The sequence below is a fragment of the Phalangium opilio genome, unplaced genomic scaffold (genome assembly GCF_054372755.1).
Source record: "Phalangium opilio isolate 3A_F unplaced genomic scaffold, DU_Popi_V2 ptg000100l_1, whole genome shotgun sequence".
Taxonomy (NCBI): Eukaryota; Metazoa; Arthropoda; class Arachnida; order Opiliones; family Phalangiidae; genus Phalangium; species Phalangium opilio.
The window spans coordinates 1,098,694-1,170,782 of NW_028324203.1; the positions used below are offsets into that span (position 1 = coordinate 1,098,694).

Here is a 72,089-nt window from a genome sequence, read left to right on the forward strand (position 1 = left end):
TAGATTACCGACGACCGGTAATTAAGCTAGATTACCGACGACCGGTAATTAAGCTAGATTACCGACGACCGGTAATTAAGCTAGATTACCGACGGCCGGTAATTAAGCTAGATTACCGACGGCCGGTAATTAAGCTAGATTACCGACGACTGGTAATTAAGCTAGATTACCGACGACTGGTAATTAAGCTAGATTACCGACGACCAGTAATTAAGCTAGATTACCGACGACCGGTAATTAAGCTAGATTACCGACGACTGGTAATTAAGCTAGATTACCGAGGACCGGTAATTAAGCTAGATTACCGACGACCGGTAATTAAGCTAGATTACCGACGACCGGTAATAAAGCTAGATTACCGACGACCGGTAATTAAGCTAGATTACCGACGACCGGTAATTAAGCTAGATTACCGACGACCGGTAATTAAGCTAGATTACCGACGACCGGTAATTAAGCTAGATTACCGACGGCCGGTAATTAAGCTAGATTACCGACGGCCGGTAATTAAGCTAGATTACCGACGACTGGTAATTAAGCTAGATTACCGACGACTGGTAATTAAGCTAGATTACCGACGACCGGTAATTAAGCTAGATTACTGACGACCGGTAATTAAGCTAGATTACCGACGACTGGTAATTAAGCTAGATTACCGAGGACCGGTAATTAAGCTAGATTACCGAGGACCGGTAATTAAGCTAGATTACCGAGGACCGCTAATTAAGCTAGAATACCGAGGACCGGTAATTAAGCTAGATTACGGAGGACCGGTAATTAAGCTAGATTACCGACGACTGGTAATTAAGCTAGATTACCGACGACTGGTAATTAAGCTAGATTGCCGACGACTGGTAATTAAGCTAGATTACCGACGGCTGGTAATTAAGCTAGATTACCGACGGCTGGTAATTAAGCTAGATTACCGACGGCTGGTAATTAAGCTAGATTACCGACGACTGGTAATTAAGCTAGATTACCGACGACTGGTAATTAAGCTAGATTACCGACGACTTTTAATTAAGCTAGATTACCGACGGCTGGTAATTAAGCTAGATTACCGACGGCTGGTAATTAAGCTAGATTACCGACGGCCGGTAATTAAGCTAGATTACCGACGACCGGTAATTAAGCTAGATTACCGACGACCGGTAATTAAGCTAGATTACCGACGGCCGGTAATTAAGCTAGATTACCGACGACCGGTAATTAAGCTAGATTACCGACGACCGGTAATTAAGCTAGATTACCGACGACCGGTAATTAAGCTAGATTACCGACGACCGGTAATTAAGCTAGATTACCGACGACCGGTAATTAAGCTAGATTACCGACGACCGGTAATTAAGCTAGATTACCGACGACCGGTAATTAAGCTAGATTACCGACGACCGGTAATTAAGCTAGATTACCGACGACCGGTAATTAAGCTAGATTACCGACGACCGGTAATTAAGCTAGATTACCGACGACCGGTAATTAAGCTAGATTACCGACGGTCGGTAATTAAGCTAGATTACCGACGGCCGGTAATTAAGCTAGATTACCGACGACTGGTAATTAAGCTAGATTACCGACGACTGGTAATTAAGCTAGATTACCGACGACCAGTAATTAAGCTAGATTACCGACGACCGGTAATTAAGCTAGATTACCGACGACCGGTAATTAAGCTAGATTACCGACGACCGGTAATTAAGCTAGATTACCGACGGCCGGTAATTAAGCTAGATTACCGACGGCCGGTAATTAAGCTAGATTACCGACGACTGGTAATTAAGCTAGATTACCGACGACTGGTAATTAAGCTAGATTACCGACGACCAGTAATTAAGCTAGATTACCGACGACCGGTAATTAAGCTAGATTACCGACGACCGGTAATTAAGCTAGATTACCGACGACCGGTAATTAAGCTAGATTACCGACGACCAGTAATTAAGCTAGATTACCGACGGCCGATAATTAAGCTAGATTACCGACGGCCGGTAATTAAGCTAGATTACCGACGACTGGTAATTAAGCTAGATTACCGACGACTGGTAATTAAGCTAGATTACCGACGACCAGTAATTAAGCTAGATTACCGACGACCGGTAATTAAGCTAGATTACCGACGACCGGTAATTAAGCTAGATTACCGACGACCGGTAATTAAGCTAGATTACCGACGGCCGGTAATTAAGCTAGATTACCGACGGCCGGTAATTAAGCTAGATTACCGACGACTGGTAATTAAGCTAGATTACCGACGACTGGTAATTAAGCTAGATTACCGACGACCAGTAATTAAGCTAGATTACCGACGACCGGTAATTAAGCTAGATTACCGACGACTGGTAATTAAGCTAGATTACCGAGGACCGGTAATTAAGCTAGATTACCGACGATCGGTAATTAAGCTAGATTACCGACGACCGGTAATAAAGCTAGATTACCGACGACCGGTAATTAAGCTAGATTACCGACGACCGGTAATTAAGCTAGATTACCGACGACCGGTAATTAAGCTAGATTACCGACGACCGGTAATTAAGCTAGATTACCGACGGCCGGTAATTAAGCTAGATTACCGACGGCCGGTAATTAAGCTAGATTACCGACGACTGGTAATTAAGCTAGATTACCGACGACTGGTAATTAAGCTAGATTACCGACGACCGGTAATTAAGCTAGATTACTGACGACCGGTAATTAAGCTAGATTACCGAGGACCGGTAATTAAGCTAGATTACCGAGGACCGGTAATTAAGCTAGATTACCGAGGACCGCTAATTAAGCTAGAATACCGAGGACCGGTAATTAAGCTAGATTACGGAGGACCGGTAATTAAGCTAGATTACCGACGACTGGTAATTAAGCTAGATTACCGACGACTGGTAATTAAGCTAGATTGCCGACGACTGGTAATTAAGCTAGATTACCGACGGCTGGTAATTAAGCTAGATTACCGACGGCTGGTAATTAAGCTAGATTACCGACGGCTGGTAATTAAGCTAGATTACCGACGACTGGTAATTAAGCTAGATTACCGACGACTGGTAATTAAGCTAGATTACCGACGACTTTTAATTAAGCTGGATTACCGACGGCTGGTAATTAAGCTAGATTACCGACGGCTGGTAATTAAGCTAGATTACCGACGGCCGGTAATTAAGCTAGATTACCGACGACCGGTAATTAAGCTAGATTACCGACGACCGGTAATTAAGCTAGATTACCGACGGCCGGTAATTAAGCTAGATTACCGACGACCGGTAATTAAGCTAGATTACCGACGACCGGTAATTAAGCTAGATTACCGACGACCGGTAATTAAGCTAGATTACCGACGACCGGTAATTAAGCTAGATTACCGACGACCGGTAATTAAGCTAGATTACCGACGACCGGTAATTAAGCTAGATTACCGACGACCGGTAATTAAGCTAGATTACCGACGACCGGTAATTAAGCTAGATTACCGACGACCGGTAATTAAGCTAGATTACCGACGACCGGTAATTAAGCTAGATTACCGACGACCGGTAATTAAGCTAGATTACCGACGGTCGGTAATTAAGCTAGATTACCGACGGCCGGTAATTAAGCTAGATTACCGACGACTGGTAATTAAGCTAGATTACCGACGACTGGTAATTAAGCTAGATTACCGACGACCAGTAATTAAGCTAGATTACCGACGACCGGTAATTAAGCTAGATTACCGACGACCGGTAATTAAGCTAGATTACCGACGACCGGTAATTAAGCTAGATTACCGACGGCCGGTAATTAAGCTAGATTACCGACGGCCGGTAATTAAGCTAGATTACCGACGACTGGTAATTAAGCTAGATTACCGACGACTGGTAATTAAGCTAGATTACCGACGACCAGTAATTAAGCTAGATTACCGACGACCGGTAATTAAGCTAGATTACCGACGACCGGTAATTAAGCTAGATTACCGACGACAGGTAATTAAGCTAGATTACCGACGGCCGGTAATTAAGCTAGATTACCGACGGCCGGTAATTAAGCTAGATTACCGACGACTGGTAATTAAGCTAGATTACCGACGACTGGTAATTAAGCTAGATTACCGACGACCAGTAATTAAGCTAGATTACCGACGACCGGTAATTAAGCTAGATTACCGACGACTGGTAATTAAGCTAGATTACCGAGGACCGGTAATTAAGCTAGATTACCGACGACCGGTAATTAAGCTAGATTACCGACGACCGGTAATAAAGCTAGATTACCGACGACCGGTAATTAAGCTAGATTACCGACGACCGGTAATTAAACTAGATTACCGACGACCGGTAATTAAGCTAGATTACCGACGACCGGTAATTAAGCTAGATTACCGACGGCCGGTAATTAAGCTAGATTACCGACGGCCGGTAATTAAGCTAGATTACCGACGACTGGTAATTAAGCTAGATTACCGACGACTGGTAATTAAGCTAGATTACCGACGACCGGTAATTAAGCTAGATTACTGACGACCGGTAATTAAGCTAGATTACCGACGACTGGTAATTAAGCTAGATTACCGAGGACCGGTAATTAAGCTAGATTACCGAGGACCGGTAATTAAGCTAGATTACCGAGGACCGCTAATTAAGCTAGAATACCGAGGACCGGTAATTAAGCTAGATTACGGAGGACCGGTAATTAAGCTAGATTACCGACGACTGGTAATTAAGCTAGATTACTTACGACTGGTAATTAAGCTGGATTACCGACGACTGGTAATTTAGTCGCAATATTGACGACTAGTAATTTAGTCGTATTACCGACGGCTGGTATTTAAGCTAGATTACCGATGGACGCGCAACGCCCTAGGACTTTTTCTCCCATATTTTCTAAAGAATTTTAATTAATATGAAGACTGAAGTGACAGATATTAATAAAAACTGTCATTGTAGACAAAGACTGGAAAGTGTAAAAGATAAGGTTTGAAAATGAACTGCCTGAAGTAACAGGTATTAAAATTTTCACTTTTCAAGACATCATTATAAAACATCAATTATTTTAAAAAATTCTTATCTTACTTTTTTTCACCAAAATTTCATTTTTCAGCAATATTTACCAAGTATTTTGTCCTCAATAGTAGTTGTCACCTAGAAGGGTTTAAGGGATACTAGCTTGGTACTGGTTTTACTTTCAACTAACATTTGATTCTAGGAGATTCAAAGGGTTTAAGGGATACTAGCTTGGTACTGGTTTTACTTCCGACTAAGATTTGATTCTAGGAGATTCAAATGCTTGGATATCTAAAAATATTTCTCTTGAAGAGTTTAAATTTTTATATTTTAAAATTGAAAATATTGCGAAGCGGAAAATAATATAGGCCTTTTCTTTGTGATTTAGTTATTAGTGTCGAAAAGATCTGTAGATTGATCGTGATCTTTGAGAGCAACACAGCACGTTAATATTTAATACTTTGAAAGCTTTACAATTTATGAATACGTTTTGTAAAGTTTCAATACGGTTTATATTTTGTAAGCTCTCAACGATTTTCTCACGTTATAGGGTCAATTTTCTACCTAATTTTAAATTTTTGATAAAAAATAAAATGTAAAGCCGTAGTATTTTTAAAATAACGCGCATGTTCCTTTTTAAAATACTTTCCCGAAGTAATTTTGGTGAAAAAAAGTAAGATAAGAATTTTTTAAAATAATTGATGTTTTATAATGATGTCTTCAAAAGTGAAAATTTTAATATCTGTTACTTCAGGCAGTTCACTTTCAAACCTTATCTTTTACACTTTCCAGTCTTTGTCTACAATGACAGTTTTTATTAATTAAGCAATGATCTCCTACACTGTTAGAAAAAAAGGTGTTTCATGGGTGTTCGGAAATACTTTGAGATGTTTATACACTCTTTTTCGAGTGTTTTTTTACTGAGATGGTGTTTTCTCCGTAAAAAGGTGCTAGTTGACTCTTTTTAGGTATTTTTTAAGGAAATTGTGATTCACTGGTACGTAGACACACCTTTAGGTGTTAATTGACCCTTATTAAATTGTTTTTTAAACGGAAATAGTGTTTTTAATATAAATCTGTTCGAATGGTGCGAATAAACACCTTTGGGCTTTACTTTACACATTTTAGCTGATATGGTGTTTTTTTTAAGTGAAAGGTTATTGATATGAGCTTAGAGGGAAATAATCTACTAATTCTACCTGCATAGTGAAGCATCCTAAAAATAACCCAAAGGTTTTAAAAATCTAAATTATTTAACATTTCTTAGCACTAGCTTATTCTAATATTTGAAGGAAGTTATACTTAGTTTGATTTTTCAATCATTGGAAAATAATTCTCGAAGAATTTAATATGCTGGAATGTCTAGGAATTAGAGTAATTCATAAAATTATCACTTAAATTTCCCCTTGACACAGGTTTTTATCTCTCCGAGTGACGATGACGTCACGGAGAGGTATTACACTGGACGTATCTGTGTATCTGAGATGAAACAAAGCTTTATAGCTACACAACTACTAAAAGAATCGTAATACCGAAAAATATTTAAAATATTTCCATTTAATATTCTGCAAAAAGAAATGTTCTCGTTTTGTAAGAGATCTTATCATCCTACTCGCTTTATATTAACTTTGATATGCGTGTTGTGTCTCGATTCAGATGCAATCTTCATTACTCGTTCTATATAAACTCTGTTTTTTGTCATTCCAAAGAAAGAAGTTTATCTGAAATAATTAAATAAATATAATTGATATTAATTATTTTAATCGTCATTATTTTACGTTAATTATAATTAGGTCGGTTTAAGAAATTTAATTCCTAAAATAATTTTAAACATATAGCTATCTATAAAGTTATACTTCTAGGAAACACCTATATCAGAACTTTTGTAAATTTTGGGTGTATAAGGTGATTGATTCACACTAAGAGATAAGAAATGCGCAATTGCGTGAACCTTGGTGGAAGCTCTGCCATTAGGAGGCTAGACGTTTCTCATGTCTCACGTGTGGCGTATGTGGTGTACGAAAGACTAGTGCATGGTGATGTTGTTCGAAACCATTAAACACCGGTTAGCATTGGATGAAACAATTGGTTGTTAGACAGCAGATGAAGGTGTAACGGATAGTTAGTGATTGATGTTAAATAAGATGGATATAGCAACGAAGTAACATTTTCCGAATTTTTGTATACTGCGAACGCGTTCCGGAAATTGCGAAGACGTTTGCTTCGATTTGCCAACTGCGAACGCGTGACAGACAGACACACAGACACGTCCAGTCACTCGGAGAGAGGTAAAAATTCTACTTCATTACGCTATCGCCACACTTGCTTTTCTAATGGTATATACCACATACAAGCTAATCTGTACTTATTGTCTTCTGACAACACCATCATATAGTCTTCTGTGTATACCACATACACGCCAAACTGAAACATTGGCTTCTACTCCATTAACATCGTTGGGATTAAGATGTACGCGCGATCGGCTTAAGTTAAGAGAAACGACCAGCCTCCCAATGGCAGGGCTTCGACCAAAGGTTGACGCAATAGCGCTTATTCCTACCATTTGTGAATCAATCGCCTTATATACCCTAAATTTCCAAAAATTGTGTAAACGGTTTACGCTAGAAGTCAAACTTCAACAATAGCTATGTTTAAAATCATTTTAAGAATAACGTTCTTAAAACCACTTAACTAGAATTAAGGTAAAATACTGACGATTAAAAAAACTAATATCATTTATATTTATATAAATATTTAAGATAAGTTTCTTTCTTCGGAACGACACAAGTGAAAGTTGATATAGAACGAGTAATGAAGATTGCCTCTGAGTCGAAACACTACACGCATATCAAAGTTAATATAAAGCGAGTAGGATAAAATTATCTCTTACAAAACCATAACATTTTCTTATTGTAGAATATTAAATGAAAATATGTTAAGTATGTTTCGGCATTACGATTCATTAAGTAGTTTTGTAGCTATAAAGTTCTGTTTCATTTCAATATTCCAAGAAGAACTTTTATATTAATATATCAAATTTGGTGTTTACTTTTTAATTCAGCTTTACTACATTTATATACAGGTTAAACTTGAAATTTAACTTTCCTAGTTTCACTAAATGTTACATCGAAATGTTTTGGTAAGCGTTGTTCGGATTGGTTCCTTGAATTCGTGTGTCTTTGAGGAGGTCTTGACGGTTCACAGTGAGCCGAAAATTAAATACACATTTAAATGATGTAAATCAGGTCCTTAAATAGAACTATTGAGAATATACAGTAAAGGATAAAGTAACCATTTCACACGCATATCAATTCTTACACGGTTGAATAAGGCTTACAGCAGAAAAACGTTTACCCTTAATCCACTGGATTTGAGCAGCTATTTTGATAGACTAATCTATGGTAACTCATGTGTTTTGAAAAAAATAATTTCAAAAAACACCTTTTACAGAGTCTATAGACACCTTTCTGGTATAATTATAATCCTCTATTAAGGGTGATGGTTTAAACGTAACACGAATTAAAAAGCACCAACGTCGATGGAATTTAAAAACACCAAATTAGTCTCAAAAAGACCTTTTTTTAAAGGGTTTATTAACACTTTTTCTGGTATTAATATACACCTCTATTCGAAGTGATTAAAACACCTCACAGGATATAAAAAGCACCTTCAGATAAGGTATTATTTCGCACCGTTTTGAAAGGTGCGTATTGACATCCTCTCGAATGGTGCTTTTAAACACCAATAGGGGTGCTGCTGGGGATGCATTAGGAAACACCTCTAAAGGTGTCAAACAGTTCCATTTTTTTTAACAGTGTGGGTAGACAATCCGACAATGTTTTTAGATTGTACTGAAACGCACCTCCAAATAGTGTCGCAGCTGCGCGTAGTACATATATAATTTAGTTGTCCAAGGGCAGGTACATCTTTTTGCGGACCGTCACAGTGAGGGCAATGGAGCTGCTTCAGGCTCGACGGAAAACTCACGATACAGGCCCTAAGTTATTTACCGCAAAATTTTGCAACAAAATACATACGAATATTATTATATATCAAAAGAAATAATACTTACATTTTGAATAAAGTATTTCACTACAACTGTATACGTCAGATTATCAAGAAACTATTATTTGTACTATTTAAAGTCGAGATCAAAGCGATGCTTTCTTGAGGCCAAACCCAAGCCTTATATATACTAGAGCAACTATCGCGCTAGCAAGGATGATGAGGGGAGGAGGATGCGAAATCTGAGATAAATAGGCTCGCAAACTGCGGAAAGGCTCAGGTTTGGTGGGACGTCAAAAACATGAATAATTGGTTCGGTTGGCTCTTTTTGGTTTTTGTTTTGTGGTCTTTAGGCCTGCGAAACGAATTGATCTGACCATCGTTGTTTGTCCACTTAATTTTGTGTTTATCTACTCGATATGTAAATTCCCCTCCAAATAGATACTGAAGAGGTCAATCGAAGACAATTTTTAATTTCGAATTTTTTCTTAATATTTAAGTGCATCAGTAAATACGAAATGAAACTTAATTAATCAAATAGTTAAGATAATAAACGTTTGACATTAGGAAGGTATAAAATGCCATAAAATTTCTTCAAATATACCTTATTCTTAATATACGGCGTTTATATAGATATTTCTCTTCGGATCATAAAATGGACATTATTAAGCTTAAGTTCCATTGCGCCAAATCCCAATCAACTGTACCCAATCCCATTCGACCGAAAAATCCGCACTTTGGCGGATTTATGATTCTGTTCAATGGGACAACCCCATTGCACCGAAAAACCCGCACTTCGGGTTTTTCCCGATAGAATTTAAATAAATAAAATCCCGGGAACGCAAAGATTTTATCTTTGCTGGCAAAAATTAAATTAACTGAAAACAATTTAAGGCTTACGTAAAATGAACACTAGATCCAAACATTTTCTAAATAATTAATTTAAAACTAAGGATTGTAAGAACCTAATAGTAATAAATCTGCATAATATGGCTTAATAAAACCAATTGCTAATATATATTTTTTTTGCTACTATATATTCATTTTTTGCTAATGTATATTTATTTATTAATGTTATATTCATCATGAAAATACTTTAAGCCGTTTTAATATAATTGAAGTGTATAACCGGTCCAAAGAGGAAGATACGTCTTCCTAACCAAACCTAACCTAACAGTAATTTTTTTTGGAAAACGCATATTTTTTGAGAAGTCAATGAAGATAAACATCAATATTTGGAAAAGGCGTAACATTGTCAAGTGATTTATAAAATATTACTAACCTAGCTTAACCAAATAGTGGCGTTTCCAAGTCAGTAAAATTTTATTTAAAACGCTTTCATTAAAAAACGACATCATTAGAAATTAAACTACATAGCATTTTTGGGGTCGCATAGAGTCGTTTGAATTGTAAATACCAAACCCGCCGTTGGGCTAAATTCATTAAAAACATTGGCGGGATTCGGTCTAATGGAATTCTGCGCAATGGGAAGATACATATTAGCTTTAATCAGTTTTTTACAAATCCTTTATTTTTATAATCGTTTAATCGATTATATCGTAAAGATTTTTTTAAAAATTCAATCGTATTTACGCCAAATTACTCCGCGATTCGCTAGAAAATGCGGCGTTAAAATTTATGCTAATTTTTATTGCCTAAAATGACCACATTCTGGTATTGTCCCGAACATTATATTATGAAGGGACAAGAATACCACAAATACCATTTTGTCAATCAGGACAATTTCAATAAACCCGCCTTCGCGTTCACAGAACTCTGTCAACGTTTACGTTTCGCGGAAAAGTAGTTTGTTAACCGATCGCAGACATGAACAATGAAATGAACATTAAGTTATCTTTGCGAGAACTAAAAAATCGAAAATGGAATGATCGTTTAAAAAATATATTTTTTCACGACAACAGAGAATTAGGGCTACTGGCGATATCTCTAAAGCAGAAAGGAGTCTACCCATTCAACCGAATACCAATGGAACGAATCCCATTCGTCCGAAAATTTCTAGCCAGAATTTTAAAATCTAGCCCAATGGCGGTTTTTAATTAAAAGGCAATATTTTCTCATTCAATCGAATCCCATTGGAACGAATTCCTTTCAACCGAAAGTTCCAAGCTAGTATATTAGTTTATTTGATTTCGAAGTGGTCTGCGTCCCACCGTGGTCTAGTGGTAAAGCGTCGGATCGTCACGCAGTAAATCTTCGTTCGAATCTCCATCAGGAAGGTGAGTTTACTAAAATCGAAATATTCTACCCCCAAAAGAAACCCGATTGTAACATGTTGCGCCCCAGAAAACCCATTACTCACCCCCAATTGACGTGAAACCTCATGATGGCGTGTAATCTCATGTCAAACACTTGAGATAAGGTTATCTACTCCCGTTGGCGTGGCCTATCTTATTTTTCGAAGGAAATATTAAATGCATGGTCTCACTGATATCGATTATGACATTTGAAATCAATGTCACGTGTGCGGGGAGTTAGGCTTAAAACTAGATGTCACAGTGTATTATAACCGGAGTAGGCGGGAAGTATGAAAGTGGGTGGTAAAAAGAGAGTGCAGTTTTCGGATACGACAGTGCACCTGATTTCTCATGAGGACAGGAGAAACCATGAATTTCGCAACCTACAATGTTTTAGAATGCAAATAAAATGTAAATACGAGGACATATTAACTCCGATATTGAAGTTGAAAATTGAACGCATCGCTAAGCCTTGTCATGGCTTGGGGTTTTTAACGCCATGTTGACCCTACATGGTAGAACATCACGATAAGTCATCTTAAAGAACGTCATGTTGGCGTGATTAGAATCCGATCGTCTCGCGTTAAGATCCTATAAAAGACGCGGTAGTTTAAAAGATAAGTCATTTTGCGACACTTCTAGCTTTTCACCCCAGCTAACGATATCCACGTGTCATCACTTAGAAATGGACTCAGTCAAATTATAAGTATACTCTTAACAATATAGTTAACCCTTGCATGTGCATTTGTACCCAGACTTATAATCAGAGTATCCGGTTAATTTTTAAACCAACAGGAACGAATCAATAGCGTTCTCTGAAACTGACAATACGCCGAACACACCTTCCTGCCCTATCTGCTGTAGTGAGGATGGTAGAATGAATTCATCCATTACTTTAGAAGCCTTCGTTAGACGAAACAACTTAAGACGAATTGAAAAATTTGCTGCTATCGGATGGGATAAAGATCACGGAAAATCCGAAAGGACTACAGATCCCGAAACGGGCGAATTACTAATAAACCCCACACCGAATGAAGTCTATAATGTAGCCGATGGTGAAGGCTATATATTACAATACGTTAATGGCCCTAATATAAATTTTGGTTCGAAACACTTAGCGATGTACAGATTACTAACTTCTACAATGCAACTACCCGCAGGGTCATTAGTAGGGTCTTCGTGCCGGTCCCAAAACATACAGTGGAAGGCAGGGAGGATTGAGGATTGAGGATTACAAGATGGCGGGTGAGAAAACGTAAACCTTTTGATTGACTCACCCCTCTCTCAGACCTGCAAGTGGGCGTTTTTGATTGACTCACCCCTCTCATCCCCGCACCTGCAAGGGGTGTTTTTGATTGACAGGTCAATGAAGCGTGTTCGATTCTCGGATGTAGAAGTACATACCTTGGAGTATGAAGATAGGGTGAATTATGATTTAAGAAATAAACAGTATTTTAATATGTTAATTAGATTAAAATTTGAACCATTAATTTCTCCCGTATTAATCAAATGGTTAAGGGGGTATGAAACTCCAGATGACGTTGGGGGAAAATAAAGAACCCCCGTAAAACCCAGCTCTACCGATTATTCTAGATCACTCTAGAAAAAGTAAAATGCGCCCCGTAAAACCCAGGTTAACGTTGTTTAAGGTCATGACGTAAAATGTACAGTCAAAGTTGTAGATTGTTCGAGAATAATCTTCCCGAAAAAACCCACGGCGCAAACACCAATAATGTACAGTCAAAGCTAGGATGATGATCTTATTAAATAGTATAAATAGCCAGGACCCTGAGTTAAACCACCATTACAATCTCACTCAAGCTCGACGAGGAAGGAAGGAACAGCCACCAAGTACAATGTAAGTATAGTTTTTGTGGACTTGTTATTTTTAAAGCTATAGTTTGGATGTAAAACTTAGATTTCTCCATTCGACAGAATGTGTGCCATAGTGCTATTTCCCCTATCAGATGAGAAAGTAATTGAGGTTACCCCGAAGTTAGACGTACGACTAGGGTTCAAAGAAAGTTCAACGGGACTAATTTTACAAGAGTCTGAATTCCATGAGCTATACAACAGGAAGGATGAAATATTCAAGTTCTTCGAAACCGACGACGCCCCAGAGACATCATGGTTTTTTACCGGTTCCGAAACGAAGCGTGTGGAGTTGCGAACATATCGAGACCGTAAGATTATAGACATCAGGAAACTATACCCTGGAACAGGCTCTATGTACGGCAAGTTCTTCCCAACAAAGAAGGGATTCGCCGTTGGACATTACCTTACCAAGACGTTAATGGATACGTATAAAGACGTAGTCACATTGCTTAACGAGGCGAATCGGGTGCGCACATTATTAAGAAAATGTATTGTAGAACAATTGAAATCAAACATCCGTAAATGTTGCTATGGATGTAGTATTGACCACCCCTCCCAAACCCAACACGATTGTTTAAATGGATGGGAAATGCGTGTTTCTATGAACTTTGACACCGCGATAAGTAACTTGGATTATGTTCAAATTAAGAAGATATTTACCTTAAGCACTTTTCTAAGTGACGAATTTTGTAAGTCAATGATTGGTCAAATCGTATGTAATGCCAAAGAATATTTGTAAATAAAATCAACTTGATTCTTAAAAAGTGATTCATTCCTTAAAATGGACTTCTGCTTACAACACCCATTTAATGGTCTCATAGCCGGGGTGACACAATCGGGAAAATCATACTTTGTAGCTAACCTTATAAGGCATAAAGATATATGTATATCACCCTCTCCAGATAGGATAATATGGTGTTACACTGAATATCAACCGAAATTATTTAATTCGGTATTAGATCACACGCCTACCGTGGAATTTCACGAAGGTATATTAAATGTGAATATATTAGACCCCAATATCAAGAATTTTGTTATACTTGATGATTTACTTTGTGAAATATCTAATAACAAGGATGTAACTAATTTGTTCATACGGGGCTCGCACCATAAAAACACCTATGTTGTTATTTTGATGCAAAATTTATATTACCCCGGGAAGGAAATTAGAACATTAAATTTAAATGCCCACTACTTGATAATATTCAAATCTCCTCGAGGTAAATCGGCTATATTTCATTTAGCCAAACAGATTTGTCCCACCAATAGTAAATACGTTATCGACGCGTTCCATCAGGCAATTGCTAGAGATTTTGGGTATTTATGGGTGGATTTAAAGCCAACGACGTCAGATGATCATAGACTACGGACGGGACTCATACCGGGCGAAGAAGCCGCAGTCTATATTCCAGAATGAAAAGAGTGCATACGCATCAACATTTCTTAAAGTATCTGACTACTTGTAATGCGTGTCAGAGAAAATACGCTATCAAACACGCTAGTAATGACTCTATCAAGGCTATAGTGGAATGTTGTATAAATGTCCTACGCGGTAACGTGAAGTTATCAGATGACCAGAAGAAACGATTGAAGAAGCACTGTCTAATGTTACGGAAGTTATCTAAACAAAGTACTGTAGCAAAACGAAAAAAGATCCTTATTCAAAAAGGTGGATTTTTACCTCATTTTTTAGCACCTCTCTTATCATTTGTTAGCAGTGCTGCCGGTGCAGCTATAAGCAGAGCAATTAAAAATGGCTAGAAAGATGATTTTGGTACCTGAAGAGGTTTACCGCCGATTAAACTCGCAACCTAAAGTTGAACATAGTGAAAATTTGGATACGAAGACTGTTTTGGTAGACAACAAATTGAACCAGACGCAAAAAGTTAACATGTACAATCATTTACTAACGAGTGCTATTAACAAAAGAAAAAAGAAGAAACCTGTTAAACAACTGAAAAAGAAAGATTGGTATTCTGAAATAGCCATAACAATACCAGATTCACACCTCAAACCAGCCGTTGCCTTGTACAAGTGGATTGATATCAACTCCAAGATTAATTGGTCTCCTAACGGGGAACTTATATATAGGGGACAACCAATCGTCGGGTCGAATATTATGGATATTTTACACGAATCCGTTAAAGGTTATAAAAGTAAACCGAAACACAATGTCGTTGGAATAAATCAGTTTTACGAAATGTTAATAAAAGAAAATGTACCAAAAACTATCGTGAGAAACAAATTCGCATTTGGAAACTCTACGAGTGTTGTACCAAATACCTATCTCGATGTATCTAAAAGCGAATTACCGAAAATTGATTATTATCCCCCAACCCCGGATTCCCACTTCGGTGATGGTCTCCACACCTGTATAAACTTGAAATAAAAAGAATATATATCAATATCACGTTTCATTTCTTTCACAAATTACTTACACGTTATCATGGAAGGATGTAACGACCCTTCTCCCACAGGGCTTCTAGCCTCCCTGTCCGTTTCATTTTTAAATAATCCCAAAGTTATTACGGCGCTTTTGATATTATTTCTTATTATAATTATCGAGTTATCTGATTTCGCTTATTGGTATACTCAAAAAAACCTTAAACTGCACGACTAATGGATAAACTAGAAGAAATATACTTCAATGAAAAAGATCCGGGGAGCTTCGGAGGTGTACAAGGACTATATAGGGCTGCGAGGGAAAAGGGGATTAACGTTTCCTTAAATGATGTTATTGAGTTCCTACAACGTCAAGATACGTATACGCTGCACAAACCCGCGAGGCACAACTTCAGAAGGAACAAGACTATTGCGTACGGTATAGATGAACAATGGCAACTTGATCTGGCAGACATGCAAAACATTAAGCGTCTTAATGACGGATATAGATTTCTACTGTGCTGTATTGACGTATTCAGTAAATTTGCTTTCGCCGTCGCTATTAAAGACAAGAAAGGGCCTACAATGGTTGCGGCGTTTAGATCGGTTTTAGAGTCTGGTAGAAAACCCAAGATTGTTCAGTCGGATCATGGGAATGAATTTCTAAATAAAGAACTGCAAAGTGAATTGAAACGTTTGGACATCAAGTTTTTCGCCACGCACTCGGAAGTGAAATGTAGTATCGTTGAACGATTTAATCGAACCTTGATGGAGCGAATGTACCGCTATTTTACGCAAAACGACACCTACAAATACATTGACGTATTACCCGACTTATTGGAATCGTATAATAACAACTACCACAAATCAATTAAATGCAAACCCACTGAAGTGGCAGAGGAAAATTCGAAAGAAATCTGGTTAAATTTGTACGGAAAAGTAAACTTTTCGCCGCCAGTTTCATACCCCTTTGAAATTGATGATTTAGTCAGAATAAGCAAAAATAAAAGAACGTTTGAAAAAGAGTATTTGGCCAATTATTCCGAAGAACTATTCAAAGTAACAGAACGAATCCCGAGAGATCCACCCGTATATAAACTGAAGGATTTGAACTCCGAGCTCATTTCCGGTGTGTTCTACAAAGAGGAAATACAGAGAGTTGGCAAGGACCTAGAAAACTGTAAATTTAAAATTGAAAAAGTATTACGAAAACGTAAAAAACCCGACGGTACTAAAGAACTGCTCGTACGGTGGAGAGGGTATTGTTCCGAATTTGATTCCTGGGTGCAAGAAATCGACGTAAAATGAGTTTCTACATCACACTACCCTCTGATTCTTCAACGCAATATTTCAAAGGAAATACTATAAGCAAGTTCAGAACGTATCTACCAGAATCTATGTTGCTCTGGCTAAAATAAGCTATCCCAGAACATGGAATAATGTAAAAAGGGAGTGCATAGTTCGCATTTGGGATAAATCGTTCGAAGGTGTTGTTTCGGATGAATTCCCAGAGGAAGGTTCCGGTTTAGGTGAATCTGAAGAGATAATTAACGGAGTGAATGAAAACCGGGATATAGCCATAGTTATACCTCCCGGATATTACGGTTCTGTAGAGGAATTACTCGAAATATAGTCAATCGACGATGCTGGTGCTACTGAAAAAATAAAATCTAGGGTTGAGTTCTCATACAACAAACCAAATCGACGGGTGATGGTTGAGGTAAAAGGGACGAACCAACTTTATATCCCAAGCGAAATTGCCGTTATATTGGGGTTCACTAGGAAACCAAAGAACGACGTTACCGTGGTCACTTCCATGACAGCCCCATTCAGTTGCGAGATTGATGCTGGAATGCACTCCTTATTCGTATACTCTGATATAATTCAGTCTCGATCAGTAGGAGACTCTGACGTCCCTCTCTTAAGAATTATAAGTATCAACGGGAAGGATGGAGACACGGTGGAAAAAGAGTTTGCTAAACCTCATTATATGCCCATCGCGAAAAACAAGTTCCAGACAATTGAAATAAACATTATGAGTGAAATGAGTGAACCGGTAAAGTTCGAACGTGGGAAAGTTCACGTCACTCTACATTTCAGGCCCCGAAGAACTTGGCACTTGTTATAAGAACTACGTTGAATTCAATCTCCGCCCCATTTATGACGTGATTGTCAAAGTGTAAGGATGTCTCCATATAATACGGGTCACGTTTCTGTTAAGGATTATGAGGACTATTATCTAAATCAAATTGGACATGGATCCATCCCAGTATATAGAGGTTTGGCCGTGCAACGTGGTTACGGCTTGGGGTCAATTATCTCGTCGGCGTTCAGATCAGCTATGCCATTACTTAAAAGGGGTGCCACGTTCCTAGGTCGAAAGTTTTTAAACACTGGCGCGAAAATTGCGACGGATTATACAAGCGGTGTACCCATTAAACAATCACTGAGAACTAGGGGTAAAGAAGCGGGTAAAGAAACATTGAGAAGGGCGGCCGAAGAAGTGACCAAGCTAACTGGAAACGGACGTAAAAGGAAACGCAAAGTGTCACCCATCATCAGTTCTGTTCGAGCTAAGAAGAAGAGAAGGTCGTCATCTTTACACCCGGATATATTTTCATAATGTCGCTCGCACACCCAAACTCTATGAACTGCGTCAGCTCGGAACTAAATGTTTTTCACGTACCCTATACCCAAACTGGGATAACAGGAAGTCAATGGGTGGAGTATAACTCTACCTCCAACGTAGATGAAAATCAGGCTATTATATTTCCCGTCACCGGGAACTCCGAGTCATACATGGACTTGAAAAACACGCTCCTGCATTTACAAGTAAAAGTGGTTAAAGCGGATGCGTCTCTACCTAAAGCCGCTGTGTACGATGCGAATGGTGATATAACTACTCAGGCGGATAAAGTTGGACCCGAAAACATATTCCTCTCCAGTTTTTTTAGTGAACTACACGTATCATTGAATGATAGATCAGTTACATCATGTCCTCAACAATACGCATTCAAGAGCATGATTCAAACGCTATTGACATTTGGTGGTCCAGCGAAAAAGAGTTTTTTGACCGGGGCACTATTCTACAAAGATACGGCGGGACATTTTGACGACTTTTTCGAAAATGATGGGTTTGAGAAACGGAGTAAATTTGCCCAAAATGGGGTTATAGACTTGATTGGTGTCGTACACGCCGATATATGTCAGCAAAATCGCTTCATCCCCAATCTGGTCGATGTGAATTTTAAATTTATCAAAAGTCCCAACGAATTCTGCTTACATGCGGATGGAATTAAAGCGAAAGTTATATTTACCCACGCTTCGTTATTCATAAGAAGAGTTAAACTAACCCCCGAGATTATGATATCACACGCCAAAACCCTGGAATTGGCCACGATGAAATACCCCATAATACGTACGGAATGTAATACGTTTTCCATATCTCAAGGAAGTAAAATAGCAGTCAAAGACAATTTATTTAGCGGTCAACAACCGAATAAAGTTGTAATTGTATTTGTAGACCAGAACGCCTTTTTGGGTGATTATAAAAAGTCGCCTTTTAATTTTAAAAATGAAGCGGTGACTCAAATCACCTAATCCGTTGATGGGGTTAGCGTAACCCATAAACCCTTAAACCCCAACTTTAAGGATAACTTATGTATGAGATCGTACGCCAATCTCTTTCCTCAAACCGGACAATGGAATATCGACGAGGGTAATTTCATTGACCGTGACGAGTTCCCCAATGGTAATGCTCTTTTCGTATTCGACTTGACCCCCGACCTGGATGGTAGTTCGACTGAAAGTTTCAACTTTATAAAGAACGGTAGTGTCCGATTGGAGTTAATATTTCCCTAAGCGCTACCGGCTACAATTGCCGTCGTTTACTATTCCGAATTCCAATCTTTGATTGAAATTGACAAAAACCGAGCCGTTTTATTCGATCAAAGCTCATAAGGGACTCTCGACAACTTGAGAGAATATTAAGGCGCGACCCATACGCTAAAAATCTGTTTAGGGGTATTTTTCCGGCGGATAAACTACCACTAACTGTTAAAACGTTTCCCTCTCTGTACATTGTGAACACTGATACGTCTAAAGGGAAAGGCCAACATTGGACTGTTATATACATTTCGAGGAAAAAGAATACTGAATTCTTTGAAAGCTATGGAAATCCTCCGGATTTATTTAAATTTAATGATTTTGTAGACCGAAACAGCCTAACTGTTACGTTTAATTCACGCCAACTACAGGGTGAATTAAGTCAAACCTGTGGTGGGTATTGTGTCTATTTCTCGTTGTATAGATGTAGGGGAGTTAAAATGTTTGATATAATAAAACTATTTTCTAAAAACAAAAATGTTAATGATAATATGATTTCTGAATATATGTATAAGAATGACTCAATAAATTTGTCATAATTTTTTCTTTTTATTTTGCGTTTTTGTGCCCGTGGGCGAGTGTTGAAATGCCGTCATTTAAAATATGACGCTTGTCGTCACATGGGTTTAAACAGAGTTTTGTTTGTCTTATAGTTTTAACAATGTGCTTCTCACTAACGATTCTAACCGTCTCCGCGGTGGTCAGCTCGCGATTTAAAAGACACTCACGGTAATGCGCGTGCCGGACGCGTTTCCGCACGACGCGCTTGCAGACTCCCTTACACGTCTTCTTCTCTCCCTTGGCCGACAGGATACTATACATTTTGGGTCTAAGCCCACAAAACTCCATGATCGGAGTACCGTCCAATTCATCTTTGAATTTACCCAGTCTTTTCTTGTTAGTATCGCTGTGAAGTGGATGGTCACGTGGATACCCCGAGAAGTCATACAGTTCAGCCCGAGTGGCGAAGTCCGCGTACAGATCTTTAGTCTCGATGTGATAGGTGAGACTGTCTGTAAATAAACGGTTTGTTAGCATGGAAACAAATAACATATAAAACATAGGACACAAATAACATATGATAAACATACCAGTATCGGTGAAAAGGAGTTTCGCTCTATCCCCGTATTGTGCCCGAATTTCATCGTAATGAAATCGGTACATCAATAACTTTGACAAGTCCAAGATGACGAACCCTGTATATATAGGTCGGTTCAACACCAACTTCTTGTTCGTCGAATGAATCCCAACCAGTTCATTGTGAAAAACCGTGAATTTTTCAAAGGCGGGAGAACTGGCCTTTTTGACCGCCTTTTCCCGAGTGGTTACTAGCTTGAAATCCTGTCGATTTCTCAGGTTTTCCATGGTTTTTCCTGAAAAACAAGAGAAAAAAATATATTTTTATTAGTCTACTTATTATTGTTATTATTTATTAATTGCATACCAAATACTGCGTTGTTCATTAGTTTGAAAAGATCTTTCTCGAAGTCGTCTGTGGCCAATTTCCTTTTTTCAGTGTTGAAATCGATGTACTCCTTTAGCCAAGCACCTTGCTCAAACTTTAAGATCCGGTGGATTTTGGTGATTTTTAACCCTTTCGATACGTAATACTTCAAATTTCGATAATGCACCACGTATCTCTCCTTGTTGAATAGATTCGGGACTAATTTTGGTAAAGATTCCTTAATTTTTATATTCAAGGATGTCATCTGGTTCTTGGAATATTCCGAGAGCATCTGAGGTTTTATCGTCATAGATTCCGGAGCCAGCGGATAACAGTTATGTTCATTGTGGAGTGATTCGGGGTATTCTAAATCCACTTCTACTATATAACCCTCCGGTGAAGTATCCGTACACCCCAAAACGTCACGTTCGGAATCCGCCGTGGGATTAACCCATTTGAAGTTCTTCATTGGTAACGCGTCGCACATGACCGTCCCGTAGAGGTTATTGCAATCTGTTGATATGATACGTTAGTCGTTTTCTTCGATAATAGATTAATTAAAATACGTACCAAGATAACATATGTATCCTTCTGGTTTTGAACCATCATATCCATCTATATATTTATTATTGGCCTCTGCAAGTCGGTGACTTATCATTGAAACTCCTCCTCGAATTCCTTTTTCAATGAAGAGGTGTATATCTTCGTCCAAATGTAGATCTAACCGCACCTTTGTAATGTGTAGAGCCGCTTGCCAAGCATAACCGGGACCGGTATAGGAGTGAGCCGGATCAAGGTGGTAGTACCTCATGCACATTTTCCTGAAGTTCTGGAAGACATCGGCCAAAGGTAGGGTGTCAGACAAGACGTAAAAGTTGTGGTACTCCCCTGTAAAGATATGGTTTAGTTATTTTATGTAATCTTCTCTAACAAAATATATATTTACCTAAATCATGAATATTAAATGCTCGCCACACGTTTTGTGCTTGGGTGTAATCTTCTTGGCTCAGGGGTTCGTCTGTTAAATCGTTGTGGAAACAGTCTATTGGGGGTAGTTGTTTCTCAAGGAAGCGCTCCTCTGAATCCATGTACGAGTATGGATACACCCCCTTTCGAACCAGAAATGACACCTCCGTTGGGTTGAAAACGGAGTTCAACAAAGGGAATTTAGTTTGTCCCCCTTTCGCTACGTTGGAAACTAAGGTTTCGAGGGATGCGGGAAGGAAACGAATGCTGTCGATGAATCGAAGGCTACCGAGGGAGAATGAAATATAAGTCTCGCTATTGGATGCGATACAGTCAATCTTCTTTTCTTTAATAATGGCGATATGTTGCATTATAAGATGCGCGTCATATCTATGGATGGAAATTGTTGTATATAGAGAAACCAATCACACAATTAACAACAGAAAATTAAAAAAAAATACCTGCTAAGATTGTGCATAACGACTGGTATAAATTTAGGCGCTTTTAGCTTGAGGTTACATGCTTGACATGCGCTCCCCCTATATGCGCTTGTATAGTGGTCGTGATCACGTGTTTTCACAGATCGTTCTGTGTATGGTTCCTCGCAAACGTAGCAACAAGTGGATGCTAGAAAGGTCGCCTCCTCATCTGGTGTTAGTTGCATCGGGATGTTCACTTTCAATTTTTCAGCTATAACGTCTGATTCGTCCAAGAGCATTTTTAGAAATTTGATGGCTCCATCATCACCTCTATACGTCTCATGTTTGACGCGATTCCCTGAAAAAAACTATGTGTTAGATAAACCGAAGTATGTTTATCGAATTTTCACCTAACCTGTTGGACCGATGATAACATATGAAAATCCACATGTTTTATGCAAAGCCAAGGTCGTTGTCGATGATAGTGACGTGTCAGGTAAACATGTTGAGACTTTTGAAAGTAAGGACTCAAAGTCCGCAACGATAATATGGAACCTGTAAAAGAATAATAGTTGTACACACAAACCCATAATTATATAAATAGCTAATCAAAGAAAAATAAATACCATTTGATTCCATCCGAAGTTTTTGAATCTTAAAATTGGTTCGTAGTGTGGCATAATCACGCGTTGTGGATCATGAACATTACACTCACGCACGTGTTCTTCGTGGGTACGAATTGACGCGCTTCGTTTTAAACACCGACGACAGTAAAATGCCTGATGCGCGTGTTTGGTGAAACCACTGAGAAGGCGACATAGGTTGTGAATCAAAACAAAATGTTTTGATTCCCCGTTTGACACCAAGAGCAAATCAACTTCCCTATCTTTGGGAACTTGTCTTTTACTCACATAACGTGGGAAGTACCCCTTTTCATATGCGCAAATATTTATAGACAAATTGTTTACTTCCTCAAAACGTTTAAGTTTAAACGAATCTAGTTCAAATGGGAATGTAATTCCACACAAGTTTAGTTCATTCTCGTACTGTTGATAATGGGTTATACGAGATGGGTTGCATACAACTGGGTGGATTTTAGCAATAATCGACCATAAAAAACACTTATTGTCCCGTATATCTTCCGGTTTAACGTTCACGGTAGCCCTTTTGTTTTCAATTACAGACGGTAATTGGAAATACGTTCCACCTACTAGCGGTAGGTATTGGATAATATTAATTTGAATGTATAAAATACGGTCAATCTCCCAACCACTCCCCTTAGACTCGAATGCATTCATACTTTCGGCTATTTTATCCCGACTGGCGTTGACCTGTCGCGGAATAACTTCTGGTGATATAGTGGCGTGTGTAAACCCCCGAAAGTACGGACTAATTTCAGTCACAGCGCCCGTGTTCCCTAACTCACGCGTGTATCTCGCATGTACAACAAGGTACCATTTAATACCTTTCTTCTCACTCAGTTTGTTTCTTACGTAAGCCTCTAGCTTTCCTCTTTGTTCATTTATAAACAAAATAGGGTCCGTTACTCCATCAGGTGCAGTGATTCGAGCCGAAAGAATCGCGTCATGGAGCGCGTTAATTTCCTCAATTTCCGGTGGTGGTGGATCGCCGGGTGGATCGACTGCGTTTTGTTCGGCTTCCCAATTCTCCATGAATTCAGCCAATCCAAGATCATCTTGAGAATGTAAATCCTCATGATCTTGTTGCGCTTCGAAATTATCCATAAACTCCCCAAGACCATCGTTATCTTGGGAGAGTAAGACATCACCGCTTGGATCATCTTCGTAAATACGTTTGAAATTAATTCTTATACCAATTTACAAAAACCAAGATTGTCTTAAACCCCTGGGTGTTAGCTACACCCTATGCATCAATGTGCGGCGGGTAAGACACTCTACAGGGGAAATAAACCAAATATTTACCATTTTCAACTTTTCTTTTCTTTCCACCGTTTGTCGGAATCGGTGCCGCTTTTCTCTTTACGGGTGAATTGGGAGGGGTGACGCGGTGAGATGGCCCGGGTTGAGGAGACGCTGGACGCGTAATATTCTCCGCGACTTTATTCACGGCGGCTCCAACGTGGTTCATTTGCCGTTGATGGCGGTTTAAATTATCTTTCCGCGCATAACTCTTATTACAAACTGGGCACGCAAAAGAAATATTGCCGTGTTTGGTCCGCATATGACGACTAAGGTTCGGCTGGTTGGTGAAGACATCGGCGCAAGTAGAGCAGGAGTACATCTTGAAATCGAATGTGACATAGCACCCATTTCCCTTCCCTTTTATACAATTTTCAGGCCTACGTATATATTGTTTCACCCTTTACCGTGATTCCCATTGGATAAAAATATTGTCAGCCTTAAACAGTGTCTTTTTCCTTGGATTTTCCGGGGTTTCCCCATCAACGTACAGAAATCCAATTGCGCCTGGTTTAAGAAGGTGTAATATGGAGGACCCAAAAAGAACCTTCTAGAAACAATGGAATGTTCTGGAATCGGAAAGAATATTCTAGATGGTCCGAGATGACCGACACTTCATTGTATATCCGAATTCGGCTTATATTGTAGGTATTGTAAAGTCAACAATGACGCTTTGATGTGAAGACTCCCTCGAGTCTAAGAAATTTACTCCTCTGATAAAAACCCAAACTGTATCTTTAACAATAATAGCAGGTACATTCGTACACGAGGGGGTTGTCACCCGAGTTCCGAATGTATATATATGTTATAGCGTTTGACCACCCAGTATAGAGACTGGGTATCACCTCGGTCTAAACGTCAAGTTGACATGTTTGGTTAAGATGCACGTGTTTTCGCCTTCTAAATGGGTCGAAACGAGGGGTCGGATATATGTTATTCTATACACTATGTCTTTTGACTTATCAGTATATTTTGAACTGGTAACCGACCACCCAGCATCGGGCTTGATTTCTTCGCGCTTTTTGGGTTTTTTGGGGGAATCCCGATTGAAACCAGTGATTCATGTGTGTGTATGGTTTTTAATCCTACAATTCATACTAACTGTTTGAAGTTCTATTGCAATTTGGAGAAAATACGTGGAAGGGTTAGAGTTTTTCATACTACACTAGGTCGTGGGGGCAGGGGCAATTTTTGAAAATTTGGTCACAATGATTTTTTCTGTCCAAGACGCAAGTCGAGTCAAATATTTTTTTTAAAAAAACTTTTCCAAATTAAATTAAAAAAAAATGGTTCTGGGTCGCGTCCCTATGGGTGACATGTCGTGGATATGCGCACCGCATGATCAAAATCCACCAGTTTTAATTGAAATGGAGGATGAGATAGAAGATGAAATTGTTAATTTCATTGTCGAAAACGATGGTGATGGTGATGATGATGGGGGTGACTCCATGGTAACGTTCCCCATAATTCAACCCGGTGATATGTAAGTGAATTTTTTCCCCATTATTGTTTTTTAGTATCAATAATTAAGTCAGCTTCTATATAATTAGCGCCGATCTCGGCGATTTCGATGATTTTAACGAAGAAGTAGTGTTAAACATAAACTGTGATGGATACCGGTAAATTAATTTCGTTTAGGGTGTTAGACACCGTAAGAATGCTGCTCTTGCCGAGTATGGGCTCGGAAGATGTGCGAGAGCTTTTAACCGCATTAGAAAATTTAATTGCGGGGTATATTCGTCCCAGGTGTGTATTGAAGATATAGAAAATATTTTGATTTATTATTAATTATTACTAGTATTTCATTTATTTAATAATATATTTTTCTACCCCTCCGCTTAGTCCAACAAGGGACGAAAACGGGGTTTTTCCCACCCCGGACGGGGGATCACCATCCCCTAACTGTGATGGATATGCGTATGATTCATTAACACTTTCAATCCTACTTACGTTTTTTACAATGTACATAGTTTCACTAAAAAACTTTTTATTTTTTTTTCTTCTTCTTACTCATTAACAGCGTACAAAACGCGTTATATTCATTGTTTGTGAGGAGGCGGGATAGCCGCAACATGGCCGAAATGGCCGTGGAGGAAGGCGCGATGATCTCGCAGTTGGAACGGGCGCTTATACAGCACGTTGGCGCTGCTATAAATTCTAGCGTGTTGGAGAATTTTGAAATCGCATTTCAAATATAAAAATAAAAAAATAAATGAAATAAAAGCTAAATAAATATATGTATCACTTAATTTGAATTTATTTTGTTTTATTCGTCTCCTAAATGATTATTTACAATTTCTTTGTGATTATAAATCCACTCGGAAAATAATATACATTTAGATAGTGCGCATAAATACTTTTTATTATTACGGACAGTTTTATGATTTAGCATGCATGTAACCATCGGACCATCATAATCGATTTCGTTAGCTTTTGGACATCCTACTCCATTCAAGTCTATAACTTCTCGATTAATAATGTTCAACAAAAAGAAGCACTTTTCCTCCCCTTTACAGAATACGCGGTCGTAACCTTGAACTGCAGATTGGAGGCACTCGCCGAGCTTTTCGTAGGGGGTTACTCCATAATCCCATTCCAGACCATGCAGGTTCTTTACAAGCCACCTGTTCTGACGCACAGTGTCGTATGTAAGTTGTTTTTTACTGTACGGGGGCGCGAAAGACCATGATCCAACTCTCGGGGTTTTCTCGACGCTTGTTACCTCTACTTCCTTGGCTATTTGTTCCCGTTCAACTCCAACAATTCGCCCGGTAAGAAAATCAAAGTCAACGACCACGGATTTCTTAAGCCTTGGTGAGGGTAAAAAAATCCCCCATTAACACTGATATTTACGGTTGAAACTTTAACTTTAAAAATAATAAGTACACAAAAACTATACTTACATTGTACTTGTTGGATGGTCCTTCCTTCCTCGTCGTACTTTAGAGAGATTGTGATGGTGGATTAACTCAGGGTCCTGGCTATTTATACTATTTAATATGATCAACATCCAAGCTTTGACTGTACATTATTGGTGTTTGCGCCGTGGGTTTTTTCGGGAAGATTATTCTCTAACAATCTACAACTTTGACTGTACATTTTACGTCATGGCCTTAAACAACGTTAACTTGGGTTTTACGGGGCGAATTTTAATTTTTCTAGAATGATCTAGAATAATCGGTAGAGCTGGGTTTTTACGGGGATTCTTTATTTTCCCCCAACGTCATCTGGAGTTTCATACCCCCTTAACTATTTGATTAATATACTCCAATGTATGTACTTCTACATCCGAGAATCGAACACGCTTCATTGACCTGTCAATCAAAACACCCCTTGCAGGTGCGGGGATGAGAGGGATGAGTCAATCAAAAACGCCCACTTGCAGGTGCGGGGATGAGAGGGGTGAGTCAATCAAAAAGGCCCACTTGCAGGTCTGAGAGAGGGGTGAGTCAATCAAAAGGTTTACGTTTTCTCACCCGCCATCCTGTAATCCTCAATCCTCAATCCTCATATCCTCAATCCTCAATCCTCCCTGCCTTCCACTGTATGTTTTGGGACCGGCACGAAGACCCTACTGTCATTAATTGATATGTTTGCTAGACAGTTTCCATGTATCATAAATAAGAAGGTTTATCAATTCAAATTGAAAGAATTTGCGGGGGATACTATCCTCGTATTTCCCGTACACCTCACATCGCACAAAATGTACGGAATGCCAACCCCAAATATTTGCCAGTTAGGGAGTTGCCATCCTCGCAATGAGGAGGGATGTAAATTTCGTATCTTTTATTACACTCACAGTTTAATGTTTCATGAAGTTCATTATCACATGAGATCCAATGACGCGAATAATTATTTCGCGAATAAGTATTTCGCAGACTTTCTTTAATTAATAAAACGTTTGTAAGTTCTACATTTTGTAGGCGAGGGATAGTAAATAAACAATATTTGTAGAATCTCGAATAAAAAGAAAATGTTTGAATGACATGGGTTTCTAATAATTTTACGTAGGTTTAATATAATTAATATTTTAAGCCCATTTAAAACCTTATCTTTTCACCATTTAAACAACTGCCTTATCTGGAAGTTCATATCTATATAAATAACTATCTTGTTATAGATTTATATGGTTGTTGATCTGGAGGTTCATATCTACATTTAAATAACTATCTTGTTATAGATTTAAATGGTTTTCGAAACCCCACCAATTACGTCAATAAATGTAACACATTCTAACTAGATATATATATATATATATAAATTAGACATACTTAATTTGCTTAAAGCAGATGGACTTGCTTGATCTATTGAATTAAAGTGTTATAAAATTTGGGGATAAAATATATTTTAAGATTAAATTTAACATCGATTTAAAAAGGATATTTTCTCTGTGGAATTTAAAACAAATTAAAATACGCTAAAAGTACAATAAAACACTCTAAAACTACACTATACCACAATAAAATACACTAAGGTACAATAAAACTACACTATACCACAATAAAATACACTAAGGTAAAATAAAATACACTAAGGTGCAATAAAATACACTAAGGTACAATAAAACTACAATAAAACACAGTAAAACACAATAAAATACACTAAAAGTACAATAAAATACACTAAAAGTACAATAAAACACACTAAAACTACAGTAAAACACAATAAAATACACTAAAAGTACAATAAAACACACTAAAAGTACAATAAAACACTCTAAAAGTACAATAAAACACTCTAAAACTACACTAAGGTACACTATACCACAATAAAGTACACTAAGGTACTTAAATTACAACAAAATACAATACAATTACAGTAAAACACACTGAAATACAATAAAACTACAATAAAACACACCAAAGCACAGTAAAACACAATAAAATACACTAAAACACAATAAAATACACTAAAAGTACAATAAAATACTCTAAAACTACACTAAGGTACAATAAAATACACTAAGGTACAATAAAACTACACTAAGGTACAATAAAATACACTAAGGTACAATAAAACTACACTATACCACAATAAAATAAACTAAGGTATAATAAAATACACTAAGGTACAATAAAATACACTAAGGTACAATAAAATACACTAAGGTACAATAAAACACAATAAAACTACAGTAAAACACAATAAAATACACTAAAAGTACAATAAAACACTCTAAAACTACACTAAGGTACAATAAAACCCTCTAAAACTACACTAAGGTACAATAAAACACTCTAAAACTACAGTTTACCACAATAAAGTACACTAAGGTACAATTGAAAGTTATGATGAAAAACTTAAATTACAATAAAATTACAGTAAAACACAATAAAACACTCTAAAACTACAATAAAACTACAATAAAACACTCTAAAATTACACTATACCACAATAAAGTACACTAAGGTGCAATAAAAAGTTATGATGAAAAACTTAAATTACAACAAAATACAATAAAATTACAGTAAAACACACTGAAATACAATAAAACTATAATAAAACACACCAAAACACAATATAACACTCTAAAACTACACTAAAAGTACAATAAAACACTCTAAAACTACACTAAACCACAATAAAACACTCTTAAACTACACTATACCACAATAAAATACACTAAGGTACAATAAAACTACAATAAAACGCACCAAAGCACACTAAAACTGCAATAAAACAGTCTAAAATTCACTTAAATTACAACAAAACACACTAAACTACAGTAAAACATGTTAACAAATAGACCGCCATATATATTTCAAGAAGGAAAAAAACTGAATTTTTTGAAAGTTATTTATTTGTCTTAGTTTTCCCAATTTCCCAGGTTTGTACGAACCCTGAATTCAAGCTCGTACAGATAGGCAGTTCAGCGTTATTATGAAAAATGCAGAAATAATATCCTCATAAAAAGTTCACCACAATGTTTATTGGTAACATTTATTTTCTGTTTTTCTTTACAATTAATTGACAAGAAATATTTCATTAAGAAATACAATGAAGAGGTATTGTTGTTATTTATTTGTCTTTGATATTTCTTTTTTCGTTAGTAAATACAAGTTGGGAAAGCCAAAATATTACCTCTCCGAGTAGAGATGACTATCACTACCCCTTAAACAACCTAAATATATGCAATGCTAATTAAAGGGTTACCTAAGACCATTTCACTCTGGTGTTTATATTTGAAATGTTAATATCAAAAGATGTTCTTGGAATATTGAGATGAAACAGAGTTTTATAGCTACACAACTACTAAAAGAATCGTAATGCTGAAAAATATTTAAAATATTTCCATTTAATATTCTGCAAAAAGAAAATGTTATCGTTTTGTAAGAGATCTTTTCATCCTCATCGCTTTATATTAACTTTGATACGCGTGTAGTGTTTCGATTCAGATGCAATCTTCATTACTCGTTCCATATTAACTTTGATATGAGTATAGTATTTTGATTCAGGTGCGACAAAAATATATTCAATATAATTGAATAAATCATGCGGTCATTTTTGAGACGCCTGTAACTTTCTGTTGTAATAAAACAATTCTAACACAGCGAATTTTATTTTATGATTTTATTTCGTATTTGTTTTTTAAATATAAACACTACAAAGCTCAATATTATTCAAAATACATCATACATCATGGAAACTGAACATCTTTTCTCAACGGACATTCGTATTTTAAATGAAAAAATAAAAAAAGGATAATAAAGATCAGTAAACTTACATAAATGTTTTCTTGGAAATATGAATAACGAAACAAAAAGGAAACATGAGTTGCCTTAAGCACAACATTATATACTGAAAAATTATAAGGCTTTAATGATCGTACAACAACAATTTATAGTACATATTTTTCTTTTTAAGTACAGAAAATTGGAAACTTAGTAATTTCTTTCTTGAAATTTGAAATAATCACAAAGAAAGAAAAAATGAAACGTAACTTGCCTTTAGAACAACATTACATATCCTTAAATGTTAAGGCACGTACAACAATTTATAGTATATATTTTTCTTTGAAAGTACAGAAAAATTTGGAAACTTAGTAATTTATTTGTTGAAACTTGAAATAATCACAAAGAAAGAAAAAATGAAACGTAACTTGCCTTTAGAACAACATTACATATCCTTAAATGTTAAGGCACGTACAACAATTTATAGTATATATTTTTCTTTGAAAGTACAGAAAAATTTGGAAACTTAGTAATTTATTTGTTGAAACTTGAAATAATCACAAAGAAAGAAAAAATGAAACATCACTTGCCTTTGAGCAACATTGTATACCCTTAAATGTTAAGTCAAGTACAACAATTTATAGTAAATATTTTTCTTTGAAAGTACAGAACATTTAGGAAACTTAGTAATTTCTTTCTTGAAACACCAAAAAAAAAAGTAAAATTGAAATATCACTTGCCTTCAGAACAACTTTACATAACGTTAAATGTTAAGGACCATACAACTATTTATAGTATATATTTTTCATTGACAGTACAGAAATTTAGGAAACTTAATGTCAGTTTATCAAAATGAAATCGAGGACTGTTAGAAGATTTCACTTTTTTTAAACAATTTTCACTAGGTGGCAGCAAATCGCTCTCTGTTTTCGAACCATCCGCAAGCATTTCTTTCAAAATATCGCATAATATTTGTCTTCCATGAAGCTTCGAAAATTTATTTGGTCCAGACCAATAAAACTTCAATCGATAATCATCTTCGTCAGGAGCAATCGAATCACATCTTTTTAGTAACATCAGAGATAATTCTTCTGACATCTCGAACTCGAAAACTTTCAAAAATGATTTCAGTAAATCCAGACAAATTACATCGTTTTTACACGTATTATATCTATGAATAAACTTTACAATAATAGTAACACCAGTATCGCTCAAAATTAGAGTCTTTTTGTCATTTCTCGAAGTACGCTTAAATTCAGAAAGGATTTCACGAAACATATCAAAGTCCAATTTTGAATGAGACGTACTCAAGGACGGGTTTGAACGCGACAACCGTGATAGCAGAGTTCCTACATAATCGGGTTATGAGAATAATTTTTCTTTAATCACGCGTGAAGCACGACCCCAGATAATTGTGAATATTAGATTTGATTTCATATCAGAAAGGTTCGACACTATGAGCTTTAATATATTAATGTAGCCACGAATGTCCGCCATATCCAGTAGTGGTTGAAAAAATTTCGGATGTAATGAAATCGGGTATCTAAGAAAACAAGTCATAATCATTTTAGGGAACTGCGAAGCAACGTTTTGTGATTGTTCTGGGTTCAGTTCAGGCAACAGAAATGACAATAGTCCAATATTTTCGTGAAACGAGGAATTTTGGAATTTATCTATTATCGTCTTAAAAGGTTGGTCTCTCTCCGGCGGCATCAATTTTTCCCAAAAGTAAGTCATTGGTAGTTGGCCTATTCCATCATCTTCGCTGGTGTATTTTCATTCACATATCAACTTTAAGCAAATATGTCCATTTTTTCTTTTTGACTAGGTGCATCTTGACTACTTTGACTAGGTGCATCTTGACTAATTTGACGAGATGCATCTTGACTAATTTGACCAGATGCATTTTGACTAATTTGATCAGATGCATCTTGACTATTTTGAGCAGATGCTTCTTGACTATTTTGACCAGATGCATCTTGACTATTTTTACCAGATGCATCTTGACTATTTTTACCAGGCGCATCTTGACTAGATTGAACAGGCGCATCTTGACTAGATTGAACAGGCGCATCTTGATTAATTTGACCAGGCGCATCTTGACTAAATTGAACGGGCATATCCTGATTTGGCGTCAAACGTGGAAAAGCGGGAGCATTGGGTGGTCCAGACTTGGAAGACTTTATAAAAAAAATAACTTTAAGTTCTAATGCGCCATTTTGAATCAAGACACACTACTAACAGATTCGATTCCTGCGTACACAATGTTTTTAGACTAGGAGGAATCATACCATTTACAGAAGGATGCGTGACTTTTGACTCCACCATCGAGTCGGGTCCCCTTGTGTAAATGGTATGAATGGCACTCCTAGTCTAAAAACATTGTGGATAAGTAGCACTGAAAGTAATATATTATTTCAAGCCCAGAGTTGGTTCCCTCCCGAACTACACTTGACAGTAGTAGATATAATACCTGCTTTTCAATTCTGTCTAAGGTAGCAAAGTCAAAATCAAAGTCCTCGTCGTCAACGAAACTTTCTTCCAAATCCACAACGTTTTTTCCCGCAGAAGTGCTGGGCAGAGGCTGAGAAGAACTGTAGACGCGTCCGTACGGAGTTACTCTATGCTTGGATTTGTTTTTAGAACAATTAGCTTCAAAATGCCCTAAATTCCCGCAACCGAAACATGTTGGTCGTTTAGAGAATGTTCTAGTTGGAATCGGTACTTCGTCTGGTTCACCGTACTTCGTCTTAAATATATTTTTTAATTGCAATTCATTCAGGGGTGACGCCTTGTTTAATCTAAACATTCTAGTTCTAAAGTCTATGTTTGCACCAAAACCACAGAGAGTTATGGCGCCTAATTCCACAAAGTTTTCTTTAGTAGAAATTAACATTTTATGTCCTTCCAATTGCTTATTTTCTAGTTTGAGATTTACTAACGTCATTCCAATGCAGTCTGTTACATCTTCGACTGCTTTAATGTTTTCTGTTAATCTTTCAAACGGGAGATTGCCAAGCCTTTCCCAAAGCTTTGCTGACAGTCTTGAAAAATATCTATCACTTCGAATGAGACAATCACACGTTATCTCACCAACCTTTACTTTCTTCAAAAATGGTGGTGTTTCGGGTCTATAATAAATATACCAAAAATTTAGTATCAATTACTTTAACCACCTTATTTCCCTATCACCGGAAGTTAGCCTTAATTTAGGGTTCATACAACTATTGATAAACCGCTTTTCCTGAAATAACCAGGTTCTCTCCTATACATATCATTTATATTGCCAGATGCAAGCGTAATAAATATTTTAAAACGTAAACAACAAAAACGAATGTTACTTATGTTACTTCCATACACTTATCAGTGAAATATTTGCTTTTTTTTAGAAAAAAAGGTAAATTTAGAGGCAAATTGCAGGTAAATTAAGCTATAAACGTTTAAATTATGGAAAATATAGGATGCAAAATACAAGAAAATAAGCAGTTATGATACTCATATACTAAAATGAAATAGAAAGTGACTTAATTTTAAAACAGTAAACGAAAGAAGACAAAGTCAGTATTAAAATGGCGAAATTAAAATTTGAAATGGGATGCACAGCTTAAAATGCAAAGTAATTGTAGTTTCAAATATTTGCAAAAAAAAAGATTGAATTCCGGTGATAGAGAATGAAGTGGGTTCTTTAATACGATTTCTAACCTCAAAATAAGCGCCATGAAATCTCAAATCGAAAACCATACAAGAAATATTACGTCTGAAAGTAAATTAGATTTATTAAAAATGGATGACATTAGTGGTAATTAATACCCTTTAATCTAAATAATTTTGATCACACCAATCTTGAAGATACCTGATTCTAGCTGCCATATAGAGCTATTTCAGAGGGGGTAATGGCTACGTCACCAATGCTATTTGCCCATAGAGAAAACCCTCATAAAATGTCCGCCCTACACTCAAAGGCAGGCCCAATTTTCGTAGCAGACGAAATTTTTCCCCCACTGAAATAGCTCTATTGGTACTTTTTTAACCACTAACTCTTATGTCTATCAAGGACCGTGCTTGGTCAATGAGATACAAAACGCTATCGCATTGTGCTTGGTTACAAGGTTGTGGGGGACATTTCGTTGTATTAAGATCGCAACCTAAATGGCACTGTTGTCAACAGATTCTCCCGTAATGTGTATTAAGCCCATTTTTAAAACCCTGAGAAACGGTGCTTTTTTGGCCAGAATATGTTTAAGCGCTTATCGCTTTCCTTGTAGTTCTTATAAACACGGCCATATTGGATCAATTTAATATAAATACTTACATATTTTTAAAAGGTTTCTCGACAACGATTACTTTAAGTTGATGCACAATTGTCACGCAATTAAGAAAAGCACAGTTTTAAATGAGCGTGTAGACTTTATCCAACATCGAAACTGTAATGCGTAGAAGCCAATTGAAACAATTCTTAAGGGTCTTGTAGCAAAAAATACGTGGATTATTTTCAATGTGATGTACAATCGTCCCGCAATTAAGAAGCGCAGTTTTACATTTAACATACATCGAGCGAGAACTCTACTTCCAACGTCCGAAGTCCGAACAGTAAATGGATAAAAGTAACTTAAACCAGTTCATTTAATCGTAATGAAGTTTTCAGCAACGTGTCTTGAAGCCTTTGCGAAAAAGTATTGATATTCCGTGTCGTAGTAGTGCAAGGCCGACAACCCCAAAATCTTGAAGCAAAACATACGGGGATTATTTTCAATGTGATGAAAAATCGTCCCGCAATTAAGAAGCACAGATTAAGATTTAACATAAATCGAGCGAGTACTCTACTTCCAACGTCCGAACTCCTAAGTACGAACATTAAAAAGTAACTTAAACCAGTTCATTAATCGTAATGAAATTTTCTCTTTTCAGCAACGTGTCTTGGAGCCTTTGCGAAAAACCACTCGATCACGCAAAGCGCATGAAGCAAAGCGTGATCGAGTGGGCTGTGTGCAAAGCCAACAATAAAATTATTTGGCCGTGCCGTGGTGGTGCAGGTGGTTAGTCTTGCACCACTACGGCACGACCCATTAATGTGATTGTTGGCCTTGCACCACTACCGCACGACCCAGAATGGATGGGGTTGTTGGCCTTGCACCACTACGGCACGGCATATCAATACTTTTTTTGCAAAGGCTTCAAGACACGTTGCTGAAAACTTCATTACGATTAAAGAACTGGTTTAAGTTACTTTTATCCATTTATTGTTCGGACTTCGGACGTTGGAAGTAGAGTACTCGCTCGATTTATGTTAAATGTAAAACTATGCTTCTTAATTGCGCGACGATTGTACATCACATTGAAAATAATCCACGTATTTTTTGCTACAAGATTTTTAAGAGTTGGTTCAATTGGCTTCTAGCCATTACAGTTTCGATGTTGGAAAAAGTATACGCGCTCATTTAAAACTGTGCTTTTCTTAATTGCGCGACAATTGTGCATCAACTTAAAGTAATCGTTGTCGAGAAACCTTTTAAAAATATGTAAGTATTTATATTAAATTGATCCAATATGGCCGTGTTTATAAGAACTACAAGGAAGTAACAAACCACTTTGGTTAGCCTAAATGTGTGCCCTAAAATGGGGGAATTGGGACAAAGTGTATGAGACCATTTGTATATTCTCTAGTCTGAGGCAACTTTTAGTTTTGGATAGTCCCGCCATAATTTACACGGCCATATTGAACATTTCAAGGGAGTGGGGAGCTTAAAACACGATTTTTATATTTCAGAAATGGCTTTTACGCATTTACTGTTTGGAGTGTTGTCTGTAAAGTCTATTAGCTCAATTTACCTCAAATTAATACCACCTAGAACATTCTCTAAACAACCATAATGTTTCATTTGCGGGAGTTTCGGGCACTTTGTACCTGATTGTTCTAAAAACAATTCCAAACATAGAGTAACTCCCTACAACAGCGTTTACAGTTCTTCTCAGCCTCTCCCCAGCACTTTTGCGGGGAAAAACGTTGTGGACGTGGAAGGACTTTTAGCTTCCGATGACGACTTTGATTTTGACTATGAGATCTTAAACAGAATGGAAGAGCAGGTGTTATATTTGCTACAGGTAAGTGTAGTTGGGACTTTTAGTGCTACTTATACACAATGTTTTTAGAGTAGGAGGACTCATACCATTTACACAAGGGGCCCTGACTCGGTGGTGGAGTCAAAAGCTACACCTCCTTGTGTAAAGGGTATGATCCCTGCTAGTCTTAAAACATTGTGTACACAGGAATCGAGTCTGTCAGCAGTGGGTCTTGATTTGGAATGGCCCATTAGAACTTAAAATTATTTTTTTATAAAGTCTTTCAGTTATTTTGCGCATTCCAAGTTTGGACCACCCAATGCTCTCGTTTTGTCATGTTTGACGCCAAATCAGGACATTCCAGTTCAATCTAGTCAAGACGTGGTCCTTCAAAACTACAATTACTTTGCACTTTAAGCTGTGCATCCCATTTCAAATTTTAATTTCGCCATTTTAATACTGACTTTGTCTTCTTTCGTTTACTGTTTTAAAATTAAGTCACTTTCTATTTCATTTTAGTATATGAGTATCATAACTGCTTATTTTCTTGTATTTTGCATCCTATATTTTCCATAATTTAAACGTTTATAGCTTAATTTACCTGCAATTTGCCTCTAAATTTACCTTTTTTTCTAAAAAAAGCAAATATTTCACTGATAAGTGTATGGAAGTAACATAAGTAACATTCGTTTTTGTTGTTTACGTTTTAAAATATTTATTACGCTTGCATCTGGCAATATAAATGATATGTATAGGAGAGAACCTGGTTATTTCAGGAAAAGCGGTTTATCAATAGTTGTATGAACCCTAAATTAAGGCTAACTTCCGGTGATAGGGAAATAAGGTGGTTAAAGTAATTGATACTAAATTATTGGTATATAACAGATGTAACAGACAGCATTGGAATGACATTAGTAAATCTCAAACTAGAAAATAAGCAATTGGAAGGACATAAAATGTTAATTTCTACTAAAGAAAACTTTGTGGAATTAGGCGCCATAACTCTCTGTGGTTTTGGTGCAAAAATAGACTTTAGAACTAGAATGTTTAGATTAAACAAGGCGTCACCCCTGAATGAATTGCAATTAAAAAATATATTTAAGACGAAGTACGGTGAACCAGATGAAGTACCAATTCCAACAAGAACATTCTCTAAACGACCAATAGTCAAGACGTGGTTGCTCGAAATAGTCAAGACGTGGTTGCTCGAAATAGTTAAGACGTGGTTGCTCAAAATAGTCAAGATGCACCTGGTCAAATTAGTCAAGATGCACCTAGTCAAATTAGTCAAGATACACCTAGTCAAATAAGTCAAGATCCGCGCCGTCAAATTTGTCAAGATGGGATTACTCGATCTAGTCAACCCCAACCACAAAAAACTGGGAAAAACTTATACCAGAAAAAAAAACTCTTAAATAATGATGATGAAGAAAAAATGGACATATTTGCTTAATGTTGATATCTGAATGAAAATAAAGAAAAATACACTGGGAATGCCTAAAGAGTTTTTTTATGCTATTGGTTCAAATTTGAGAGTAGTTCCAGCATTATTTGTAGTTGGGGGCTCTTATGTGTTCCGCATGACATAATCTGACTTAGTCCAGACTTAACGTTTTCTATCAGCATTCAATCATGAGTTAATAATATACTAGCTCCCTATAAGTTACTCAGGCCGATTAGAATAATATATCCGGCGATTTCTTCCGGGAAGTCCGAAGTTAGGGGAGAGAGGGAGAAAGTATCTGTAAGCGCCAAAACTGAAATTCTAGTACAAGAGGCCACCGCAACGCGTCTCGCATAATTCAGTCTCGTAGTAGGCTTCCGAAGCTAACGGCGCGGAAGAAGACGCTGGAAACGTTATTCTTCCCGGTGTGAGTAACTTATAGGGAGCTAGAATATTATTAACTCACGCATTCACCCAAAGTTTAAATCAAAGTTTGCCTATCTAAGCCTTTGTTGATTTTATATATTTCGATAAACTGTCCGTCTCTACCATAATTAAGAGACTTACATTACAAACTTAAGAAGTCATTTAACCTAAATGGACTTCACTACTAACTTATTCTCCCGAAATCAGAAGTATACAATAGTTCTCTTCGAGAGAAGTGTACCACATCTGAACATTTAAAGCAAGGGTATGAAACCGAATCACATACAAGATAAATAATTCCCTCACCATTACTCTATTAGCGCTTAACTATTTGACAAGGCGTGCTTGTGGGTTTTTTTCATATATGTCAAGACGAAGTTTGTGCAGGTTGATTGTTAAGGAAAACAATAATTCCAGAATTTGCTATGTATTGGGATAACATCTTAATATCCCCTATATTATAAAACTTATCGACTTCATACATGTATATTATCATCATTATTTGTCTTAAATTACCTTCGACGGCTGAACGAGGTTCATCTTACAAAATATAGGAACGATGTCATATATTTTAACGTTCACTTTATTTACTTTTCATAGACCATAACATTCTGAAAGTACATTAGGCTCAGAAGACGGTATTTATAATATTACATTAGGCTCAGAAGACAGTATTTATAACACTTCAACAATACTTCAATATATACAAAGCAAAAAATAACATAATACATTAAACTGTACAGTAAAAGTTAGATATAACCCAATTAAAACCATAAAACCCACAATACATATGGGAACAAAAGGTTATTGAAAAACCATTAACAGAACAGTATTTATAATAGAACGTTTCTATCTATATACAACATTGAATAGTTATTTAACATTATATATTGGAACCTTCAGTATAATTTAACATTAAGCAAATTCGAACCATAAAAACCCACAGCGCATATGGGGAAAAAAGGTTCTGGGAAAACCCCATTTGGGAAAAAACCATAATCATAGTTGAATTATTAATATTAAAACACTTATTTTTAAATTGTTGGTTGATTTTTCACTCTAACGTCTGAGCTATCCACGAATAAATTTATTAATAGCATTATCGAACGCTGCAATGGATGTCAAATATTCATGTCATAATACAAGCTAATTCCAGCCATAAAAACCCACAGCGCATGTGGGAAAAAAGGCTCTGGGAAAACCCATTTGGGAAAAAACCATAATCACAGTTGAATTATTAATATTAAAACACTTATTTTTAAATTGTTAGTTGATTTTTCACTCTAACGTCTGAGCTATCCACGAATAAATTTATTAATAGCATTATCGAACGCTGCAATGGATGTCAAATATTCATGTCATAATACAAGCTAATTCGAGCCATAAAAACCCACAGCGCATGTGGGAAAAAAGGCTCTGGGAAAACCCATTTGGGAAAAAACCATAATCACAGTTGAATTATTAATATTAAAACACTTATTTTTAAATTGTTAGTTGATTTTTCACTCTAACGTCTGAGCTATCCACGAATAAATTTATTAATAGCATTATCGAACGCTGCAATGGATGTCAAATATTCATGTCATAATACAAGCTAATTCCAGCCATAAAAACCCACAGCGCATGTGGGAAAAAAGGCTCTGGGAAAACCCATTTGGGAAAAAACCATAATCACAGTTGAATTATTAATATTAAAACACTTATTTTTAAATTATTGATTTTCCACTCTGACGTCTGAGCTATCCACGAATAAATTGATTAATAGCATTAACAAACGATGCAATGGATGTCAAATATTCATGTCATAATACAAGCTAATTCGAACCATAAAAACCCACAACGCATGTGGGAAAAAGGCTCTGGGAAAACCCATTTGGGAAAAAACCATAATCACAGTTGAATTATTAATATTTAAACACTTAATTTTATATTGTGAGTTGATTTTTCACTCTGACGTCTGAGCTATCCACGAATAAATTTAATAATAGCATTATCGAACGATGCAATGGATGTCAAATATTCATGTCATAATACAAGCTAATTCGAGCCATAAAAACCCACAGCGCATGTGGGAAAAAAGGCTCTGGGAAAACCCATTTGGGAAAAAACCACAATCAAATTAGGACTATTAATATTAAAACTTCTTCAGACTGTTTAAGGATGAATGTTTGGTGGATAGCGTCCGAAAGAAAGCAATAACCTAGTAGATGAGGCGTAGTTCATAAAGTTTCGTTTTTTCGAAACTATTACATAAGTGTATTGGCGCTGTACGTTTCAGATAACAAAGACCAAGACGACTCCAGTTCCACAAAATAGGAAAACTCCGCCTCTTGGCGTTAAGTTTTTCTCCTTTCTGTATTTCCACTGCTAGACAGCTATGCAGCCCGCCCTTGTATTGGTCTACTTGCTGCTCCCATAACATTGAACGTGCTAGAACTATAGTTCTAGTCGATAAATTGCGGCGCAGTCCAACTTCCGCTTTGAGCGTTGGCCAACGTTTGAGGACGCTCCAGTGTTACCAACGGCAGATAACGCCGCCAGGAACATTTTCAAAATCACCTCGGCCGCATTTTGCCGAAAAAAGGGGATTTTCGACTAGGACTGTTGAATTGTCGCCGATTATTCAGCCATTTCCGCTTCGCCATACCTAAAACATTTTTAAAGTACGCTATACAAAATTGCTCCATTCTTCACCAAACCTATGAAACTTGGTGCAACACTTACACTTTGTTCAGTGGTTCGCCTTTAGATGAACCCACAGTTGCCGCTCCAGATCTCAGTCATCTGACGCAACCATTTTAACGTTTTCAGAGTTGTATTTCACCTTTATTAAGCCTAAGGATAAGCCTTGAGATATATTTGCCGACGTATTTTCTGAAGAACCACAATAAATCACCTCAACGATTATCCCCATTAACTAATTATCACTATTACATACCTTGTTTACAATTTCGTTGACCTTGTCCTCCATGGCTACCCATGAACTAAACCAATGCTGTACGGTTACTCATGAATCACTCCAATCCTCTAGGGCATTCATGAACTACGCATATCCTCTAGGGCATTCATGAACTACGCATATCCTCTAGGGCATTCATGAACTACGCATATCCTCTAGGGTATTCATGAACTACGCATATCCTCTTGGGCATTCATGAACTACGCATATCCTCTAGGGTATTCATTAACTACACAAATCCTCTAGGCTACTCATGAACTACGCCAATCCTCCAGGTTACTCATAAAATATACCATATTTTTAAATGGATTAATACCAAACTTATATGACCGTCAATTACAATAATGATACTTACCATTTTTTTTTCAAATCTTGAAGTCAGATGTGGGTTCTTTAGTCAAGGATCCCAAGCCTTGTGTGGGTCTCTTAGTCAAGGATCCCAAGCCTTAAGTGGGTCTCTTAGTACAGGATCCCAAGCCTTATTTTAGGTTTCTTAGTACAGGATCCCAAGCCTAATTTTAGGTTTCTTAGTACAGGATCCCAAGCCTAATTTTAGGTTTCTTAGTACAGGATCCCAAGCCTAATTTTAGGTTTCTTAGTACAGGATCCCAAGCCATATGTGGGTTTCTTAGCCAAGGATCCCAAGCCTATTTCTCGTAGTTTAGACCCTTAAAGCAACATGCGGCTCCATTGCCGCCCCTACCATGATGCCTAACCTTGTATATACATAATAATTTTACCTTGCCGTAGGTAGGTAACAATGAGACTTAATGCATTAGGGAGGATCTGAAAATTATCCTAACAAGCTAAACCCAATGTACAATAGAAAGGTCGTCAATAAAGGGCGCACTGGAGCTCCACCTTGCTTTAAATAAATTTTTCCATTTCAAACTATGTTCTTTTAAAAATGCAAATACCCTTGTGGTAAGAATAATAAGACTCTCTATAACATGCATCGTATCGGTCTCGAAAAAGTTGGTTACCAAATGCCAAATCTAATTGACAATGATAGTCAGTCGAATACTTTTGTTCTAGACCCGGCAAAAGAGATATTCCATGTGAATCAAAGAACATTCTCAGTGCCGTTTGGCTCTTTAAAAAGTTAATATTGAAATCTCCAACCACAACTGTTGGAATAGACGAATCATATTTCATGTCAAACAAAGGGTTAAAGTCCTCAAACACAGTTCTCAAACTTCCTAAGGGAGATTTGTACAACAATACCACAGATATAAGTTCTCCTTCTATGTAAACATCTAACCAGCAACGTTCCACGTGAGAATTTCTAACAGGAATGTCGCTTCGTAAAACTCTAGTATCTATCTCCTTAACCTCGTTTTCAGGCGTGTCTCTTAAATATATGGACGAACCAAAAGCAACTCTGCGTGCCGTACTTGGCAAGTAAATACCACCTACTTCCTTAAAAGATGGCACTCTAAAATCGTCCGTCTCTTTTTTCCACGTTTCAACAAAACATAACATTTGACTTTTTATTATTACATTGTCTGCTAAAACATCTTCTAAATGAGCATTTAAAGACTGCACGTTATGAACATAAATGTAAAGGGGATCATGCAAGAAAGGTAGTTCGATGCTTTTTGTGTCTCGCAACCTCTTAAGTTCCAATTCTACTAGGTTGTTTTTGGGTGAATTAGGAACCTTAAATTTTCCATCAATATATAAACCGGAAGCGGTTTTCGCTCTACTACAAGCCACATATAAATGCGCTCTTTCAATTTTTTTTGTAGCCTTACAATGAACCACTACCGAGGAGTAAGTATCACCCTGACTTTTATGTATCGTAATGGCCTCAGAAACAACCAAAGGCAATTGTTTCCTAGAAACTGAGGCATTATTTTGTCTCCATTTTCTATTAAACGACTTGATGACCTTTTCAACAGGCGTCCACGAAGCGTTAATATCACTATTCAAATATAAACCATGACATTTTTGCCTCAACATTTTCCCAACTTTGGGATCGTCAAACTCCATCCATACCCTGAACGGGATTTTATCCCCGACCCTATTTGTGCCGTACTCTATCTTTCTTAACCAACCTGTCGCGCCATTAGTCCGTCAGAGGTGTCAACATTGTTGGTCATCATATATCTCGCGCCACACGCAAGAGTCAATTGTTTGGGCAGACCATACGTATCAGACGTTGCTAACTTTTCAACTTGGGAAAGTATGTTATTTTTAACTTCACTACTAAGATCACCATTGACAACATCTACTGAAACCGAAACAGCCTTTTCCGTATTCATGTTTAAAAGCTTATTTTGATTGAATTGGTTTACTTCCGCGTTAGTGGCGAAAAGATGTATCGCTTCTTTTGGGGGTACACGCTCAGGCGTTACCTCCAGACTACTAAAGAAATCAATATCATTTTGAGTCATACTTCCCACAGCCATTCTATTTAAAGCTTCAGCAAATATTTTATCATCCCTCTGTCTCATAATTTCCTCAAGTTAGGCAAATTCAAATTGCTCCCATATTGGGTTACCAATTAACGACGCGTAAGGATTATCTTTCTCACTTTGACCTTGAAATGCGAAATAATCGCAAACTGGTCTCAATTGGTTAAAGTCTCCAACTAGAACGACAGACACACCACCAAAATAATCAGGACAACCCATAATCTCTTGTAACCTAGCGTTTACCCGATTAAACACTTTCGCTCCAACCATTGAAATTTCGTCAATTATTACTAGTTTTACTTGACCATAGAGTAACCTGCATTTATGAAGTGTTTCACTTTCCAATCTCGATATATTTCCACCAAATTGGCTAACGGGTAAACTAAAAGTACTGTGCAAAGTTGCCCCACCTATGTTAAAGGCAGCCTTGTCAGTAGGTGCGCAACGGATTACTTTCGCTTCCGATGGATTACTCCCAGGTTGTTTGTTGTAAAACCTTGACACAGATTCAAATATAGCACTAATCAAAAGACTTTTCCCCACACCAGCGCCCCCTGTAACAAAGAGGCGCAACGGAGTTTCTTTGCTTTTTACATGATACAAAACATGGTAATATATCTCTCTTTGTTTTGAATTCAATTTTCTAAGAAGGGCGTTGTACTCAGAGTCATTAATTAAGGTAATTGACGGAGCAACAGTATTTTCGGCATTGCCATCAATAATTTCTCTATTAATATTTCCTACAGGTTCTTGAACCGTATTAATCAAAAAATCGGAATCATCCATAGCTAAAGATCTATCAACTTCATTTCTATGTTCTAATTCAGGCTGGATATAGTAACATCCACTTGAATTTCTCCATTTTCAAAATCTGCTACAGCCTGTTCCACGGCTGCTTCGTCAATTTCACTGTGAAATTCTTTCCTAACTTCATTAATAGTTTCGCGACAAAGCTCATATTCTGATTTCATATCCTTTGTCAAAATATCATTACTTTCATCGCGCCAAGCCTTAAATAACATTAATTGTTCACGATAAAAGTTATCGGGATCTTTTTCTAAATTGAATCTTCTGTACCTAATAATTTTAGCACGGCCACGTTTCCTAATAAACCCTGATTCATCTTTAAGTTTCATCCATTTACCATAAGCTTCAACTTCATTGCTCTCTCCCTCATCAACATGATCGTGGGCGGCTTTAGTCACTCTACGGGCTTTGGAATATTCGTACCAGGCACCAAATTGAGCTAACGTTATTGCCTCTAGTTCCTCTGGCCTTTGAACATAATGTTCTAGCATACCAGAGGCAAAAACGTCATTACTGTCTGCTGGTAGTTCTTCAAGTTCAGATTGACTCTTAAGAATGTGTACACGATTTTCAGGGGCATTGGTGTTTATAAAAACACAGGCGCGACTGCACCTGGACACAGGAATTTGTAAACCACAGTAAGCCGCTTCCTGAGCGCTTACCTCGTGGGCATTCAAGAACTGATTAGCAATTAGTTTCAACTTCTGTTTTACTGTACATTTATCATTTTTTGCCTGTTTAGAAGCTTCGCGCAGAAGCAAAGACATCCCTCTTTGAGACTTTCCTATATATGATACAATATACATAACCAGTGCGTAAGCATCAAGAACGAATTGAATGTCCATATTCGCCTGCCAAAGACGCAAAGCGCACGGATTGTAAGGATTAACTCTAGTATCTTTGGGGTGTCTTTTCAACAAAACTGTTTTCCTTTTGAGGTCATAAGTAACGGCAGAAATATACTCGTCTTCAGTTATACGCAACTTAGCTAGCAACTCCTCAAAACTATCTACCCAAAACTCTTTTTCTTTCGATTGCAACATCTCATACAATTTCTTTGACCTTTCCTTACATCTGAGTTCTTCCTGTACGCTACCAGGCTCTCTTAAACCAGGGTCGTAAATTATGGTTCTGGGCATAGGTGGAAACGGGATTCCAAAACGACAAACGGAATTATTATCGACCTTCTTTCTACAAGTCGTTGTGTGTTTGTGAATTTGTAATCGTGTTAACAAATCTAAATGTTCATCATTGTGCTCAGCAGCACAAGAAATAACATTATCAATAAATTCCTCTACTTCCTTAACATTTGAGAGATCAGTTTTAAGTTTTGGAGCATCTTTTATCCAAATCAAACCATGTTGGTGGGGCGAACCTCTTTGCTGTATTTCAACTCTAAAATAATAGTCTTCTATAACGCCAAGAGGACCTAATTTCTGTAGAGCCTTAAGCAAAGCCCGAAAACGGTGGTCAAAATATCTAGCGCAAGTAACAGGATCATCCTGAATCAGTTTTGCCCTTTCAGAAAAACTTAAATTGCTAATATCATCGTTAGGTAAACTCTCCTGCCCAGAGGTTAGTCTCAAAATATTCAGTAGCTCAGGCCATTTACTTTCGGCAGCCGAAAACGTTATGAAAAAGGTAGCCGTACCAAGCTGTCTAATCATACCCATCAATTCCTTTTGTCTGTGTTGCCAATAAGAAGGCGAGCTCTGTAGTCTTTCTAAAACCCTAAAACCATCATCCTGCTTAATTAAAGCATCAAGAGAACCTGCAGAAGCTAAAAGTCCAGCAGTATAATTCGACCCATCTGTTCTTTTAGTTTTCCTCATGCAAACCTGTATAGATTGACTAACTTTCAAGGTTTCTAATTTGACAAAAGAGTAAAACAATTTCGAAGGATTTTTAGCACAGCGCCTATCAATATTACGAAGCTCCCATTTAAAAATATCACCAAAACTTCCCTTAACCTTAAGGTTCATTTTTTGACCTACGTAAATGCTCGGGAATGACAGTTCTTCCGCATCCTCGTCAAAGAGTAAAGACATTGGGGTTTGACCTTCACCGGGAGCAAACTTAACATGCACGGTATTACTTGGCAAAAAATTACTTAAGGAAACTAATAATGTATCTTGATTCCCAACTGTTAACGAACTACTTTCGTTAGGTTCATTCCACATATCATCGCTATCATTCTCTGCGTTTATTGGCGCTACTGGATTATCTCCTGAAACATCAACTTGATTTACCTGACGGTCATTTTCGTCAACAATAAATTCAAGTTCTTCAGGAATGGGGTCTAATATGTCACTCTTAACGGTAATTCCATGTTTAACATACAAAGGCGTTTTTACCAGAACGTTAAGGGCCTCTAAAATGACTTTGGGTCTCACAGTTTCGTACAAATAGGGTGTGTTATACTGCATTCTTCTCATAAACTCAATTTGAATAGTATCCGTGTCTCGAGGTAACCTGGGTAAAACCGAGGCGGTGGACTCTACATTTATAGGGACGTTAACCACATTTCCTTTAATACCACGTTGTTGGTCACACCCTAACCTTCGTATTTGCATGAATGGTATTCGTGGTGATATCATTCTTTCTTCTAAATTACTTATGTTTCTTAATTGCGCAGGTATTTCAGGAAACACAAATCCATTTTCCCTTGAAAATTTTGGAATTTGCTTTCTCTTAACGCTTTTATTACAAGTACTACACAAAAATATTTCATCATTCAACTCTCTTTGTTCAATACCAGGGACTGACAAAAAATCTATGGACTTTACAATGGTGCCAGATGACTTAAAAAAAAGATTTGAACATCCTTCACACGGCCACGTTGGGCCGTTTTTAATGCTATCAAAATAGGTCTGCTCTATAACCGAGGGGTTTGCTCGCCTATCTGCGGCTGAAGATCTATTTCTAGAACGTTCAGACGTTCTAAAACCTATATCTTCACGTCTGGCAGCCTTAGCCGTCTGGTTTCTATCACGTTCAGTGTCTCTATACTCGGGATCTTGGCGTCTAGCCGCCATACCTACTTGGTTTCTATCACGTTCAGTGTCTCTATACTCGGGATCTTGGCGTCTAGCCGCCATACCTGCTTGGTTTCTTTCACGTTCAGTGTCTCTATACTCGGGATCTTGGCGTCTAGCCGCCATACCTGCTTGGTTTCTATCACGTTCAGTGTCTCTATACTCGGGATCTTGGCGTCTAGCCGCCATACCTGCTTGGTTTCTATCACGTTCAGTGTCTCTATACTCGGGATTTTGGCGTCTAGCCGCCATACCTGCTTGGTTTCTATCACGTTCAGTGTCTCTATACTCGGGATCTTGGCGTCTAGCCGCCATACCTGCTTGGTTTCTATCACGTTCAGTGTCTCTATACTCGGGATCTTGGCGTCTAGCCGCCATACCTGCTTGGTTTCTATCACGTTCAGTGTCTCTATACTCGGGATCTTGGCGTCTAGCCGCCATACCTGCTTGGTTTCTACCACGTTCAGTGTCTCTATACTCGGGATCTTGGCGTCTAGCCGCCATACCTGCTTGGTTTCTATCACGTTCAGTGTCTCTATACTCGGGATCTTGGCGTCTAGCCGCCATACCTGCTTGGTTTCTACCACGTTCAGTGTCTCTATACTCGGGATCTTGGCGTCTAGCCGCCATACCTGCTTGGTTTCTATCACGTTCAGTGTCTCTATACTCGGGATCTTGGCGTCTAGCCGCCATACCTGCTTGGTTTCTATCACGTTCAGTGTCTCTATACTCGGGATCTTGGCGTCTAGCCGCCATACCTGCTTGGTTTCTATCACGTTCAGTGTCTCTATACTCGGGATCTTGGCGTCTAGCCGCCTTAGCCGCTTGGTCTCTATCACGTTCTTTATCTCTAAATTCGGGATCTTGGCGTTTAGCCGCCTTAGCCGCTTGGTTTCTATCACGTTCACTTTCCCTATACTTTGGATCTTGGCGTTCAGTAGCCTTACTTAACTGATTTCTTACACGCTCGCTTGATCTATACCATTCATCAACCCTTTTTACTTTCTTGGTAAATATTCCACCCTGATTTTCAATTTCACAATTTGACTCATTCTCTCGCTTTTTCCCCTTACCTAGCGACTCCCTCTTACTGCATTCTTCATTTTGTCTCAAGATTCTTAATCTTTCTAACGGATAGACATTACCATGGGACGTACAAGGTACTTGTTCATCGCTTTCGATGATTTCACTAATATTAGCATTAACATTTTGTACATTATTGGGTTCCTTATTAATAGATATGCCTACGCCTACAGTACTTTCAATAGAACATTTATTTAATGCATTATCTTTCGTACGATCATGGCCAACTGGCCTCGTGGTAGGACCAACATTTTGCGTGCTAGAACCTGTTCCAGAAACAGCCTTTTTTTCCGCGGCTAACGCTCTTCTCCTTTCATTTTCGCGTTTCCTAAATTCGGGATCTGACCTTTTTGCCCTCATTCTTTCCCTTGCCTTTCGTTTTCTGATTTCCTCTTTACTTAAATTATTATCTTCCTCCATTTTATTATTCAGTTAAATACTCACAAAGGATGGCAAAATCAATCTCCTTAAATACTCACACAGGTTGGCAAACTCAATCTCCTTCAGTAATACGTAAGGCTTAATTATATTATTTGCCGAACAAAATTAATCGAGCAAATCTAACACTTAACTTCTTCCTTCGAAATTCTATCAAAGAATGAATCAACTGTTTAAAAAAAGGTTTTTTTCGCAAATAGGGCGCTATCATACCAACAGCAATTCCGTCATATTTAAAAAATATACATTGCCAACACTTTTTTCAAATAAAGAATGATAAAAGTGCGTAAAAAAGGTCTTTCACAAATAGGCCTAGGGGGCGTATAAACTAAACAGCAACAACGCTCTACAGCTACACTAATCTTACACAAACAAGGAGTACTATAAACCCACTACTGGAAGCGGTATTTTTATTCAAACGTAAAACAATTTCGCTTAAGCTTAACATCTCTAGACATCGGTAAAAATGTCTCTATCACTCCTAGGTAACTGTATGCACAGGATTTTACGACATTATAACCCCAATTCATCTGATTATGTTTTAACAAGGTTAAATCTAACTGGGAGTAAGATGAAAGGAGTAGAAGCTTATCTGTCTTAGGAAATATGAAATTTTATCTTAACAGTTCGTTAAATCATAAGTTTATAACGAAAAAACGCGGAAGGGGAAAACGAGCAGACAACAGCGATTTTTGGGGGTAGAAGGTTAAGAGCGCCATCTGTCGTCCGTGCCAAAGTTGAACTTCCACTCGAAACGCAATGAGAAAGTGGATAAAATAATGCCATCAGCTATTTAACTGCGTCGATATATTTAACGACTTGACCCATGACATGCCCATAACACTGGCTTCTATGAATCCTATTTATTCTTGGATGCTAGGAAACTTGGTAGACGTAACAGTCTGTACCAAGTACCCAAGCATCCTTCAATAAACGCCTGGCAACATTGTGGTACGCATGGTACAACTAAAAAATAGGATGTGTATCTATCTTTCCAGTCACTGCAAGTCGTTAAGCCCTCATTACAGAGGATTTGAAACACTATCGTAATTCCAAGTGTCTCGAATCTCTACGTTCCTGTCCATTATGAACAGTGCTGAGAGAATGATACATCAGAAAGAGCCATTCAAATCGAATTGCCGAAAATATTATCCATATTTTCATTTCATATAACAGAGAAAACAAATTATTATGGTTCTGAGAGGAGCTTCCCATTTTGGTTGTTGTTCTCAAAAATATATCGCAAAGCACGGGCCTAGATAGATACAGGAGGCAATGTAGGAAATATAACGCAATGCACGGGCCTAAAAAGATATAAGAGACAATGTACGAAATATAACGCAAAGCACGGGCCTTGATAGATATAGGAGGCAATGATTTAACGACTTCGGTACTTGGGTTTATCTTTAATATTTAAATAAATATAATTATTTTTAATTATTTTAATCGCCAGTAAATAACTTTAAAAATAGTTAAATCGTTTAAAATAAAGTTGTTCCTATTATCTTTCGAAACTTTGCTAATATTGACGTTTAAAGTGAAGGGTACCCCTCTTGCCCGCTTTTTTCAAATTTTGGGGTATATATACGTTTCGATTCCATTATAATAATAGATAAAAACGCATTCGCGTGAACCTTTGGTGGAAGCCCTGCCATTGGGAGGCTAGACGTTTCTCGTAACCCTAGCCGATCGCCGCGTATATCTTCAAACCAAATAATAGATAAAAACGCATTTGCGTGAACCGATGGTGGAAGCCCTGCCATTGGGAGGCTAGACGTTTCTCGTAACCCTAGCCGATCGCCGCGTATATCTTGAAACCAAACGATGACGGAGGAAAAGAAGCCAGAATGTACTGACTGGCGTCCATGTGGAATGGACAAAAGACCTGAAGATGGTGGTGCATAGAAGCTGGTGTCAATGTGGAATTGACGAAGAACAGAAGATGGTGGTGCATAGAAGCTGGTGGCAATGTGGAATTGACGAAGAACAGAAGATGGTGGTGCATAGAAGCTGATGTCAATGTGGAATTGACGAAGAACAGAAGATGGTAGTGTATAGAAGCTGGTGTCAATGTGGAATTGACGAAGAACAGAAGATGATGGTGCATAGAAGTTGGAGTCAAGGTGAAATTGACGAAGAACAGAAGTTGGTGGTGCTTGGAAGCAAGCACGTACAGACTAGTGTCCATGTGGGATGGACAAAGACTAGCAGATTGTGGTCCTTAGAAGCCAGTTAGTAAAGACTGGTGTTGGTAGATGAATGACCAAATTTCCGTGAACCGCGAACGCGTTCCGGAAATCGGGTATTTGTTTGCTCCGATTTGTAAACTGCGAACGCGGTCACGTGGGGTCTGACAGACAGACACACACACACACACACACACACACAGACAGACACGGCCGGTGTAATACCTCTCACGTGACATACGTCACTCGGAGAGGTAATATTACCTTTATCTTCTATTAGGTTATTTGATAGGTCCAAAGAATGAAAAGGTACATTTTGGATTACTTATAAAACCAATGCAAGTTTATGAGCAAAATCCCTATTTTAAAATACAAATCTTTACATTAAATTACGTCACCATCAGAATAACTTGTACGAATATACACCATTTAACTCCTATATTATCTAAATAGAGTTCCTCAATGGAGACAGTTTTTTTCATAACAACCAAAATCTGTCATGTGACAAGTAGATGGTGTCAACATCCCACGCAACTTCTTCACGATAGTCCGTGATAATTGCACATACAAACGTAAGGAGTTGAAAACCTCCACAAACCAGATCTTTTGATTCTAAACCCATTAATATATGTCACTGAAATAACAATTTATTGAATGACGTAACAGATACAGTTGTCGAAGAGACTGACAGGAATTTCCCAATAGGCGGCGCGCGGTGTTTTCCCGCCAATGACGTCACAGAAATGACGTCACAGATACAGTTGAAGAGACCGTCAAACGCATGCGCAGACTCACCGCGAGTTTGCGCGCGGTTTTCAAATTTCGCGGTTTTCCCGCGAGGCGGCGCGCGGTATTTTCCCGCTAGGGGGCGCGCGGGTCTCCCCGCGAGGGGTTTCCCCGGCGGCGAGGGAGCGTTGATTACGTCACTCATTACGCCATAGGTCATTGACCTACTTTTAAATTGGTGACCTTGACCTACATTCTACACCTACGGAGGTACGAAGTGGGGGGTTATACTACTTGTATAAGGAAGGTTTTTTGATTGGATGTAACTTTTTTCTTAATATGTTAACTGTATTAAAAATATCTCTCAACTATAAGGAAATCGCTGTTTTCTTGATGTTTGGTTGATGGGCTCGAGACGTCACAGTGACGTAAAAGGTTGTTGTACGGAAAAGTGACATTTTGAAGTTAGCGCTGTTTTCGAAAATGGAGTTGGGGAAACGTCTTACTGGCCCTCAAAACTTTACGAAGCGCAAATGCCTCTTTTCAATTATTAACGGGCTCGCAAATAGTGAAATTGTTTAAAAAATAATGTCCATTTGAATGGTAGAATTAGTTTTGTAAAGAAAACTAATACAATTACTGTAGAAATAGTATTATTGGAATTTACTTTTTAAATCCCGCGCCAAATTTTCGTCTGTCAAGTGTTCAATAGTCAAGCGCTACGTCACGCCATCAAAAAAACCATATCGATTAGATGGTTTTTTTGAATGGTTAATTTGTTAATTCATGGCTAGCGCCCAACAATCTACTAAATCCGAATTAATCAACTCATACAGCCGACAATATTCCATAAACTAAAGATCTACATGGACTATACATAATCGTATTTAATGACATCGGAGTGCGTTCAGTGTATATTTTCAAATTAACCATTCAACATGGCTCCGATATGGTCTAGTGGTTAGGATATCTGGCTTTCACCCAGAAGGCCCGGGTTCGATTCCCGGTATCGGAGCCATGTTGAATGGTTAATTTGAAAATATACACTGAACGCACTCCGATGTCATTAAATACGATTATGTATAGTCCATGTAGATCTTTAGTTTATGGAATATTGTCGGCTGTATGAGTTGATTAATTCGGATTTAGTAGATTGTTGGGCGCTAGCCATGAATTAACAAATTAACTTAAATGATATAAATAAACTTAATTTATACTAACTTAAGCCACGGAAATATTATTTAATTAGTTTTTTCCATCAAAAATGGTAGCAGAGCGTGGTTGCGAGAAGTAAACAGTAATGGACTAAGGCTTAAGTTAGGGATACTATTAAATGCGATTATGGCGGCAGCGGAACCTGGAACGTTTTCTTTTCCGAAATTAACCATGGAAATTATAAAAGATGGAAGGCAGATATGCGAATGGCGTTACTGGATTTTGGTTTGTGGAAATTCCCCCCCTGCGCTGCCCGCGGGTATCGAGGCTTACTATTCTCTCCGCTTTGATTATTTGAGCGTAATTTACAATACTTCTTGGATCACTAGCTTTCCAGAACTCGATGAATTCGGACAAACCACGTCAGCATTACTTTTACCTTGGTTCCTACCTTTCTTAATGAAAACTAATTTTAAGATGAATAGCAGGGAAAACCGTTTAGGGAACAGAAGCACGTGATAATCACATTCATTTTAAAGCATTATACCTCTTGAGAGTATGAAGCACATTTTATTAAATATTTTAAGAATAAAACACATCACATACTATTTGCGCGAAATACGAATTAAAATACTATTGATTCAACAATTTTTTCAAGCGATTTTAACCTTAAAAACTCAGCAATAGCGCAGCTTTTATTAGTGAACCAATTTTTAGAATTTTATAAGTGTGAAATTTATAAAACTACAACTAAATACAAGAAAAAAATAATGTACTTTCAAACTTTTACCCGTATTTATTTGATCGAAATTGATATAGTCTATCCGGTTATATTCGTGATATTTTAGCGTGCAAACTCTGTTCGAAAGTAAAACTTTCAACTATCTGGACTTTGTATCCCGTTATCCCATGGACTTTGTCACCTGGAAGAAACCAATGGAGGAATCGACTAATATTGACATCAGTAGCATCGTCGTTCCGTTCTACATGCTCTTTTTGTTGATGTCAATATCTTTGGCCTTAACTTTCTTAGAGATATTTTTCCAAAATTTATTTTAATTTCAATCACTAGAACCTCATTTGGAGACTGATTGATCCAATGATAGAGAATATTTCCTTATGATTATATCCTGTTTATATTTATATTTATATTTATTTATATTTAAATATAATTTTGTTGTTAGTTGTTCATGTTTGTTACAAAAAACCTTTCATTAAAGTTCACCGTAATGCTACTACCAGTGAATTTAATATTTTTTAAATTAGATTATATCCTAATTTGATATGGGAATAAATTAATTTTCTGGATTTGGCACTGAAAGAAAGGCTACTCTTATTGTTAAGCAGTAAGATAAGAATCTCTACTATGAAATGTTTCAATATGCTTTTCCCAAAAAACATATAACGCAAATTTATATAATAAAATTGGAAAACTCTCGTGTGGTATTTCAAATGAGCAAAAGTTAAGAAAATTTTCTGAACATTCGAATTTCAAAATTATACACATTAAATTCGCCGAATGTTTTATTAACACGATATCTTCAGATATCATATTTATATCTTCAATATTAATATTGATGTACAATTGAAACCTTTCTTGGCGTTGCACGCTTCTTGTAAATACAAATAAACTTTTTGAAAAATAATTACTATTTTTATCATCGAATTTTGCAACATTTTATGTATCACTGTGGATTCATCAGACTTTTTTGGCACACTATATATTTGTATATCCGGAACATACGTGCTCTGGTTAGTTTGGCTACGATAGCTCTGACAGGGCCTACAAGAAATTAAGTGTTTAAACTCGTCGATGATCAATATAGATCAAGAAACATCATGTGGAATTAACCTGCTTTCGTTTCTAAAATGGAAAAGTAAATTTAATCAAATTCAGCGATATCGTAACTTTTAATTTGTTTGTAAAGTTTCAGACTTTTAACAGATATATAAGATATATTTAAAACTGAAACGAATTTTTTTATTTGACTGAAATGTATATCTTAACAAAGGCAATAATATATAAATATATGCCAAGCCTCGCTCTTGAACTGCTAAACATCCACATTATAAAATGCTTCATGTTCAATTCAGAACTACTATTTATTGAAAAATTATTTTAAATTAGTTTTGCAACGGTTAAGCTGAAATAGATATTGACTTAAAACTACTAAGGGCTCTCTTCAGTGTACACAGAAAAAAGTTAAGAAAATAACCCTTTTGCCTTAATACGAAAATGCAAAATATTTTTTATCATGTTTTAAAATGCTCATGTTTAAGTATGAATAGTGTTTGAGTTTTAAAAACCGTATGTTTAGGTCATATCAAGTAGGAGTGTGCGAATACCACTTTTGGGTATCGAACCGGTTACGGAGTACCAAAAGATTTTCGTTATCAAAATCCGAATCTAATAGTTTATTGCAAATCGAATACCGAATATTTTTTCTAACCGGTTAATCGCGAATAGTTAAGCCTGGTATTCGCCAATATTTAATCCTAATTCTCGCGAATACTAGGCTTAACTATTCGCGATTAATCGGGTAGCAACTCTAATAGTAGGGTCTTCGTGCCGATACCAAAACATACAGTGGAAGGCAGGGAGGAGCGAGGAGTGATGAGCGAGGAGCAAGGGGTAAGATGGTGGATGAGAAAATATTTAAGATGGAGGTCTGTGTAAAGGAAACCTTTAGGTTAAGCTTCTTTGATTGACGCACCCCGCTCTCGCAGCTACAAGCGGGCGTTCATTGACAGGTCAATGAAGCGTGTTCGATTCTCGGCTGTCGTTGTTCATACAATTCAGTACGAAGATAGAGTGAATTACGATCAAGAGATAAACAGTATTTTGATATGTTAATTAGATCAAAATTCGAACCATTAATTTCACCGGTATTAATTAAATGGGTAAAGGGGATGAAACCCAAGATTGTGTTGAGGGTGAAATAATCTCATCCAAAAACCCAACTGGGAAAAATTGTGGTCATTTGATTGATGGTACGTTTTCTCGGATAATATTGGGAGTAAGTGCAGTTTAAGCATGGTTTTACGGGCCACTTGACAAGTTGACATAGGTTCGATAAGTTTTGATTTTTTATTTGCATTGCTTCTGACTAATTTTAGGGTGCTAAACACGAATTTATTTTCAATTTAAAAAAATGCCTGGTAAACTGCACTTATATTTGCTTATTTTATATACCCTATACATAACTTTAAGACTTGGAGGATTGATACCTTTTATACCAGGACGCCAAGCTACGTGGCGGACAAAGTGCAGTACCAACCAGGAATGAAAGATGAACCATCTTGGGTACAATTAAAGTCTTTCTGCCACACGTTTCGTCTTGCCAATGATAAATACTCCAAAAACCTTCAAGTAGATGACAGAAAACGTACCGATATCTTGAACAAATGAAGAGGTATTGTGGGTAATTTCAAGCACAGTGGTCCTTCAAGTATCCTACTTAACAAAGCTCAAGAAGAAAAGGGTGCAGTTGCAAAACATTTATTAAAAGAAATTGCAAGCAGGTGGAACTCTACTACGTGCTAGAATGAATGTGGGAGATACGGGGTTTCATAACCAGCAATCTCTAGAAAATGTTGAAATTATTGCGTCTGGTGAATGGAAAAGCCTAAGAACGCTGATGGACATTTTAGAACCTTTTGAAGTAGCCACCAAAGAGCTTTCAGGAGACCAATATCCAACAGTTTCAATGGTGTTTCGTGCTTTTCACTGTATTAACCTAAATGTGCTTAAGCTCACACGAGCTTCGAAGCTTCTGAAATGTTTTTTTAAGAAATTTAAAATTTAGATTTTTAGGTTTTAGGAACAACCAACTGTTGTTGAAGGCAATGGTACTAAACCCAAGCGTGAAAGACGTGATTCTTTTCAAAGAGGAAAACAAGGCGAGTGCAGGGTTTGCTGAAAAGTGAACTCTGTATTTTTGAAGATCAAACTAAAACCAATGCAGAAAACAATTCAGCCCCTGAACTAAATGGCTTGTGTGTCCGTATTCTGTTGGAAAACGATTCTGCTCCTACGTCCGTAACCTCGCTCATTGGTCAATCCCAATCAAACCTAAGGACTTTAATGGGTGGTGGTGGTTGAGAGGAGAAACACTCTTAAGGCCTGTGATAGGTAGAAATTTCCGTGTAGACGCCTTTTTGAAGTACCAAATTTGAAGTACTATTATCTGAACTCGGTAAAACGTTCAGTGTTCATAAATCAGATAATTGACCGGTTTTTAGTTTTACCGCTCTTTAGAGCTGGAAAACTATTGTTCCGACTGTTGGCTGGTCGGCTGGCTGGAAATGTTGTGACCTGATGAATTTTGTCACAAATGAACATTTCGAATTTTAAATTTCCCGCGAATTTTTCGCTCGAAATTCACCCGTAGTTCACGTTACACCTCATAGGTGGCATAACGTATTTTATTTCAATTGAAATTATTTTTCTGTCGGTGCCGGGAGGCGAACCTGCGACGTCCCAATCCAACCGAAGAGAGACGATAGCGGATGCGATAATGAAAAGCTTATCCTACATGATAACAATAAGTACTGTATTAATGATGGTGCTATCTCATGCCTCAATTGTAGCGAAATTGAAAATGTAAATAATATAAAATATCTTGGTATTATTATTGACCAAGAACTTAAATGGGACATACATATAAATAATATGTGTAGAAATTTACGACATCTTTTGTATAGCTTTAGAGCCTTACGGAGCATTTTTAGTAGACAGATTATACGAAAAATATATTTCGCCCTCTTTGGGGCTGTGCAACTAAAAATATTTTAAACCCACTTATTACATTACAAAACCGCATTATTAAAACGTGTATCAATAAGTCCTACCGATTTTCCAATATCACTGCTTATCAGAGCTTCAGAGTACTATCCTTGAGACAATTGTTTATTAGATCCATAATTATGAATATCCATAAATATAGAAAGATAGATAACTTCTTACTGCAAAGTACCAGAAATGTTAGGATGCTATATGTTATGAACTTTCAGTTACCGCGAATGTATATAGCAAAGACGCAAAAACAAGCTACTTATCTAGGATATAAACTTTTTAACATATTGCCACTAAAATTAAAAATTGACGATAACTCTCAAAGATTTAAAATTTCCTTAAACAAATGGATAATAGAACAGTACCATGAACTAGAGAATTATTTAAATTTAAACTAAAACAAGCAAATAAAAGAAAAATGTCTATGTATTGAAAAAAAATCATAAGAACTAACATAATCTGTATAGATCTACGCAAATTAAATTAAATTTTGTCTCATGTCCCCCACTACGCACACGCCTCTCGCATATGTAGTGGGGAAGAAAGTGCAATACATATTTTTGTAAAATAGGATGTTATATTCAATGCATTAAAGTATATATAATAATAATAATGAAATGAAATGAAATAGATTTTTAATATCTATATAAAAAACTATACAAGTAGTTCACGAGAATATAGACAGACATCATAGGATAGCAATACAATAATTACAGAAAATACACTTTTTACATATATACATGGGATTGAGATTAACTTTGTACTAGCGTATATTTTTAATCGGTACGGAAAATATATCTATTGTCTGGGAATATTTATTATACGTATTCTGAATTCGAGTAATTGGATTAAGAACTTTCATAGGTACATAAAAAGTCACGGTATGACGGAGAGAATTCGGAATTAAAAAGTTAAGTTTTGCGAGTAAGTCGCTTAATTTAATCTTATTATTAATTAATTTTGAAAGAAATTTAATATCAATAATTTCAAGTAAGTGGGCTAGAGATGGAAGGCCAAGCCTTATTAGTAACAATTGATAATCGTAAGCGAGATTTCGCAAGAAGAACGTATGGGTGTATAATATAAATTTCCGTTGAACCGATTCTACTCTTTGTCGTAAATAGGAACTACAGCCACTCCATGCCAATGAACCGTAAACAAGTCAAGAACGTACTAGACTGAGGTATAGCAGTTTAAAATGTTTTAACGATCTTAGAGACCGACATAGTTTTAAGGAAACGGCTAGAGTTCGGCGACAGCGATTAACTGTAATCGCCACTTGCTCGCGAAAAAGCAAGGCACGATCAAAAATAACGCCAAGATTATTCACCTGTAATTTCTGAGGGATAGTAGTATTTGCAATGGTGTATGTATTACAGATTTCTCTGCCCACTCTCCTCGTGAAGGTTACCTAAGTCGATTTGGTAGGGTTAATTGGCAGGTTATTGGCGTCACACCATAAAGCAATAGCGTGCAAATCACTTTGGAGTTTAGTGCAATCTTCGCGAGAGTTAATAGTTTTACAGATTTTATGGTCATCCGCGAACGCGATTAGCATGGAGGATTTAACTGAATATTGTAGGTCATATATATATATATTGAACAATAAAGGGCCCAAGGATGAACCCTGTGGCACACCGCAAGTTATAGGGTAAGTAAAATAATAATAATAATAATAATAATAATACGAGACGTCAGTGAAGACGCCCGCGCGCGCTACTACGTAGCTACGCTCGTTTATAATAAAGAGTTTTATTATGTTAACAATGTGTTAGAACATATTTTTTACCTTAAATTGTTATATAAAGACTATCAGTTTGTCTCACTCATTCACCAGTCAGTATGCCAAGATTATCACAGGAAGAACGCAATAGGCTCGTTGCGTTACATGAGGCTGGTAGGGGTGTTCCTTTTATTGCGCAGCAACTGGGCGATTGACAGGCAAACCAAGACCGGGAACTCCACTAGTTACCACTGCAGAAGAAGACGACGTTATTGCTCCTCTTGTTGTGAATAATCCTACCACCACTGTTCGATCTGTAAAATCCATCATGGAATTGGAAGCGTCGGAAACAACGATTAGAAACCGATTACGTGACGTTGGGCTACACAGTCGTATCGCCGCGGAGAAGCCATATCTCAAACCAGAGCACGAACAAGAACGGCTAGCATTTGCGCGCGCTCACCTTCACTGGAGGAACGAATGGAATGAAGTTGTCATCAGCGACGAATCAACATTTTGTTCATCTACGGACCATCACGTAAGAGGGTGGAGAGAGAAAGGGACCCGATATGATGCGGCTAATATTCATTCAATCCAGAAGAGCGGACGGTTTTCTGTGCCAGTGTGGGGGTTGTATTTCAAAACATGGAATTGGCAAATTGGCGCGAATAGAAGGGCACCTTAATTCCGATAAATATATTGATGTATTGGAACATACCTTTTTCCCTCATGTCGTAGACAATCATTTTCCGGACGGTAAATTTATATTTCAACAAGATAGTTCGAGTATACACAAGTCAGTGCAACCATGGCGTATTTGGATGAGAAGCATCCGGAAATAGATCTAATGAACTGGCCAAGAAATTCACCGGACTTATCTCCAATCGAAAACCTCTGGGCGATTAAGAAAAGGATTGTATCCCAGAACAATATAATTCCCAATGATAAGGACGAACTATTCACCATCATCCAGGCCGCATGGGAAGAGGTTGGTGAGCGGCCCGATTATATAAGCCATCTGTTTTCATCAATGCCGCAGAGAATGCAAAAGGTTGTAAACGCCAACGGGAAAATGATCAAATATTAATCGCATAATGAAATTAAAAATGAAAACGTATAAATGTATTTATCCTAACCATGTTCATAATTAAGAATAAATGTTGGATAGTAATTAGCAAAGTGTATTTATTCTTTATTTAACTTGTTATGTTGGTTGGGTTGTTCTCAATAAAATATATACACACTCTGCATTAATTGCGTCCTTACTTAACCTTCAAGGATTTAATACTTCGTGCAGCTCAGCAGATTCCATTGATTGTCAAAAAGACCATAATTTGCCATCGGATACACTGCTAAGACTAGTGGAACTTTAGTATAATACTAATTTCGCGTTGTAAATAAAGGGTTTCTTGAGAAAGGTTCGTCATCTTGATTATGGCGAATCCCAATTAGTTGAAGACAATGAACACAACCACTTTCTCAAATGTAGGCACCACTTTGTGACCCATGCTATACTTTGAATGTGGGTATTCTCCTTTTCAGTGAACCTTTATTTCCTCCACCAAGCCGTTTTCAATGGGTGACATATTGAGGGAATTGGTTGGCCATTGAATTTCTAGATGGTTCTCTCCGAAATGCGCCGTTTTCAACCAAACGTTCGTGCAGACTTATGTTGAATCTCACATCAAGAATCGCCCACTAATCTAGATAGAAATCTTTCTCCACCCCCTGGCATTTGGGAAACATAGTGGAACAGAATGTCGCACCCGTGGCCATATCTTCACCGGAGGAAGATTTGAAGTTTCATTCCACAATTGTTGATTATATCTTTGTGCAACACTAAAGGGTATCTCTATCCATAAGAATATGGCTCAAGGCATTGGTTCCGTGGGGGACGTGTATTCAGAAAATTGCAATTAACATCACTCTCCCTTTACTGGAATGCCATTCGGTAATTCGGATGAGCTATGCTCAACTGTTCACCTTCTCTTTAAAATCATCCCAATCATCCCAATCATTCAAAACCCCCTATTTAGCAGTTGGAAATGGAAAGTGGAGAGTGTAAAAAAAAACGCTTAGTAAAAAATTTATTGAAACAACAATATAAGATACGTTTTTTTATACCCATTGTATCAGATCAATAATTTGCGGCTTATGATTGAAACAAGACGTCGCGAGAGAGAAAGTTTTTAATTGCGGCGACTGTACAAATTTCTCGTCTCTGTTAATTATTTCCCTAATTAATAGCTGGTTGTCATAATTGCTGCCAAAATGCGATAATGCAATGACTTTCTTCACGTCGAATAAGCTGACTAAGTAGTCTAGGAACGCAGCTATAGGTTTTCCACCAGTGAAACGTTGTTTGCGAGGTCCAAATTGGTTGCATTTGATGCAATTAAAATCTAGGGATTGTTCTTCTATACAGTCTTCGCAAACAGAGATACTGACGCATAAGATAGCTTGATGTTCATACGCCCTCAACTTTTCCTGACATATTTTCGTCTGTATGCATTCCACATCAAAGAAAACATACATTAGTTCCGGTATATTACGGCGGGTTTTTTCGAGGGGATAACGCTGGGGTTTTGTCCTTTATCACTTGAATGTAACATAAATGGTCGCTGGGTTGATGTTTTCCACATACTTGACAAAAAATCTCCCCACAGGTGTGGTTAGTCTTGCGGCTTGCGAAATCAATTGTTTTAAAACAGTTTTTACAAAGGTAGAGCCTCTCACAAAGAGGTTTTTTGTTACCAATTGGAACCAAGTGACTGTTATAACAATCATCACCTCAGAATTTTCGCAAACATGACAAATAGTGGGACGCATACATTTAAAGCACCAGTCGTTGCATTTATGAGATTGAATACGCCAGTAGGGAGTGAGACACTTCTCGCAAAAGTACTCGTGACTAAACAATGATTTTATATTGGTAATTACATTGTAGTGATTATTTTCGTTAAGTAGAAAGAGGCGTGGTCTGTTGTCTGTAGGGTCGTTTTCGCCTAATATTAAAATGGGTACCCTATTTTCGAATTTATATACAAAGATGGAGTAGGCCGATAAATATAGTTTAAATTTCTGAAAAGAATCGGGGGTCCCGCATTCGTCTAGGGCGACTCCTGCCTTACGACATAGCTCTAAAGCGGCTATTTTTTGCATTTTGTTGTGAGGACCTATTCTGGTTATGGATTCGTAATGGGTTTTGACCTCTTCGTTGTTTTTGTTGTTCATGTAGTCACGATGAGAAATAGCTACACAGAGAGAACGGGGCAAGCAGAGGTTATCGGTACTCGTAATCCGACGTATTCCACGCCTATCTTTAGAGAAAATATTGAAGGGTTTAAAGGGATATTTTCATGTTAATTTATGGTAACCAATCCTAAAAAAAATTATTAAAACCGGTAGAGTTTGAAGCGAGGATTCCAAATATATATATATTATATTTTATAATATCGTTACTAATTTTAAAATTAATTTTAAACTTTTAAACTTTCGACGTGGGCGCCCACTACTGGCAAAATCATAAAACGCCGTTTCCCGCCAAATTGAAATTGTTCAGCGACTCCCCCAACCGCCTCTACCCATGAAGTGTAGGAGGAATTCTTCTAACAGTAGATTTCATTCTGTAGTTTTTTTGGGCAACATGACTTATCTTTCTGCAGTTTCCCGAGGTTGATTATTGCTATTGGTCGTGTAACTCGTGTTTAGTTTTACATTATCGTGTTAAGACTCGATTTAAAGGATTTGTGATCTTTAATGTAAGTTATATTCTATCGAAACGTCTCAAAGCATTACAAGCGAGATTTTTTAAACATTTGATTAAGACATTGACCTTTAAAGTAAATATGGACACTAGGCCTTTGCCAAAGTCTTCCAAAAATGTTTGGAAAAAATGTGTAGTTCCTCAATGTAGCGGGGATGATTATAAGAAACCGCGCTCTTTTCATAATTTCCCATCAAATGAAAAACTTCGCGAAAAATGGATTAATAATATTAATCTCCCTAACTTTGACTACAAATCTTCTTCTCTAATTTGCTCACTTCATTTTGAAAGTGATTGTTTTGAGCAAAACCCTGAAGTTGCAGCTCAACTGCAATCTTCGAGTAGCTCTTCATTAATATTAAGAACAAAATAAAAAAAACGCGGTTCCGACAATCTTTACAACATTACCAATCCCAAGTTCATCCTCTTCCATATCAGCTACGGCGAATAATCCACCAAAAAAACGTGGAACTGAGGTAAGTTTGTTTTTTTTTCAAGAAAGTTGTTTTGGCTCTTGAATTGTTTTTAGACTAGGGTGAGAATTTTATACTATTTTACAGGACATTGTTAAAAGTACTAGAGATCAATATGTTCAATGTTTACCGCCCAAACTTATGGGTTTTGTTAAGGACGCCTGCGTGCAAGTTCAAAGTAAAAAATCGTCATTAAGGAATGCTGGTATGCCTTGTGAAATTTTTAATTTAATCATATTATAAGATTGTAAGAAAACCTATGTTTACTTAAAGGCTGCCAAACAGACCAAATGGGAATAGAAGTTGCATGCCAAACAGATGCGCAAAGCCCTGATACATCTGAGGAAATTAGCGGTAGTCAAGAAATTAAGCGTTTCTTGGATGAAGAAGAAGATGAAGGGCAAGCCCCTAATCCCTTAGATGTTAGTTATACTCCATCCGAGCTACCTCAGGAGGATATTACTGAGTGCGTGTTTGTTTTAATGTTTGACTCATTAGAATTGGTCTAACTGATTACTTTCAGTGTTAGAAATTTCGACTTGAACCCCGAAATCGCGATGACGGAAAGAAAGTTTTTAGTATTTGAGAGTGCCTTGCTTCAGTTGTTTCATTTCTGCTTCCAATGCCTTCTTCCATGTGATGTAAAAACAACGACCTATGGCTCGATGGTAACCGTAGAAGCTACATGCCAAAGAGGACATACAAATATGTGGAAAAGCCAACCTATGCTAGGTCAAAAACCTCTAGGAAATATTATTATTGCTGCTTCGATCCTGTTTTCTGGTCTTAACCCTACGCAGGCGCTGCGAATGCTAACATTTGCTCGTATACAAAGCATCAGCAAAGCGACATATTTTCGAGTTCAAAAAAGCTTTTTGATTCAGTCTATTCGAGAAGTATAAAAATATTTTCGTTATAATGCAACAATATTAATTGATTAGCTTCAATTGGATCAGGTTTGGCAAGAGGAGCAAAAAACTATTTTAAATTCTTTAAAAAAGAAAAAGATGAAGCTTGGAGGGGACGCTAGGTCTGATTCCCCAGGTTTCAGCGCAAAATACGGAACTTACGTATTTTTTGAAAGCCAAATTAAGAAAATTATTCATCTAGTTCTCGTACAAGTAAGAAATTACAGATCCAGAGTTTTTTTTAATATATAATTATTTTTTTTAATGTAGAGCAATGAAGTTAAAAATAGTGTGGCGATGGAGCTTGAAGGGTTGAAACGAGGTATAACGTTCCTTATTAATTCTGGTTTAAAAATCGCTTCAATTGTCACTGATCGCCATGTGCAAATCAGAAGCTATCTTAAAATATTCCATCCGAAAATTAAACATCTCTTCGACTGTTGGCACATGGTCAAATGTAAGCGCGTATTAGTTTTCCTTATCCATTTGAGAAAAAGATTAGCCTTATTCTGGTCACGGTGACTTTCCCATTTATCTAAAATTTAATCAAATCTTAGCTCTGAAAAAAAAAATCCACGCTGCTGCTACGAAAGAATACGCTGTTTTGGATGAATGGAATAAAAGTGTGCAGAATCACATGTACTGGAGCGCAACCTCTAGCAAGGGAAATGCTAAGTTGATTAAAGCTAAGTTCATGTCAGTTTTGCGACACGTTGCAAATCTTCACAGTGGCCATGGTAAGCCATTTTCAAAATGCACTCACGGAGATCTCTCTTTGGATGGGAAAAAAAGAGAATGGCTTATTCCAGGTACTATCTAGTTTTAAGAGTTATTTCTGATATGTTATTAAACATTTATATCTAATTTAACAGGACAGCCTATTTTTGAGAAATTCAAAAAAATAATTTGTCTGTTTGAAAAAGATATTTCACAAATATCTCCGGAAACCCAGACATCAAGCGTTGAAGCTTACAATTCTGTCCTAATCCACTTTGCACCAAAAAACACCCATTATTCTTATTTGGGAATGGAAGCGAGGTAGCCTAACTTAGTGTACCCCCAAGTTTTAAATTGCATCCAAAATAATTTTGTGCTTGTCAATTTCCAAAGAATGTTAATAGCTGCTCTCCACTACAACGAAAACTCTGATAAAATTCAAGCGACGACAAAAGATGGTAATTTATGGTGGAATATATATTTCCCAAAGGCCAAAAAAGGGGAATATTCCGTTAGACCAATAATGCAAGCATCGACTTTTGGTAATAACATAAATGAATGCGAAAAAAATAAGGAGTTTTTACATAGATGTTGTTTAGTAAAACAAGCGATCATGATATTATTTCTTTAGATTATGCAGATAAGTTATTCGAGAAATTGTTAACAAAATGTAACAAATCTTATGAAGAAGGCCTGAGTGAGAGCTTAATTAGTACACCTGCGATACCAAGACCACTGTCATCACAATTTGAACACCCAGATAAAGAAAAAGCCGTTGAGGCTCTTAAAACCAAGCGTCGTTTTTCACATTAATTACACCCTAATTTTTATTGGAAGAATTACATTAAATGACAAATTTTGAAGAGTCATTTTAGAAAAATTTAAATGTTTAATAATAAGTAAAATAAAAATATATTATTTACAAGTGAGCATGAATTATTTGTCTTTATAAGTACAGAATGGGAAATAGAGAATTCTAGTGGTGACACTAGTACAGATTTATCAGGCTGTGTTAAATCACAATGTCCTTATAATATTTATGAGTCAGACGAGAGCGACTTTTCTTCAGTGAGGAACATTAAAAGTTTGGTCATTAAATTATGGAACTATCTTGGGCCAGGTTCAGTAAAACCTTGATAGTTTTCTGATGGAAATTCCCTTCGTATTCTATTTACAGCACAGCTTGGAATTGGACGCCGGACTCTTCTTCCTAAAATTCGATAAATCCATCGAGTGTATAATCGATAAATTATATATCGATAGGTGCTGAAAAATTAGAGAAACCATTTTAATTTTGTGCATGTGTACCTAACTTTTTATTATTTCGAAAGATAGTAAATAATAAAATAAATAAATAATAAAATCAATCATACGCATTTCTTTCATCCTCCGCTGGCACAAAATTATTCTCACTGAACTCATCGAATAAAATGTCCAGAATGTTACGGTTCATTAAATCGTTGAAAGTTTCGGTTTCAATGACACAATTGAAACCTTCCATTTTTTCAATAAGACGTTGGTTTGGGGGTTCGTCACGACAGCAAAAACTTTCTTCCACCGTTGGCATTATAAAACAAAACCCACAGTTGCACCTGTAAAATAAACTAGTAAACATTGGTTCAAAAAATGGAATATGAGGGAATGAAATTTAAAATATATTATTACCAATCAGTATTGTGCAAACGGGGATCGTCAACTTCCATTACAAGTTGGGCTTCTGGTTCATGGGCCAAAGGTTCAAATTGATAGGGTTGTAAGCCAAACTCCTCATGCTCACTATCTGAAGACGCGTCGTTTTCATTTGATTCATTAATAATATAAGATTGTTCTGATTCAACACTGTCTGATAAATCTGAACTATTATCACCACTAGAATTCTCTAATTCCGATTCCGAAGATGAGTTACTAGACATAATTAGGTTGAAAAGTTCCCTAAATTCGCCTTTCCGGCAGCTTAGCAGACGACAGTAGAAAAAACACTGTAAAACCCCCCGTATACTCAAAAATCACCCTATTTCTCGACAACCAATGGCATCGCCCTACTTTGTGATGTCACAACGTAGGAAACAAGCCTGCCATGTGTCCATCATACAATTTTAATTTTTTAACCAGAAACGGAATTTTTATTAATTAAAAACATTAATTGGACTTAAAATGAATACCACATAATTCTACGCCTATTTTTCTATATGTAATCACTTTCCGTTTATTTTAGTCGGGAAAACTTGATTCTAACCCTTTAAGGGTATATGTTAATATATGTATTGGATTTGATTGAAAATCCAAACCCTTATGGGTAAGGTCGGCCAATCCATTAATGAGTGGACGTTGGTTTTAACATAAACCATCTGTATTATGGCTTAAAATAAAACCATAAGGTGTGGTGTAGAAATGTCAGCACCCTCTGTTAGGTTAATTATTAAATAGTATGAATTATTATTATTAATTAACATAAAAATATCTTAAGTTGGTGGGAAAATAACAGCACTTAAAACATGAAAATAAAACTAAAATTTACATTTAGTTTTCTAGAAACTAACATTAAGTTAGCTTTGGAACTTCAGATGGCGCCACTGCTGATTTCTTTACATAGTAAAACCTTAGTTTAACATAATGGATGATTGGGGTCACTGGTCGGGCGACATTTCTAGAATATCCTACAATACATTGCCAATGAACTCTTGGTCGAATGGCGCTAAAAATCTTTTTTCACTCTTTCCGTTTGCTTTCCTTTATGAAAAGGTAGTTGAGAAACACGTCACAGTGAGAAAGTTCTAATACCCTCATAGACCTATTTCAGTCGAGACATCAGCGCCTATACAAAACGCCACAGGCGTACCCTTCGTATGGAGCGGCCATGACTGGATCAGTTTTTTTTTTTAAGGGAAAATGGTATGGGCTATGTCCCAGTCACACTAGTACTATCTGAAATAGTTAATAATAAGTGAATCATATTACAGCTCCCTATAAGTACTGGACGTAGGTTATGCTTTTGTAAACAGCGTTTTCTTCCAAGACATCCAAGCCCGCCAGCTATAGCTCAGTTTTACAAGTATAGTTTTCCCATTAACCCGGATCTTGAGTTAGGGTAACCTACGGAAGTTCCGGTTGATGATAATGGCTGTCAGACCGCCATAAGTGTCGTGATTAGTGTGAAGCTTGTTATCGCGTTATAATTTTGATTTAGAATGGCTTATGTTTCTTTGCTAATTAGGAAAAATTCCTAGGATCAATGTAACTAATTGCAATCGTTAAAGAGACATCTGAACACGATCTATGTGATATTAAAAGCACTTAACCGTAAGTGACTAAAGCGTTTTTTAAATCTGAAAAATATTGACAAGCATCTTTCGCAAACGGAAAACGTTAACACATTGAAAAAATTTGTCACATTTAAAAAAGGAAAACAAATTTCTATGTCTACGCACATAACCTTTAATTAGTAATAAATCGGTCCAACTATCCCCGCTAAAACCTTTAGATCGGTGGAAGCTCAGTTCTATACTAGGGATACATTAAAAATATTCTAGCTTGATGAAGGCTATTTTGATCATTTAAATTCATATTCATTTCCTTTTCAAACACAAGCGTTTAAAAAATACCTATAGACCGCCAATTATTTTTTAAAATCGGAAAAATAAAGTGAACTTCTACTATTATATTCACAACCCAACACTTTGTATGGAACAACTTGTTTCCTTCCGCGCTCTTCTCTCTCAAACCTTTCCTCATTGGCTACTACTTACTTCCGTTTGCTTGCCCTGCTTATTAAAAATTTCTTTCGCGCCAAAATCATTCCTCTGGTTTAGTTCAATAAATTCGCCGCAGCGTTTCGCATATACCCTTTTCTCTTCAGTGCTAGGAGACAATGCTGATGCACGGCGATGTTATATCGTCCAGTAATTCTAGGGAGCTGTAATATGATCCACTTCTGTTAAAACAAACGACCCAAGGGGTGGGCTCGTAATAGTAGCCACATCGTACCGTACTTAACAGGCGTAAAAAATTGAGTGAGAATCCCCTCGATATGCTACACTAATGAGTGAATAGCCCCTACATAGCTTACCCTAATGAGCAGGGCCGGATAAAGGGGGGGGCAAAGGGGGCACCTGCCCCCGGGCGCCAGCAAAATAGGGGCGCCCAAGATGTCTGGTGATACCCAAATCTGAGCGATTGTTTACTAAATTTTCGAAAAACTCAAAAATATGACGTTAGTTTTGAATGATTACGGGACTGTTTTTCGTTTTTAAATAGGTATATTAGCTATTGAGACCAATTTATTACACCAAATTAGTTGGGAGGAGACGATAAATAGATTTTCCGAGTCTAAATCTAGAAAAGCCTATTCAAAGACATAGGCAGGGCTGATACTAAGTCACTTTTTTAAAATTCGGTTACTAAAAGTCACTTTTCCAAAAATTAGTTACCATTTGTCACTTTTTTTGGATTTTTGAGTCTTTCGGTGTTATTTATCTTCTCAACCACAAGGTTAAACGTAATATATTTGACTGTATGACGGTTTAAACGCAAAAACAGCGAGATTACAGTTGATCAAACCCAAAAAATTGTGGAGCTCGCTTCGCTCGCTCATCGAATTTTATGATTGGACCTTTCCTTTGACTGGAAATATCTAAGCCCATAGATTGGGCTTAATTACGGCACCGACCTTTAAAATATCTTTAACTACTGAAAATAATTATGAAAATCGATCATGTCTGAAAACATTTCATTTAAAGTGCCCTTATTTTATAGCTTAATTTGCCCTTATTTAGTCACTTTTTGCTTACTATTTTTAAATTTGTTAGTCACTTATTCAACTAAAATTGAGCGTATGGGTGAGTATCAGCCATGCATAGGGATACTTTTCACTTAACAAAATTACAATAGGGAGCTAACAGCTGGCTAGGGGGAAGAGATAGTCTGACGTCACGCAGCCGACCTCTGGTTGGCATTTTTGCGCGTAGAATACTGTTTCCAACCGTTAGGGGGTATGAAACTCCAGTAAGAGATAGAAGGGTGTGACGTTTCAGGGTCAGAACTGTTAGCTCCCTATATTTCTAATAAAAACAAGATTTTTAAAATTTCTAGCTGGTTTTTATAAATTATGGGGCCAAGGGAGGGGGCGCCCATCGAGCCACTGCCCCCGGCCCTGCTAATGAGTGAATAGCGCATGCAAAAGATGGCCATTTTTTGAGTACTTCTCCGCCTCGCAACATGAAGAAACAATTTTCAAGACCCCGCTTTTCTTAATAACGTAGCAAATACTTCTGAACCTTTTCCCGTTTGACAGCTAGTTTTCTGTTTACATTCTGGAAATGTTTGGCATGTTTCATTGTTTCTCCATATCAATATTAATACCGTGTATTATAAAGCTATCTCAGAATTCCTAGTGCAATCTCACCCTTGCTACGTTCCCATAAATAAAAAAGTGCAAAAATAGTTTTGCGATACTCCGTGTGATTTCCAATAGGCTAAAATTGTACAGCACCCAACAATGATCTAAGGTTGTACAGTGTCTAGCTGCTCTCGCATACACTATAAAGTAACGAAAAGTACCACATAAACTTGAGAAATGCCCGTAAAATTCAATACTCGCTGGGTACAATCACCACGACACCATAAGGTGCCATTGGTAGTTTACCATACCTTTTTTTCTCTTTTTGTAAATCAAAAAAAAGCAGTGAAAACGCGAAGAAAATATGTCTTAAGCCTACCTATTCTTTCCCTAAGTTGTCGCGATTGATAGTTAAAATAGTTTGAAGCGCTACACCCTTTCTCTATTGAAGGTGGCAGTTAAACAGGTATGTGGTTAGTTACGGTTATATGTGAAAGAATTGCAACCGTGGATGCTTAAGTCTGGTTCTAAAGTGTAAGACTGGTGGAAGTCAGGGACGATATTTACTCATACGGGACTAGCAAACAATGCGAAATTCTTCATTTCCAGTACCAGTTTAAAAATGATTCTACACTTCTACAAACTCATAAAAGATACGTTTCACATCTCTTTTTAGAACCCGAGATTTATGCTAATCTTCAAAACTACCCTCGTGCCACTATTTTGAACAATCAAAGCTCGTACTTTTACCAGTCCTTTTCACGGTTGAATTATCGATAAGCACATGAAGGGGAAACGATACCAAACTTTGCCGCCCA

The 72,089-nt window shown here is 37.2% G+C and overlaps 3 protein-coding genes, 3 long non-coding RNA genes and 1 other non-coding gene across 8 annotated transcripts; 3 read left to right on the forward strand and 4 right to left on the reverse strand.

The window, feature by feature from the left end:
* Positions 1 to 26,413: 26,413 nt before the first annotated feature.
* Positions 26,414 to 27,217, reverse strand: LOC149632405 (uncharacterized). The gene is made up of 2 exons (XM_089851079.1): positions 27,051 to 27,217; positions 26,414 to 26,957 (listed from the first exon to the last, which is right to left on the reverse strand). Exons 1-2 carry the CDS (start codon positions 27,155 to 27,157, stop codon positions 26,414 to 26,416), a joined length of 651 nt encoding a protein of 216 aa, XP_089707205.1. The 5' UTR covers positions 27,158 to 27,217.
* A 6,394-nt stretch (positions 27,218 to 33,611) lies between these two features.
* LOC149632406 (uncharacterized) lies at positions 33,612 to 35,867 on the reverse strand. The gene is made up of 3 exons (XR_016373848.1): positions 35,131 to 35,867; positions 34,521 to 34,575; positions 33,612 to 33,949 (listed from the first exon to the last, which is right to left on the reverse strand). It is a non-coding gene; the product is annotated as an uncharacterized LOC149632406 (long non-coding RNA).
* An 802-nt stretch (positions 35,868 to 36,669) lies between these two features.
* LOC149632407 (uncharacterized) lies at positions 36,670 to 37,489 on the forward strand. Its single transcript, XR_016373847.1, has 2 exons — positions 36,670 to 36,920; positions 37,158 to 37,489. It is a non-coding gene; the product is annotated as an uncharacterized LOC149632407 (long non-coding RNA).
* A 3,842-nt stretch (positions 37,490 to 41,331) lies between these two features.
* LOC149632408 (uncharacterized) lies at positions 41,332 to 44,169 on the reverse strand. Of its 2 annotated transcripts, XM_089851106.1 has the most exons (4): positions 42,063 to 44,169; positions 41,687 to 41,986; positions 41,473 to 41,622; positions 41,332 to 41,395 (listed from the first exon to the last, which is right to left on the reverse strand). In XM_089851106.1, exon 1 carries the CDS (start codon positions 43,697 to 43,699, stop codon positions 42,599 to 42,601), a length of 1,101 nt encoding a protein of 366 aa, XP_089707232.1. In that variant the 5' UTR covers positions 43,700 to 44,169; the 3' UTR covers positions 41,332 to 41,395; positions 41,473 to 41,622; positions 41,687 to 41,986; positions 42,063 to 42,598. The 2 variants fall into 2 exon arrangements, with proteins under 2 accessions (XP_089707232.1, XP_089707231.1); XM_089851105.1 differs by having other exon boundaries at positions 41,687 to 44,169.
* Positions 44,170 to 53,342: 9,173 nt separating this feature from the next.
* On the forward strand, positions 53,343 to 53,414 carry TRNAE-UUC (transfer RNA glutamic acid (anticodon UUC)). Its single transcript has one exon. It is a non-coding gene; the product is annotated as a tRNA-Glu (tRNA).
* Positions 53,415 to 65,941: 12,527 nt separating this feature from the next.
* Positions 65,942 to 66,401, forward strand: LOC149632410 (uncharacterized). Its single transcript, XR_016373849.1, has 3 exons — positions 65,942 to 66,028; positions 66,092 to 66,257; positions 66,330 to 66,401. It is a non-coding gene; the product is annotated as an uncharacterized LOC149632410 (long non-coding RNA).
* A 702-nt stretch (positions 66,402 to 67,103) lies between these two features.
* LOC149632411 (uncharacterized) lies at positions 67,104 to 68,158 on the reverse strand. The gene is made up of 3 exons (XM_089851080.1): positions 67,602 to 68,158; positions 67,310 to 67,528; positions 67,104 to 67,146 (listed from the first exon to the last, which is right to left on the reverse strand). Exons 1-3 carry the CDS (start codon positions 67,847 to 67,849, stop codon positions 67,104 to 67,106), a joined length of 510 nt encoding a protein of 169 aa, XP_089707206.1. The 5' UTR covers positions 67,850 to 68,158.
* Positions 68,159 to 72,089: the final 3,931 nt, after the last annotated feature.

Excerpts from the sequence above, each read along its gene's own strand:
- LOC149632405 (XM_089851079.1), bottom strand. The coding sequence starts at position 27,157 with ATGTTGATCATATTAAATAGTATAAATAGCCAGGACCCTGAGTTAATC. Across the intron at positions 26,958-27,050 it reads GACCATCCAACAAGTACAAT|GCTTAAGAAATCCGTGGTCG; the intron begins GTAAGTATAGTT and ends ACCCTCACCAAG.
- LOC149632408 (XM_089851106.1), bottom strand. The coding sequence starts at position 43,699 with ATGGAGTTTGACGATCCCAAAGTTGGGAAAATGTTGAGGCAAAAATGT.
- LOC149632411 (XM_089851080.1), bottom strand. The coding sequence starts at position 67,849 with ATGTCTAGTAACTCATCTTCGGAATCGGAATTAGAGAATTCTAGTGGT. Across the intron at positions 67,529-67,601 it reads CGTTTGCACAATACTGATTG|GTGCAACTGTGGGTTTTGTT; the intron begins GTAATAATATAT and ends TTTATTTTACAG. Across the intron at positions 67,147-67,309 it reads GCGGAGGATGAAAGAAATGC|GAAGAAGAGTCCGGCGTCCA; the intron begins GTATGATTGATT and ends ATCGAATTTTAG.